Source organism: Lepisma saccharinum, chromosome 22 (assembly GCF_977018435.1).
Source record: "Lepisma saccharinum chromosome 22, izLepSacc3.1, whole genome shotgun sequence".
NCBI classification, from domain to species: Eukaryota; Metazoa; Arthropoda; class Insecta; order Zygentoma; family Lepismatidae; genus Lepisma; species Lepisma saccharinum.
In genome coordinates, this window is record NC_139250.1 from 14,426,735 (window position 1) to 14,481,510 (window position 54,776).

Below are 54,776 nucleotides of genomic sequence, written 5' to 3' on the forward strand. Positions count from 1 at the left end.
CATATTTTCTTCATCTGGAAGAAAAAAGTTCACGAAGTAAAACTATTTTGAGCTAATTGACGAGACTTACAAGAAAACACAAGAGTTTCTTATGGCAAGAGCTTCAGATTTGCTTTGGCCAGAGAAAAGACAACATTCAGCAGTGTGGGTACATAAAATGCAATTGAGAATAATAATTTAAATAACATTTTTTTTAAAAAAACAAATAAAAAACAGTCATGTTACTAAGTAACTATACCCAATATAACTAACACTGAATAAAAAAGACACTATTTCTATGATTTAGATGTTATATTTTCTAAAAATTATTTTGTACAAAAAATTGCATTTATTTTTAAAATTGTTCAAGACAAATCATTAACAAGTTATTATTTCAATTACATTTACATTTCATGTTAATTTTTCTTCAATATACTGCTTGTGTTGTGCAGTTACTTTCGCCATTTTGTGATTGTTAAAAGCACATAAAAAGCTATATATTTTAAGTTTCAGAAGTAGCATGTGTTCTCCAGAAACATAATAAAAATTGTTTCATGTACTTGTAACAACCATAAATCAATGAAAGAAACAATATATATAATTTGTACCAATTTTTTATACCCGTATCTCAAAAATTGTGATACTAGCAATTACACTAAAATTGTTATTTTAAAGTTTGTTACTTCATTATTTACAAACATTATTCTTGCTAGCTTCATTAAAAATTATTTACTGTATTTACATAATAAAAGAGATCGTTAAAAAGTAATTCATGAGTAGTAAATACATTTGTAATGCTACATTACCGCATAAAGTGAAATTATAAAACTTTGTTCACCTAATGGGAAGTTCACTTCATTGGTGTCGTCAAAATTTTAATTTTAAAAATATTAACGCTTTGTAAATAAATAATTACAGCAAATAATTTGATTTGTGCAATATTTGTATTATGTGCACTATAACTTTTCGTATTTGCTGATCAATACAACTTACTATAAATGTTGTATAATCATTAACATTATTTCAAATGTCACTTTAAAAAGGTTCAGGTGGAACAAGACAAGAGTTTGAGTTCAGCGTCATCACTTAAATTCAACTTCACTTAGACAAATGTTTCTAATAAAATTCTTGTTGCATACTTTTTCATAATAATGTTTTAAAACCCAAAAATTCTATCATATTCTAAATTTCAAGACAATGACTTCTTACAGGAGCTTTTCAATGGCTACAGGTCAACTGAACTTGAGTGAGTACAAATAATTGTTTCCAATTATCGTATAATTTCTATGGCTGTGAATGGTAAAAACTTGCATCTAACTACTTAGCTATTGTCTTGTTTTGTTGTAGAACAGTGTTTCGAGATCATCGTCCAAAAGATAAAAATATTCCTAATTAACATTATTTAAATATGTGTCTTTCACATAACACCAATTTGTATTTCAACTGAGATAATATTGTACTATATTGATGTACGAAGTGAGATAACAGGTTCTAAAAATATTGGTACTGTGAATCTGTGGGAAAAAGTTCCTATTCGTCGTCTGTGCTTGAATATATCGACTGGTTCCGTCTCTTGAATACTTTCTTGTGAAGTACCGGCGTGTTTTCATTTTCAGGTTCAGTCGAAGTTGCGCTCAAATCATCGCCACCACTAGGCTCTTCTTGGGAAGCACCTGAAATACACAGATGTGCAGCGAATATATTTTATTCCTTGTACTTTTAATATATTCTTTCTTGACAGCCAGTGCATTTATACATTTTATTATGTGTACATTCTGAATTTGCTTGACATGTTGCAATAAGATCATACTTTTAATAACCATGAAAAAAGTTACATGCATGATTTGTTTGGCACACATTGTCTTACACTTTGTACTGGAAAACATTATTATTTACTATATACAGGGTGGTGAATATCTATCTACCAACTTCAAATGACAACGGAAAGATGGTGAGTGCTTGTAGTAACTATATATGGTTATGAAATAAAAATATGCACATAGGCATTTAATACAGTGTAAAACATGGACAATACAGACATCAGTGTGGCTTGAAAATAATGTCCTCTAAAACTCCATTTTGCTTGGATGCAGGAAGGCTTTAACGACGCATGTCTCAACTTGTCAAGTAAAATATTGAGTGTCTCTGGAACAGGTACATGGCGATCTTCATTGTTCTGCCGCAGTGCCGGTTTTGCAATCCGTGTCTGCACCAGCAAACGCTCCATGGTATAGTATTGTCAGACTCCCAACTCTCCTTATTTTACTACAGATAACATTTCAGAAACTTCTCATTTCCATAATCAGATAATGGATTTGTAAGAATAGCACCTGCATTGAGTATTACATACTTTTCCTTTGCCAGTGATGGGGATTGAACCTATGACAGACCGGTGCTCTACTCCACTAATCTTTCTTCCATTTATGCTACTATTTCTCATTTTTGAGAACTGGGGACCATATTTGCTTGAATTCTACACTGGGATGACTTATAGGGCTTTGGACCATTCGCTTTATATCCGACCATTGTCGATTCGGTGCTGTCACCTGGCGTATCATGCTGGAACTATGGGTCTGCTGGCGGGAGCAGTGTTGTGTCTGACCTTGTAGGTGCGTGAGTGTTGGTAGTGAATGTTATCAAATGGAGCCGAAAATCAACCGGTATTGGGAGGGTTATGTAATGGCCCTTTTCCATGCTAAGTTTTCATACACACGCATTGTGAAACACTCGGGGTGACTACTGCAAAAACTATTGTGGCCCGTTACACACAAGCTGCACGCAAAGTGTTACATACCGTGACATTGATGGCAAGGGGCGCAGCAACTTTGTTCATCAGTGCAGGGAAAGTTTCCCTCGTGGCTTTATGGTTGTGACGGGATTCGGATATGAGGGTAAGTTGATGATACGCAAGGTGGACAAAAATGTGAAGGTGAATACCAGATACTTCCAAGACTCCATTCTGACACCTATCTATCGGAGAGACATCCCAAAATTGTATGGAATGGACAAGGCTTCGAGTCATACCGCCAGAACATCACTACGTTTTTATCAGGAAATGACAGAGGAATTAGGAATTCATGTCATTCCGTTTGAAGACATTCCTGTGAAAAGCCCCGATGCCAGTCCAATGAATTTTTGGGCATTTGGACTGTTGAAACGATGTCTTCAACATCGCCGCCCACGCACCCTGGATGGTCTATGGAAAGCTTGCAGGAGGAGTGGGAGAGAATTCCCATGCCTGTCCTGCGCCGGAGCTTGCTGCAATGGAAACTGCGATGCCGGGTGAGTCAACAATGCTGGGGGTCCAATAGAAGATGATCGGTGGTGACGGCGCGGTATTTGTTAAGGTGAGTACTCGTCAAAAATGGTCGGATATAAAGCGAACAACCTTCTGTATGAAGGCTGATTTTATTGATATAAACAATACTACAAATAGTATAAAATTAGTTTAAAGAACTACTTATGTAAGTGAGTATGCACTTGTTGAAGAACGACGTTTCAGGGTACAACTGCCCCCTTCATCAGGTTGATAATAATATCTAAGCACTAAAACATAATGCTGCGTTGTAAAGTGTAATATGAGGATTAGGTAAAGGGTTGGGTTAAAGACACTTAAGAAACCTTCCTTGGCATGTTTCAATTTAAAAACTCACTATCTAGAAAACCCATAAAAACGAAAACACCCGTATCCATTAAGATCCCTTAGAAACGGGAACTTGTAAAAAAAGGTAAAAACACACACGATTGCACAGCTGGCACTGGTGAAACAACTTCAGTTGGAGAGGGGGTGACAGCTACTTCCCCTCTATCCCATTCCTACTCTCCCCTCCATTTACGTCACCAATCCAGCGCGAACTCACGTTCAACACCGGCAGCTCTGACGACTTCCGGAGTAACACGGAATCCAATGTTAGGTTCTTTTTTCGTTGCATGGTCCCACTTTTTGAAAAGCCTCACCCATCCCTCTTCCAAAGTACCATCGCCCCGATTAAGTTTTACATTTCTGCCCATGCAAATATTTGCAGCCTCGTAAACATTTCTATTCAATTTATTCTTTTCTGATAACCTCCCCTTGATAATTTTACGTGCACTCCTGATAATATGTTCCGATAGCCCTGTTTTGGGGGCCCCTTCTCTAATGTCATCATCATGTTTGCCCCATCTTGCAAGCATGCTTCTACCAGTCTGTTCTATATACTCTTTTCCACATTCGCATATGATTCTGTATACACCTTTAAATCCCTTGGGGTTTCCTTTCCCTTTGTCCCCCTTCTTATACTCTGTAAAATGTTTTTCCAAATTCTGTGGTCTCTCTTGAACGAGACATGCAAAAGATGCATTTCAGATACTAAATGCATAAAATGCAAAAGAAATAGTGGAAAATAGTTGTGCTACTATTCACTCGTTTGGTGGATCGAGTCTCCCCATTTATATAATAATAATTATTATTATTTTTATTATTTTGAATAAAATTTATTTTTGTTTTTGTTTATATATATATAAATCAAAGAAGGTAAAAGGAAACACTGACCAGACAGTAGAAAAATTCAAAATTATGATATAATATAAATATTATAAACTAACAAAAATAAATTTTATTCGAAATAATAAAATAATATATATATATGTATTAACACTTATTACTTTTTTAGTATTCAACTTTTATCATTTACCCGACCCCCTGCAAAAATTTCTGGCAATGCCCACGTGTATGATAGTATGGTTCTTAGTGCCTTCTTACTGCTGAATGATGTCCTAAACTTGAATTCTGAACCAATTCCACTAATCCGTTCTGATAACCAAGGGATCTATGGTTTGCATACTGTGCCTTTGGAGTCAGTCTTTTTATCTTGCTGCTTGTCTGTGGATGGCTCTTTTAGTTATGGTTGGTTGGATACCCATTGAGTTTCATTGTATCTACCAATTATAATTGGTATTACTATGAAAAAGATTATAATAAATGTGTGTGTACAGTAGACTTGCGATTAACTGAGGCTCCGGGTTAACCGAGGGAGTGGTTGGAAAACATCGCGCTTCATAACACAAGCCCCCCCCCCCCACCGTTTGTTTATCGAGTCAATTCCCTGTCTGCACTGCACGTGTTCGTTACATTGTCGGTGTATCCGATTGTTACGGTGGTGTTTAAGTCTGTGTAGGCCTATTCTAAGCGAGCGGAAAGAGTAATCTTCTCATTTATGTTGTACTAGTAATAAATAATTACTATACAGTTTTAAGTGTTGTTTCGTCATTTACGACCTATTAGCACATTATCTCCGTATCATCAGAGTTTTTCCGTATCCGAGGTAATCTCAGTCCCAATTAGCTCGGATAATCGCGAGTCTACTGTAGTTACAATGATATGCTTGCCCTTGTCTGTGTGTTGCCAGATTTGAGCAGATTCTTCTGGCCTTTGAGCTCAGGCAGTACAAACAGTTGATACGTATTCGCAAGAATGGATAATTATGGCATTTGAAACCATTGCTACAGACCTTCAAAATTACATTCATTAGTTATTTATTTTCAGAAGGGTACTGTGTGAAATTTATCAATGTCCTGACTCCTGAATGATCAAAATTTGAAACCAGAACATTAAATATCGGAATTTTTCAGATTCCAATACTGATCAAAATTTGTTGATATTTATACACTGCACATCAGATTGATCACATCCTTAGAGCAAGGGTTTTGTAACCAAGAATGTGATCTGAAGAGCAAGTCGAGAAGAATAACTGTTTGGTGGGCGTTGGCAGAAATTTGTAGGAGGGCTCAGGTCATTTTAAAACTACTAATTATTATGATCATGGTTGATTATTATTATAAAATAATAACTGACATAATCTAATAAAAATAAACCTATTTTATCCCAAATTTATCATCATTATTATTGGGGAGGTTTTTCTACTTGATCCACCAGCTGAGTCAATATCCAGCATAACTGTTATTATATTTTTACAATTCAGTTAGTGTACTGAAATGCATACTTATTCTCTTTTGTTATTAACTTTTACACACTTCGTTCAAGAACAACGTTTAAAAGCTATGGGAAAATTGGTCATAAAGTTTTATCTCTCACGTAAAAGTCTAATTGCTTTGGATTAAGTGGTAGAATATGAAAACATAACCTTGTTTCTGTAATTTTCACTTAATTTTTACAATCTAATGCATTTTTTACTTTGGTTATTCTGTTAGAATTCTAACTGAACTTTTTCCTGTTACTTACAATAACAATAACAAGCTTCCTACTCTTGTGTAACTTGAAATGAACAATGCCAGCTTCTAGGAGGTTAACGAAACTGTTCGACCCCCATTCCTGACGCCTATTAAGTAACCAAGCGTATATTATTGTTATTTTCTCAGCTTATAATAGCAGAACAAGCAACGTAAGCACTGTTTGCGCTCTCAAAATGATCTTCAGTGTCTTTAATGATTTGTGTGAAAATTTACATTACAGCCATAAACTCCCTCAGCACTTTACTTTGAAGCACGAGCCACTTTGTTTTCGGGTGCTATAGGGGAAACCAATACACCCCAATCAGTACACAGTGAAAGTTCAAATCTGCAGGAAATATGAGCCTAAATGTTACCCCAAAAATACACATTCTCCAGCCTTATAGGGATAGAAGATAACCAAAGATAGGGGAATACACTGGAATCGGAAAACATATAGGTTAGCCATGGGTACAGATACTGCGAATGCTTTTGGGTGTTTGGTACATGTTGTGTAGTTCTGTAAATGTTCACATTTTACATATTGTTATCAGTAAGTAAATTTTGAGAATATTTTGCAGCTGTGAAGTAAGGATGGATCTGGTCTACCTAATACTGTAGAGAAACTTCCTGTTATAGCAAAATAAACAATGAAAAAATGAAAGACAGACAGGTGTAGATCTTTATCCCTGGATACCCTACATGTGAAGACAATCACAAAGATGAATAATTGTTTATAACAACATATTATTGTAACTGTTCCAAATTCCACACAGATAGCACAGCAGTTACTTTGTTTAAGAATTTATAAAACATGTTAATGATGTTGAGATTCTAGGGTTTCAGTATTGGTAAGCATTGGGAATTCCAAGAAAAGCAGGATGCTTGGAGTTTTCCTCCTCCATCTAAAACGAGATCACCAGTGTTGACTACTACGAAATTATAAATTTTATACAAATAAATCCAATAATCACATTTTTCTTTCAATTTGAAGATGAAGGAAGCAACAAAACTGTATTCTAGGTTCTGCAAACAACACAAAAGTTACACAGGGTTCCCACGCAAACTCCAAATCCACTTTCCCTGAGTTTTCCAGAATCCTCATATTTTTTCCAGAGTATTGAATGCACAGTAAATGACTACTATAATTTTATAATGGCCTCCTCCATTTCCCCCATAGCCATACCATCCTCACCTTCTTTATTACTGTTGTTTTCTGATGCAAATAACAAAACTAGTTCAATAATAAAATAAAATTACACTTCTTTGCATGTAATTAAGAACAAAGATGACCAGTTTTCTAGAACTTTAAACAACTCTGAAACAATTTCTAACATATCTGATATAGAACATTGAAATATTTTCACACTTTTCATAGATGTTTATAAATGGATACAATATCAATTAATCTGTAATGCGTACAATAATAGTTAAGACAAACAACTTATTGGAATTTTTAAAACATATAAAAATGAAGTGACAATTATTAGTACCGATTTAAAAAGGAATAATAAGTTACCGAGACTGAAATATAAAACAAGAAATGTACTTAATGTCTGATACAGCAAATTAAGAAACTTTACTTCTCAGAAGCTTCAATTACAAGATATTCCCTGAGATTTCCCTGATTTTGTATTTTTTCAAATTCCCAGAGATTTCCAGGTTTTCCAGGTGTGTGGGAACCCTGGTTACATCTTAATATCTATTTTTTATTAATGACACATCATTATGTGCAAATAATGTATGCTCGGGAAATGTTAGGATATGAGCAGGTGTTTTCTTCTTTTGTTGTGATTACATGTTTGCCATAGATCGATTTTGATCTTCAAAACAGTACCTTTACTCTCATTTGAGCAATAAGCAATGAGATTGGTATCGTTCTGTTAATTTCCAAGCTCTTCCGAATAATCTTTTATTTCTACTAGTGTAGTTTGTGTTCACAGTACAAAAGATTAATATTTTTTTTCTCTATGCAGTAAACTAGAAGTTAAAGGAAGTATTTTACTATGTAAGACCCGAAGTGACAAGCAACACTGAGGTTTCATACCACCAAAGCGACAAACAAAAAGTCACAAAAACAGCCCATGTGCAGCTTGTCGTGTCAATTTGATACGAAAGGCTGCATTTATTTCTGAAGCTTTGTTTCCAGGTGACTGTCACTTGTCACCCTGGCCTCAAATCTCTCCGAGAAAGAAAATAAATGTATTTTACTACAAGAAATAAAAACAGGTACATGAAACCTGGTTTCCATATTCTAGAAGGGTAAAATTGATTGATTGGTTTACCTTACTTCGCGTTTCTGCCACTATTGGCCAATTGCAAAGACGAGAAAGAGTTACGATATGATGAAATTGATGATGATGTACGGACACTCAAAAATAACATGCATGCTCAGTCAAGGATTTGAACCCGGGACCCCTGGCATCATAGTGCAGTGTACAAACTAGTCTGCCACGGAGATGGGCTTGGGTAAAATTACAGGCATACTCATGGCTAAACAGATCTGCCCTTATCACACAAGTATGGGGAACAGTCGAGACTTTTGTTGATTGCTAGAGGAATGCATATTTTGTTTCTGAGGAAAACACAAAATGTGAAATAACATGTTCTAACGTTCATTTTTCACATTTTTGGCATGAGGTACATTTTACTGCAAAGTTTTGTCACAAAATGATGTGAAATGAGCTACAAAATGAGAAATAATCTCTTAAACACGAAATTCATAGTTTATTTACCAACACAACTCTTACTGAAGCCTCAATTATCCAGTGACTTATGCAAAACCATTAAAAATGGTATCATTCTGCTGCAAATATTACAAAAATGGACTCCTTTACACAGAAATAAACTTAAAACTCTCATACATGAACATTTCACACCTAACAGCACATTTATTTTGTGTAATAAGTGTAGTTCTTATAACAAATTGAGGATCATATTCACAATAATAATACCAAAATGCAATTTTATATACCACTTTTGATCCACAAAAGTGGTTATTTTCTTGTACTGAAATCCTGATATTTTATTCATTATAAATATGTGCTCCAATTGATTGCATACCTATATAGCATAAAAAACCATCCCAAAATACAGTGTGCTATGTATGGTAGTCAGTTGATTTAACAATGTAGTCAGTTGATTTAACAATCTTTTTAGAAATGACAATTCAGGGTGACATTAGTCAAAAATTACAGACAAGCATCACGAGACTATGAATTATAATCCTGCGATTTTTCCCCCCTTTTTCTCCCCTGAACCTGTCATTATGCAAAAACATTTATTCAAACCAAAGCTACCATTAATCTCTATAATTTTTTGTAAGGAGTAAACTAGCAACCACAGGTATTTTAAAGTATCTCCATTGATCAAAGGCTCATAATGCAGTTTTCTATGTTACAGTGGTGTGCCCAAGGGGGTGGGGGTTATAACCCTCGTTCCCTTTGATCCAGTATTCATAAAAATAAAAGGAACATCAAAGGGAGTAGATGATGGCAAAATGAGAGCTAACTACTAAAAAAAAAAGTATATGTTAATACCCTTTTGAAAATCCTGGGCACCTCACTAGTTATAGACAATCAAAGTTTGGGTTGTACAACTTTGGAAACACTCTGTACAATTTATATTACTGGGAAGGTTGAATTTTATACACTTTTGAAACATCAACAATTGTCGCAGGATTTATATAAATATTATCTCAAGTAATTGTTCAATTTAAATTCACAATGAAGTTAATATTCTTGCCACAATCTGTTACACAGTATTGTCAATAAAAATAAATTATACCAACAGCATAGCAGCACTTACTACCTTCTTTAAACAAAAATTCAATAATGTATTTACAAACACAATAACAAGTTTTACACAGAAAGTGCTAGTGCCACAAATAAACATGCTTTAAAGTCCATCGAACAGAATAAAACAAATCTCACTTACGGTAAACTAAACCAAAAATGGGTTTTTATATGCTGCTAAACATAGCCAGTGTCCCATCTTGTATTTCAATCCACAAATTATCGTGAAGGAATATAAAAGAAGGTGAAATAAATAAATAAATCCATATAAAATGAAGCACATTAAACAGCAAAAGGGTTGGGGAATTACACACACGAAAGTTTCATATGTCCATAACTTCATTATTGTGGTCACCATATACAAGTGTTGACTAAAGATATCCAGAAAATGCATTTTCAAAAATGAAAACCATTAATAAGTCATGTCAGCTAATCACAAAACAGCACAAAGAAAATTTCACTACACAACACTCAATGACGACATACAGAAAGTACTTTTCTAAAATTTAATTAATAGTTAGTATATAAGAAAGCCTCTTTTTTCCCTTTACGGGGAAAATACAAGAGCAAAAAATAATATTAAACATGCCAAAATTAACCCTTTTCATCAAGAAATTCAGCTAGGAAGATTCCTCATAAGCTGGCAAAAAAAAATAAAAAAAAATTACGTTTTCTTGACACCTGCAATAAAAATGGGTTATGTAGATCCTGAAGTACTTGCTTCACTGCAATGCGTTGTGTGTTGCTCAACTCAATGGTGATGAGTAGAGCCCGGAAGTTCAGGCATTTATTTTCGTTAAAATAGGCAGGCAAAAAGGCATTTATAATGTGGAAAATAGGCACTAAAATAATAAAAAGGGCTAAATAAACCGAAAAAAAGGCACATATGGAAGTCCCTTACTTTTATCTATAATTTCTGGCAAAATGTTAAAATTTACATTGGGAAGAGCATTTCAATTTTCTCCGTCTTGATTGCACATAACTACAAGGTGTTTTTTTTTTTTTTAAGTTCTCAACATTCATTGAAAGTCGTCTGTCCGAGAGAATGTTTTTCATAATAGAAAATGATCTTTCTACTTCGACAGAAGTTATTGGAGCATACATAAAACAAGCTAATGTAGCTGGACTCATTTCGGTAACAGCATTTTCACCTTTTAGAATATCACAAATTGTTTTCAATTGTTTCAAGTCCTCATTTGCACTCACTACCCGTTTGCACTTTTCAGCAACAGCTGACCCCTTTTCTCCTGGCACTTCCATCATATGCTGCATAGATTCCTCGTAGATTTTCATGGATGATATAATTGTAATTGTCTCTGGCAATGCACCATAATGTGCAAAAATAAACTTGAATAGCACAGGAGTTTTTCCACTGAAGCCGCTTCATTTTCTGGAAGAGCATCTATCACCTCACTGATTTTTTCAAGGTCGTTAGCAATATATAGCTGCTGATATCCAGGTTCCCCATCTGGTCAAGACTGGTTGCGAAGGTAAACTAAGCTCAGATGCAACTTCCTTAAATTTTCGGGTTCGAGAGGGAGATTTCAGAAATATCTTCTTTCTGTTCGAAATCAACCTGTCCACTTCAGCAGTCAATCATGCACAAGGAAATGTTAACCGAAAGGCAATATCCGAACTCATCATGAAATACTTCTTTCTCACACTTTTCTCCTTCAGCAATGTTGAAACATGCGTGAGTTCAATATTACTTAAATAAGGCGAAAATTATTCACATAATAAACGGAAGAAAAATAAATGCAACAACGTTTTTTTGGAGAAAAATAATTTATATACACATTTTTTTAAAAAAAATGGTCAAATTTCATTGAAAAAGGCAAAAAAAGGCATTATAATTAAAAATAGGCAGTGGGGTCCCAAATAGGCAAAATAGGCAAAATGAAAAGGCTTCTAAAACATTTGAAACAACATAAGAGACGTATATCCGGAAAAAATTTTATCAATATATGCAGTAGATAAAAAGAGGCATTTTGCCCAACTTCCGGGCTCTATGATGAGGGAATCTACTCATGAAAACTTGCTACTGAAGTTTGCTCATTGCTGTAGTTAGGCAACACTGATAATATATTGCACTGAAGCAACTGTTTGAGGATCTACTTGTCCCAGTTTTACTGATGGTGGCTGTACATACTGTTAAAGCATATTTTTCTTCTCTTTTATATTTTACTTTGTTCACAAGCATAAAAACTAGATCTGAGGCGATACTGATGCCGATCGGTATCGGAAAATGTCGGTTGTATTTTATTTACAGATACCAGCCGATGCCTTCTAAGTATTTTGATCATTCTCAGATCTTTTAAAAATGCTGCCCAACAATTTTTATAACTGCAAATTTTGCACATCTCATGTAATCCAATAAAGACACAAAAAACAGGATATATTCCTATGGAATGTCTCCAGTGTTTTTATGCTTGGTAACATAATGTAACGCAAATAAGCTACGTCTTAAGCACTTACATGCAGTCCAGAAACAACAAAAGCAATACAAGTTGCAAGCCATACATTTCAATCAAAATGCAACAGAATGGTAAACTTAACATGCACGCTAAGGTACAAATCAAAATTACAAACCTTCTTTTTGCCTTTTGCACATCAGCAGTTGCACTGATTCATCCTGATCAGCAATACTGATCTTTGGACTTGGTAGGCTAAGTTCTCGCCTACCTAGCCTGCAGATCTGAACAGGAGAACTTGTCGTGCACAGATTATTATCAGATAGGCTGTCTTCCTCGGTACTTGACTCATCGTCTTGGTCATCGTTTGGCGTTGAAGACTTCAAGTCCTTGTCAATTTCTTCGCCGTCCAACGACATGTATGTGATATTGTTGCCTTGGTCCTCGACAAGCGTGATTTCAGCAGCTTCTTTCTCGTTGATGAAGCTCGTGTTTGGATTTCCGTGACCCTCGTCACCGTAAACTAAAAGAGACATCGGATCGTCAATACCCAATCGTTCGCAGAAGTACATCGTTTGCGGATTGATCTGTGCCGATGCCTGGTTCACCCTTCTTGGGGACGATTGTGGATTGAATGGAGTCGCTGTCTGAGTAAAATTTGTCGGGACACGGAAATCGTTACTGAATTTCTTGGAAATAGTTTCCATCTCTTCGACAGTTGGTGTGAAATTCCATCTAAAATAACAGAAAGAAAGGATCTCACTGATACTATATGACCATATTATGTATATAATTAACATAGTAAAAAGACTTTTTATATCATTCTACTAAAACCTTGCACTTCATTTTTCAGAATAGTTGAGTTTCGTTTGTTTTGATTATTTTATGTAACTAAAGGTTAAATGGGATGATGAGTATGAATAACAGGATGTCCAATAGATGATAGGACAATCACATGTCTTACCCAGGTTTCAAACTTGCAACCCCTGGCACCATAACACAGTGCACTAACAACCACTCTGCTAGTGAGGCCAGTTTTGAATTTGATTATTCAGAAATGTTTGTGTAAGTCGGAATATTACCAGAATTTTGATGTAATCATACGAGGGTAGGCCATTAAGTATTTATTATCGTAGTGATGAAATTGAGCTGGTGTTATGAACGCCTGGGTGGGGGTTAGTCCTTTTCTACATATGCACCACACAGAGCGACGCATTTCTCCCAGAGGTGGATGAGCTGGTGGAGGCCCTGCTTGTAGAAGTCTCCCCATTTAGGTTGCCGAAGAACTGCTTCACCTCGGCAATCACCTCGTCGTCGTCATGGAAATGCCTTCCATGCAGAAGGCTATTCATGCGAGGGAAGAGAAAGAAGTCACTGGGTGCAAAGTCAGGTGAATAGGGCAGGTGGGGCAGAATTTCGAAACCCAACGCAGCTGCGTGTGTCACTTTCTGCTGTGCAGATTGAGCTGATGCATTGTCATGGAGCAGACTAACACCCTTGGAGAGTTTTCCTCGGTGCTTTGATTTGATGGCCTCCCGTAACTTGGTCAGGAGGTCCTGGTAGTACCTTCCTGTGATCGTTTGACCCTTCCGAGCGTAATCTGCGAGGTGCAAGCTTCCGTGGCAGTCCCGAAAAATGATCAGCATCACCTTTCCCGATGACTTCTGCATCTTCCCCTTTTTTGAAGGTGGCGACACTGTGTGCTTCCGCATTGAAAGAGCCTGTGCCACTTTACCACACTGTCATAGGATGGGGCATTTTCGCCATACACACTGATCAGTTCCGCATGGATGGCCTTTGCGTTATTCTCCTTCAAAATCAGGAAACGAATCACTGTGCGCACTTCCACTGCCTCCACTAGGGGTGACATCTTGGAAGCGATGCTCCAGCAGCATGCCGCAGGACTATGGTGCTGGCTAATTCTGTTGGGCTGCCAATAGAGGGAAGTGCGCTTACGTGTAAAACACAAACATTGGCTTCAGTCTTGTTTTTCACTACGATAATAAAGACGTTTTGGCCGACCCTCGTATGTACTCTTGTATGTAATGTTTTCAACGACCCACTTACACAGGATAATTTCTAAGGGGGTTGGAATTGTACAGCGGGAGCCCACATCTTCTAAATGAGCCTTCATGGCATGGTGCTGTATGCACAGGGAGCTTTACCTTTACGTGGTCAATAGACACTCTCCTAAGCACTGTGAAGCCAATGGGGGGTATTTGATTAATTTTACTTTGCTATTCTGCCACTTTTGGCTAATCGCGAAGATGAAGATGAGTGATGATATGATGAAATAGATGAAGGTACACTCTCACAAAGAATATCCATGCCCAGGCATTTCATTTTCACATGGAGATGATGATTGTGTTTACTTAAGTACTCACCTGCCAGAAAATCCTGGTCCAGGCATATAATTCAAGGTGGGTTTAATGCTAAGCAAATGATTGGTTAAAAACAGAATTGCTAGCCATTCAGCATCATACTCCAGTTCAACTGGTTTCTTCTCGTTATGGGGCAGATCAATAACCTAAAAGGAGACAAAAAAGATTGATTTCAGAAATAATTTTTCCCTCACAACAGGACTTATAAAAATAAATTCGAGCCTAAGGCCGGCTTAAGACGAAAGCATTTCATTTAACATTTTTGCTAGCATAAATGCTATGTAAATTCTTCCAAAAATCTCATAGCAGATAGTAGTTTACACGGAAGCATTTTATGTAACTTTTCAGTTAGCTTTTGTGATTGTAATGTATAACATATACAGCATGAAAGGCATGTTGAGTTACACCATCTATGCTGAGTGCACAGTGTTTACAGTTGTGAAACGACTAAAATATTCTTCCATACATTAACAGTAAACATTGTAAGGTGTGTATTTAAACAGCGCCATCATTTTATACCTAATAATTTGAGCCCGGAAGTTCAGGCATTTATTTTTGTTAAAATAGGCAGGCAAAAAGGCATTTATAATGTGGAAAATAGGCACTAAAAATGAAAAAAAAAGGCAAAATAAACCGAAAAAAGGCACATTTGGAAGTCGCTTACTTTTATCTATAATTTCTGGCAACATGTTAAAATCTACATTGGGAAGAGCATTTCAATTTTCTCCGTCTTGATTGCACATAACTACAAGGTGTTTTTTTTTAAGTTCTCAACATTCATTGATAGTCGTCTGTCAGAGAGAATGTTTTTCATAATAGAAAATGATCTTTCTACTTCGACAGAAGTTATTGGAGCATACATAAAACAAGCTAATGTAGCTGGACTCATTTTGATAACAGCATTTTCACCTTTTAGAATATCACAAATTGTTTAAATTGTTTCAAGTCCTCATTTGCACTCACTACCCATTTGCACTTTTCCACAACAGCTGACCCCTTTTCTCCTAGCACTTCCATCATCTGCTACATAGATTCCTCGTAGATTTTCATGGATGCTATAATTGTAATTGTCTCTGGCAAAAATAAACTTGAATAGCACAGGAGTTTTTTCACTTCATGAATTGAAGATGCTTCATTTTCTGGAAGAGCATATATTACCTCACTGATTTTTTCAAGGTTGTTAGCATAATATATAGCTGCTGATATCCAGGCTCCCCATCTGGTCAAGACTGGTTGCGGAGGTAAACTAAGCTCAGATGCACCTTCCTTAAATTTTCGGGTTCGAGAGGGAGATTTCAGAAATATCTTCTTTGTGTTCGAAATCAACCACTCCAGCAGACAATCATGCACAAGGAAATGTTAACTGAAAGGCAATATCCTAAATCAGCATGAAATACTTTTTTCTCACACTTTCCTCCTTCAGCAATGTTGAAACATGCATGAGTTCAATATTACTTAAATAAGGCGAAAATTATTCACATAATAAACGGAAGAAAAATAAATGCCAACAACGTTTTTTGGGAGAAAAATAATTTATATAGGCTACACATTTTTTTTAAAAAAATGGTCAAATTTCGTTGAAAAAGGCAAAAAAAGGCATTATAATTAAAAATAGGCAGTGGGGTCCAAAATAGGCAAAATGAAAAGGCTTCTAAAACATTCGAAACAACATAAAAAACGTATATCCGGAAAATTTTTATCAATATATGCAGTAGATAAAAAGAGGCATTTTGCCAAACTTCCGGACTCTACTAATAATGTTTTATACGAAACGTTATTCCTCTTGGTTCAATAGTTATTGGTATTTAAAAATGTTTTTCTTGTATGTACGCATTGCTTGCATTGTAGTTTCCAGTTACTACAAGCAGAAGAACACTGGAATAAATTAAATAACGAAAATGGTAACATAGATCCAGTATGGAGTTTTCTTCTTCACAAATGGAGTAAGCCACCATCTTTAAAATTTAATGTAACAGAAAACATCAAGAGACTTTGTGAAAACAATGATGAATTTGAATTACCTGATGATATTTGGGATTCATAATTTTAAATAAAAAAATAATGTGATCAAAAACTGCTTCTTTTCACAGTTAAGTTGCTATATTACAACAATGTAACATTGACAACATCCATTATATAATGGATTATTTTTGTTTAAAAAATTGCTAACCATTGTTATAACTGTATCTTTAGTGAAAATGAAAATAAAAGTCTGATGAAGGGAGCGTGTGTTCTCCTGAAACGTCACAAAGAAAAACTGTTTTCTTATGCTTGTAATAACCATAAACTACAAGAAAATAATTTTAAAATGTGAAGTGATACATTGTTTACATCTCATGTGGCTGCCATTACATCTTCACTCGTGACCTAGAGGTCGCTTCTGATTGGTTATGCTACGAAAAATGCTACGGAAATAGGACGGGTTCTATCCTTGAGAAATGCCATGAAATATGCCATGGCATCTGAAATGCCATAAGATTTTTCGTTTTACACGGTAGCATTTTCGTTATGGCATAAATGTTAAGAAAAATGCTAAGGAAAATGCTTTCGTCTAAAATGGGCTTTACTGAAATTACATCAAGCTACTGTTAAGGTAGAGAAAGAGAAACAACACAAAAATGTTTATTTAAATGACCCCAACCAAATCTTTATCATACAGATAGGACACATTAATCAATACTCTATTGGTTTTCTTCATTATGTTTATTTTACTTCAATTCTCTGCTACTTTTTGTTAACTGCGAAGATGAGAATGACATGATGTAAAGAGACACTCAAAAAGAACTTCAATGCCCAGGCAGGAATTTGAAACTGGGACACCTGGCATCACAGCAGGCTGTGATAACCACTCCAGCACAGAGGTGGTATTGATCAATATATCCATATTCCACAGATCTGATGATTCTCTAAAATGGCCGTCACAATATGAATATGTACAGGGTGTCTACAAAGTCTCTTTACAACTTTGCACATTGTTACATACACCCTGTATCATGTAAGCTCATGGTATTTGTTGTGTAATAAACTAGATATCAAAGTCTTAATTTGCATTGCGATTGTTTGTTTCAGATATCTTACTGTCATAGTAGGCCATGTATGAAACTGTGATCCCCGCAAAAGAAAGAGCAGTGTGTTGCTTGGTTAATCAAAAAAACAATAAGTTCCACAAACACAATGGCACTTCCATACTAAGTATGGGAAAATCCTGCCATCTCATTCTACGACTTGTCCATGGCACCAGAAATTTATGGAGACTGGGTCTGTGCTAGATCAAGATCATAGTATATTCTGATAAAACACATTGTAATGTTCATTTTTCATGTTCTTGAAAGGTGTCAAGTGCATTTTCCTATGATATTTTAGGGCCTCCCGATGGCGCAGTGGTAGCGTCGCCACCTTGTAATCAAGGGGTCCCAGGTTCGATACCCGGTGGAGGCACATACTGGTTCAGATCCCAATTTAAACTGTAGGTTCAGTCCTGATTAGCCTTACTGTGCATAAAGTGGACTTAAAACACCAACTCAAACCTACGATATTTTGTCACGAAATGATGCAAAATTAACTGCAAAATGTGAAATAAACTCTTCAACACAGTACAGTGGAACCCTGATTTTACGTTCCTCAAATTTACATTTTCCTGCATTATACATTCAATCTTCATGGTCTCAAAATAGCAAAATCTTATAAAAATTTTCCTAAATTTTAAATTTTCTTGCATTTTAAGCATTTCAGCTTTGTTCCCTGAAAAATGTAAAATCGAGGTTCCACCGTATTTAGAGTTTAGTTCCCACCATGAGACTTTCTGAAGTCTGAATTATCTCGCGAGTTGTTCTAATCACAGAAAGTTGATTAATTCTGTTGTAAATATTTAAGAAGCAAAATTTGACTTATTTTCAGGAATGAACTCAATACTCTGACAAGTACATAAACGTGCTATTAGAAGAGAAAAGTTTATTTTGTGTAATAAGTTTAGTTTTTAAATCAAATTTATGGTTTTATTCAACATTTTAACACTGAAATGTGTGGGATCCCAAAATGTCGGGACCGGAATTGGGAAAAAAATTTCCCGTCCCGATCTCAACTTCGGGAAATGACTTCCCGACTTTTCAGGAACTCGAGCAGATTGTGCAAACACAATCACTCAAAGTAAAAATGACGTGTAGACTTCAAGATTTGCAGAGCTTCGGGAAATTTCGAAAATTTCGCGACAAACCATATCAAATGTCGGGATTTTCAAAATATTTCCCATCCTGACCAAAAAAATGCTGTCCCACACACCCCTACTGAAATGCCATTTTATACACCATTTTTCCTCCCAACACGTGTCCAGTTTTTGTACTGAAATCTTTTTTTATTCACCACAAATATGTAGCTCTGTGCATGTGTAGCCAAAGCTTTTTACAAACTGTAGTTCTTATTCCCATGTGTGCAGTTCGTGACTATGCTGCTTTGGTGTGAAATTCTCAGTCACATGTAACCTTGATCTGAAAGTTCTTTAGAATGCACTTTCACAAGTGATTGATATTTCTTCACCATGATGAAGTCTGGCTGGCTACCTTGCACTTTGAAACAAACATGTACCCTACATAAGGAGTCAACAACTGGTTGTTATTTAACACAGAACTGCAAACTTTGATGCCACAGTACGACAATTTCCTCAATGAGGGTGTTGTGAAGAACAAATGTCAGTATGTACAAAACTTATGTATATACAAGGTCTGGTTTAAAAAAATGAGACTGGCAAACCTGTCGGAAGTGCACGTGCAGCAGTGGGGAGAGCCTGTGTGGGAAGCAACCTTGAAGCTTCAAGAAGCTGACAAAACCTCAGGTCGCTGTCACTTGTAGCTAGTCTGCGAGCAATGCTTGAAAGTGGATGTCCAGAATCGTGTTCCCTTAAAATGGCAAATATGAAACTCTAGCAGCGCATTAACCTCAAGTTCCTGGTGAAATTGAAAAAATCCTGGTGAAATTGAAAAAATCACCGAGTGTGTGTGTGAAACTGTTGCAGGAGACGTATGGTGATAATGCAATGTCACTTGCGAACATGTTTGAATGACAAATGCTTCACCGTGGGACGAGAGGATGTTGAAGACGACGATAGACAGGATCGCCCTATTACAGGAACAAGAGAAGCAAATGTGGCAAAAATAATGACATTGTTTGGAACGTTTGCCGGGTCAGTATTCCAATGATAGCAGACATAGTGGGCATTGATAAAGTCTCTATGATGTTGTTTTTTTATTATTATTATTATTTTGCCAGAGCTCGTGTTTAGGATTTCTCTCTATTTCCTTTTGCCCGCCAATTGGAAATTGAGTTCTCAAAAGTTCTCACAATAGAATAGGTGTTACATTAAGAATACATTTGGTTGATTGATTGATTTATTTGCTTTATTTTACTATGCTTGTTGTACCACTTTCAACTAAGATGGGGATGAGTGATGAAATTGATGAATAGAAACTCACAAACATCCATGCCCAGGCCAGGATTCGAACCTGGGACCCCTGGCGTCGTAGTACAATGTGCTAACCACTCTGTCATAGGGGCCAGCTAAGAACACATTTGATAAATTGCTATCCACATGCTCCTCCAACATCCAATTTAAATGCACATGTATTAAAAAAGAAGAGAAAGCACTAACTAACCTGCAAAAAGTCCCTCTTAGGCAAACACTTGTCAAGTGCAAGAAATTTTGTAACCTGTTTTTGGTCAGAGTCAGACTCCTAAAAAAATTAAAAAAACAACGTTACCTTACAATATTAGTTCACTATACTCACCAGGATTTGCAAAGTTACTTCATAAAAATAACCAAGTTACAGTTACTCTGTTTGAAATGTAACTCACTTATACTTAATATTACAGTGCTCAAAAAAATTGTTGCATAATGTGATATTTACAGAAGGAAGTAGGATTGCTAAGAAATGTGGCAGAAAGCAAAATTTTCAATTTGACAGTAAAGTCAAAATGTTTTACATTAAAGAAGAGAGAAAAGTACACGGTAGCACTGGTTCCTAGTCTTCAGGAACCAATGGGCCTCCATGAGCACATATGCACCTCTCAACACGACGTGGCATGCTTGTCCAGTGTATCCTGAGGAATATGGACCTCTTTCTGTATGGTGGCTTCGGTATGCTATTGGAGGGTCTGTGGTGGGTTGGGAAAACTGACGAGTCCATGCATTTTTGATGCAGTTGAGGTTAGGTGTATTAGCTGGCGATGGGTGCGATGGATTCTGTGCTCCTGCAGGAAAAGGCAATGATAAGGGCACAGTGGTGCCCCACGATGTTTTCAAAGTATGCAACAATTTTTTTGAGTACTGCATTTAAAAAAGTAACCAAATAACTTTTACAGGTACTTTAATACAGATTAACTGTAAGCCAGATAACAATTTGTGTGTGAGGCAGTACAAGAGGTTATTACCATCTCTTTTTACTAATGAAGATAAAAATTTACACTATTTTTTGTTAAATTTTTGGGATGGGACGATATGAAATTTTGGCCGATACCGATAAAGTACCGATATACAATTTACCGATACCGATAACCGATATTCTACCGATCCGATATAAAATTAGAAATGGTTCTGGAAGAACCTGAAAGGTTCATTGACCACCTTAAAAAATGTGTGTTTCAAAGTGACTGCCGTTCAAGAGAAATTGCATATTTAGACATTTACTTTTTAAAAAGTATGGCATGGAGATTATCCATAAAAATTACAACAAAAATGGCAGAATTTTGAACTAAACTATCAGATATTTATCGATATATCGGACCGGTAAAATAATCGGTAATTTTACCGATAAACCGATATGCCTATATCGGCCGATACCGATAGAGTACCGATTAATCGGTCCATCCCTATTAAATTTTAATAAACCTTACACATTTAAATATGGAAATTTAGGTGCAAGAAAAATGCAAAGTATATCCTTATAGATTAAAAAGAAATACATCACACAAAATGTTTGTTGTGAAGAAATATCAGGGGTGTACCAAAATAACAAATCGAAAATTCCTGACTTTTTCTTGCCCTTTTCCATAACATTTATTTCATCATCCCCTACTTAGGTATAGTTGGAAATTAAAATATGTATTTTTATTCAATGAAAAACCCAAGCTGAAAACTGAAGCTGCACTTTAAGAAGAGTTTAATTATTTCATTATTGTTTATTTTAATTATTATCATTGCATGTAAAAATTATGCTTCAGGCTTCATCCTAGATGGGGAATGGCCCATTATTTTATTTAATACTAGATGATTACTTGGCATTGCCCGGGTATTTATTTATCCCAATCTTCTATTAGACAGGAAAATAATGAATTCTAACTATAGTGCAAAATGAACTTGGAGTTGAACGAGATTGGGAGAGTCACTATTCATCTTAGCGACCCAGTAAACTTAGGATTCGACACTAATATCGGTCATTTTCGCAACACAAAGTCATATCAGCCTGAATGTTAAACAACCCGAGAAACACCATCGTTGTGCGGGATTGCATAGAGTCACAGATGTATGTTTGTGCGGAATTTAATATCAGTCATTTTGGGTTAATTTTACATGTCACCCCTAGGGGTGCCAGGGGTGTCTTACCCACAAAATATTATTTCCAGATTGCAAGTGATACGTGTACCAGGTTTGGTTGAAATTGCCCCAGGCATTCGAGAGTTATGCCGGAACAAACAAACATACACACCCACACACCCATTTTTATATATATATAGAGATTTTTACAAAGCTCAATACAAGTTTAGATTTCCAAATATTAAATCAAATCCCAGTACAGATACTATATAACAATGTACATTCACTATACTGTAAATAATATAGCAAAAATTCTTGACCAAAAGCATAATTTCTTGACTTTCTTGATCTACCTGTTGATTTCTAGACTTTTTCTTGACTGGTAGACTCCCTGAATATGTATGCATGAAGATTGCACTAATTTATTCACAATAGAATTTTATAATGAATGACAGGCTATGCCCATCATCCATCTTGCTGGACAGAATTTGTATGACGGGCTATGCTCATCGCTCATCAGGAAAGAGTTAATAACAACAAGCCTAATAATAAAAAAACAGGTGTAAATAGTAGCAAATAACTCACTGTGGAATGCTGAATACGAGCAGCAAATTTACAGTGCAAGTGAGCTGCAAACCAGTACGAAGGTTTCAAGTGATAAAGCAATTCCTCACTTGGCCTGCTTCCTAGCTTATTGGTGTTCACATCTTCTCTGCAAAGAAATTAAGATAAATGCAAATTAGAGCATCCATGTGAAAACATACAAAGCACACATTTGCTGCCGATTATTATTACATTCACATCCTTGTTTCAAGTCCACTTTATGCTCATATATGGGCCAGGCTCTAGGTTGGTGGGCTTCTAAACAAAATTTTTCATAGGTCTAAAAAAACAAAATGTTTACCATTTCATTAAACAAAATTTCCTGACTTTTCCACATTTCTTCAGAACCAAAATTTTCCAGAATAACGTAATGAGAGCAAATCATGTATTTAAAAATATGGGTAAGAAGGTTACTTTATAACAGCTAACGCCACAATTAGAATTCCAATTAACCAAGTTTTTATAATATTCACTTCACATGTAAAAATGAAAAGAAGGGGGGAGGGGGACTGACTAGTAATTGACTGTTTGAATAGGGCATCAGTGGTGAGCTTTTACATAATACTTGGCACATATTGACTTATGATTAACAGGTTTTCTTGTGAAATATCATAAGAATTATAGCATAAATAATGCATAATTATAGTTAAATTTAGTAATTGTACCTGTATTAATCATAATGCATACAAAGAACAGCCCAAAAATTGCAAAATAAGGTGGGGAATTCCCATAGCCACTTAACGTAGTAGATTTGTACATGAAAATACAGTAAAAAGCTCGTTAATCCAGACTAATGGGGGGGGGGGGGGTAAGTTGACCGATTTAACGAAAAGTCCAGATTAACTGAAATAACATAAAAGCACTGTAGAAAGAGCATTAAAACTCCGTTTATAGCAACAAAACACATTTATTATGGTGTATTTAAAGGGCATCGGCCTAAATACACTATACATTGATTTAATTGATTTGGTATTTTAAGTCCACTTTATGCACAGTAAGGCTAATCGGGACTGGACCTACAGTTTAAAGTGGGATCCGAACCACTATGTGCCTCCACCGGGTATCGAACCCGGGACCCCTTGATTACAAGGCAACGACTCTACCACTGCCCCATCGGGGAGGCCCTAAATACACTATACAGTACAAAGTCTGCGATAAATGGAATTTCTTCAATGGTTGACTGCCTTTTCTTTGGGAAGTTCTGTTGTTGACTCCTAGCCACATTTAAAACCTTGCGTTCTGTTTTTTTCTTTTGCCTGTCCGGATTAAGCGAAGTCTGGCTTATCGGGGTCCGGATTAACGAGTTTTTACTGTAGTTCAAAACATAATTCCTAGAGTATTTCATATACAATTTTGACTGTAACTGCTGGTAATACTCAGTGTATCAAATGGAATTGCAGTTTGCCCACCATAAATTGTCACACACTGTTAAATGGAAGTTTTAAAATACAATTCTGAAAGTCTTTTAGTACCAGCCATTGTAATCTTCTCAGACAAACTAATCTAAGGCACAGCTTAATGATATCCCAATTTTGCTTTGGAATTAGGGATGGCCACAAACTCCAGATAACATATGTCCGGATTTCACATTATTTGACATCTATATCGGATGAATGGATAATCCAAATATTTGGATAGCATGGATATCTGGACATTCAGATAGTACAGATCTGATGAATGATTTGTAGAAAATCCATACAGTGAAAGAATATGTGGATAGCCTGTGAAATGGATAAACGACAAAACTGTCCAGATAATGCACACATTTGGATATGCAAACATTTTGGACAATTTGAATATCCAGATAATCCAGAGAATTTCGTATCTGGATAATTCGATATTATATTTGAAATCCAGATAGAAAATTATCCAATATCAGGATAAAATTTTATCTGGATTTGGCCATCTCAACTTGGAATACATAGTGGAACCCTGATTTCATGTTGTTGTTTTTTATTTATATTTTCTCTGCATCATACTTTCAACTTCCCTGAACGCAATTCAAGAAAATATTACAACTATGTCCCAGATTTTACGTTATTCGTATTTTAAGTTCATTAATCATATGCCCCTGAACAAAGTTCCTCTGTAATTATATATTTAAAAATATATCATGAAGATAAAGAGTAAATAAGTAAATGATCACCATGTCATAGTTTAATTGTTTACCAAACTCTAAACTACGAATCTTCGGCAATTCTGAATCTGGGAAATTAGTGCATGCACTGCCATTTGTCGAAATACTGCTAAAAAGACACTAAACTCACACACAGTATTTATAAAACATTAAAATGTCGACCAAGGCAAACTTTTATACTATAATTGATTGATTGATTGAATTGGTACTTTAAGTCCACTTTATTCACAGTAAGGCTAATCGGGACTGGACCTACAGTTTAAAGTGGGATCCAAACCACTATGTGCCTCCACCAGGTATCAAACCCGTGACCCCTTCATTACAAGGCAACAACGCTACCACAGCGCCATCAGGGAGGCCTTTTATAGAAAAAAAAAGATACATAAAAATGTAACGTTTCAACCCTCTAACAAGGTCTTCTTCAGATGAATATTCACAATAAATTTATTGAAACATGGAAACAAGGATTAACAGTGTTACAGTATTTATGTAACCATACAGCAAAAATCAACGCATGGAAAGAAAACTAAAAATATCACTTACGTGAAGAAAGGTTTTATTTTCAACAGTGTGTCCAAATCTCCATGGTGATACACTCCACGAGGCCAATCGTGTGAAATAAATATATCAATAGGTTGTTTAATCTGAAATGAAATGACACAGACCTTAATTTTGTTATCAATTTCTGTTCAACATTCACATATTATTCAGGGTGTTGACAATTTTGTAAAAAATACAATTCCCTGGCTTTTCCATGCCAAGAAGCAAAAATTTTCCAGACCACGTCATTATGATAATAATTTTTTTAAAACTAGGAATAGGGTGATATGAAATTTTGGCCGATACCGATAACTGATATTCTACCAATCAGATATAAAATTCCATTGTCCTTGAAGAACATGAATGGATCATTGACGTCCTAAATAAATGTGTGTTTCGAGGTGACTGCAGTGCAAAAGAAATTGCATATCTAGACATTTACTTTTTAAAAAATAGGGCATGGAGATTATCCATAACAATTATACCAAAATGGCAGTTTTGCACTAAATTGTAAGATAATTATGGATATATCGGATCGGTAAAATAACTGGTTATTTTACCGATAAACCAATATGCCTATATCGACCTATACCGATAGAGTACCGATTAATCTGTCCCATCCCTAATTTAAACATACATGCAAGAATGTCACTACATTTTAGCTAAACACCAAACTTAGAATTAGAACGAAGTTTTTAGAAATTCACTTCACATATTAAAAGTACGAGGGTCACTATTTATATTTTGAGCCTTGGCAACACTGATTAAAGTTAGGCACGATTTGACGTTTGCACGGAATCGTCTGGCATTATTGACCATAACGTACTTCAAATGTTTTGTCAATAGCTTCATTTGTGTTGTTGATGTTGCCTTGGAGATTGCCCGACAACAATAAAATGGAATTAACTCGTGAACATTTTCGTGCGATAATTTTTTACGATTTTCGACGTGGATTATCAAGACAAGAGTGCATCGATCAACTTACTTCCACATTTGGCGATGAAGCCCCATCCTCTGCCACTGTGAAACGCTGGTATAACGAATTTAATAGTGGCCGCGACGAGATTCGCGAAGGTCGTCCAAAATCAGTTGTTGTTCAAGAAAACATTGATGCTGTGTAAAACCTAATACTGCAAGATCGTCATGTGACATACTGTGAGATTGAGGCAACCATAGGCATTAGTTCCACCAGCACATATAAAATATTACATGATCATTTACCTGTGAGGAAGGTATGTTCTCTTTGGATCCCACACAATTTGACAAAAACTCCAAAAGACGCTCGCGTCAATTGGTGCAAACAAATGCTCAATAAATACAATCGTGGTGCTTCAAAAGACGTATATAAGATTGTAACAGGTGACGAATTATGGATATATGCATATGAGCCGGAACATAAACAGCAGTCGACTGTATGGGTGTTTCAAGATGAACCCAATCCAACAAAAGTTGTTTGAGCTCGAAGCACATCGAAACAAATGGTCGCCTGTTTTTTCGGGAAAACTGGTCATGTGGCAACTGTGCCTTTAGAGGAACGTAGAACGGTTAACTCTGAATGGTACACAACAATTTGTTTGCCAGAGGTCTTCGGTCAAATATGGAAAACAAACAAACGCCGTCGGATCATTCTTCATCAAGACAATGCCAGCTGTCACACATCTCGTCTAACAACCGACTTTATGAACAGTCAAAAAATCGAATTGATGCGTCATCCGCCGTACAGTCCTGATTTGGCACCCAATTACTTCTTCTTGTTCCCGAATGTAAAGAATAAATTGCGTGGACAACGATTTTCGTTGGCGGAAGATGCCGTTGATGCGTTCAAAAACCATATTATGGAGGTGTCTCAAGAAGATTGGAAAAACTTCTTTGACAAATGGTTCGAACGAATGCAAAAGTGTATTGACCATAAAGGAGAATACTTCAAAAAACAATAAAGCAGTTTTCAATGCCAAATTCCTGTTTTTTCATTGTTAGGCTCAAAATATAAATAATGACCCTCGTAATAATAAGGGAAACTCAATAGATATTGACTGTTGGTTATGGTATCAGGGAGTCAGCTTTTGTATTGAATAATTGTAAACAAATAATTCTCTTTTGTAAAAAATTGTAACAATTATAGCATAAATAGTAAGAATTACATGAACATTTTGTACTTTATTTATTAATCCTAATATCAACCAAAAAATTGCAATATAAAAATGGTAAAAAGTAGATTTCTACTTGAAAACAATTTAAACATGACCCCTTTCCCTAGAGTATTTAACATGTAATTTCAACCATAACAACTGGTAATACCAGTTTACCAAACACAAGTATAGTTTGTCCACAACAAATTTAACAATTTCTTGCTTGACCTTTTCTCTTTGCTCAAAAACATACTTATGCGGTACTACAGAAATGTTGATTTTTCTAGAAACACAGTAAGTTTCCCTGACTTTTCCAGAAACACAGTAAGTTTCCCTGACTTTTCCAGAAACACAGTAAGTTTCCCTGACTTTTCCAGAAAAAGTAAATTTCCATGACTTTTCCAGAAAAAGAAAATTCCCTGATTTTCCAGAAAAATATAATTCCCTGACTTTTCCAGAAAAATATAATTCCCTGACTTTTCCAGAAAAAGAAAATTCCCAGACTTTCCAGAATAAGAACATTCCATCACTTTTCCAGGACTTCCAGACTGGTAAGTAAAGGTAAAGTTCCCCTTGTATATAGTACTGTGACAGGGAAGAACATTTAAAGGATGTGGGAGTAAGGTCCTACATATTCTCGATTTGGGCCATTTTGGAGGTGATGTGATCAGCACCATGCTCCGGCCAACCTTACCCCGAGTATTGCCTCCAGGTACCCATTAACTTGAGGCTGGGTGAGCCTAAGACCCACTTTATGCGGGAACAAGGTCGGAAAAATTACGACCTTAGATCACCCACCCTGGGAATCAAAACCTGGTCCCCCATGTGGCAGTCAGATGCCCCTGTAACTACACCACCATGACTCCCCTCCAAGATTGATAGACACCCTGTTATTGCAATATGTACAATAATTGCATATTATTTGTTCTGAAAATTATGAGCAATTTTTTACCAACAAATTGATAGTATTGGAAAATAAAATCCTTAGAAAAATATTTGGACCTAACATGGATGAGGTGACAGGTGAGTGGAGAAGGTTACATAATTTAGAACTGCATAATTTGTATTCATGTCCAGATATTATTAGAATCTCTCTATACATATAAAAATGGATGTATGTGTGTATGTAGTATGTGTGTGTGTTCCAGCATAACTCTCGAACGCTTGGAGCAATTTCAACCAAACTTGGAACACGTATCACTTGCAAATCTCAAAAGAAATACTGTGGGGATAAGACACCCCTGGCACCCCTAGGGGTGGGGGTGGGAGGGGTGACATGTAAAATAATCGAAAACGACCGATATTAGTGTGGAATCCATCGTTTTCGGGGTCGCTAAGATGAACAGTGACACTCATAATGCCGTTCCACTTCAAGTTCATCACCTATTGGGATGGAAGGGGGGAGGGGGGTGAGAGAGGGTGAAAATTAAAATGTCAAAAATGACCAAGATTAGTGTCAAATCCATAGTTTTTGGAGTCGCTAAGCTAATTGGTGACATTCACGATGACCAAACTTGGTACACATGTGACTTACAATCTGGAAAGAAATACTGTGGGGGAAAGATACTCCTGACACCCTAGGGGTGGGGGTGGGAAGGGGGTGACATGTAAAATAATCGAAAACTACTGACATTAGTGTGGAATCCATAGTTTTCGGGGTTGCAAGATGAATAGTGACACTCATAATGCCGTTCCACTTCAAGTTCATCACCTATGGGGATGTGGGGTGAGAGGGGGTGAAAATTAAAATGTCAAAAATGACCAAGAGTAGTGTCGAATCCATAGTTTTCGGAGTCACTAAGCTAATTGCTGACATTCATGATGACCAAACTTGGTACCACCCCTAGGGGTGGGAAGGGGGTGACATGTAAAAACTAGGGCTGAGCCGATACCGGTACATCAGTATCGGTTAATTTTCTCTTACCGATACCATCCGATACCCAAGATTTTCAGTGGCTAGAAATGCGGGCAAAGGCAACAGCTCGTCTCAACATTTGTCCTTTTTAAAAGTTCGTTCACCCTTCCTTGTGACAGATTGGGAGACCAGCACAGGAAGTTCCATAGATTTTCCTAGAAACACTGGATCATAAACCCCCACGCTCCTGAGAAGCAGATGGCAAGATCAAAGACATGAGTAAGTGAAAGCTGAACCCAAACGTGGCATGCATGTATCTGCTTAGTTAACGCTCTGGGAAATGCATTACCAACACTTGCTTGAAGCTCGTGCTGGTAAGATAGGTGGATGTTCTTAAACATGCTAAAGCCGGGTCAGGTACTTGCGGAGTTCTTGGAAAAGAGGGAAGAATAGTGACACTCCCAATGCCGTTCAACTCCAAGACAAACCTGGCACCCCTAGGGGTGGGGTGAGAAGGGATGACATGTAAAATAACCGATATTAGTGTGGAATCCATAGTTTTCGGGGTCCATAAGATGAATACTGACTCTCCCAATTCCGTTCAACTCCAAGACACACCTGGCACCCCTAGGGGTGGGGTGAGAAGGGATGACATGTAAAATTACCGATATTAGTGTGGAATACATAATTTTCGAGGTCGCCAAGATGAATAGTGACACTTCCAATGCCATTAAAACTCCAAAACACCCCTGGCACCCTTAGGGGTAAGGGTGGGAAGGGGTGACATGCACAAATAATCGAAAATGACCAATATTAGTGTGGAATCCATAGTTTCCGGGGTCGCTAAGAAGAACAGTGACACTATCAATGCCGTTCAACTGCAAGACACACCTGGCACCCCTAGGGGTGGGGTGGGAAGGTGGTGACATACAAAAATAATCAAAAACGACTGATATTAGTGTGGAATCAATAGTTTTTGGTGTCGCTAAGATGAATAGTGACACTCCCAATGCCCTTCAACTCCAAGACACACCTGGCACCCCTAGAGGTGGGGTGGGAAGAGGGTGACATGTAAAACGACCGATATTAGTGTGGAATCCACAGTTTTTGAGGCTGCTAAGATGAATAGTGACTCTCCCAATGCCGTTCAACTCCAACACATACCTGGCACCCCTAGGGTAAGGGTTGGGAAGGGGGTGACATGTAAAAATAATTTAAAACTATTGATATTAGTTTGGAATCCATAGTTTTCGGGTTCAATAAGATGAATAGGGACACTCCCAATGGTGTTCAACACCAAGACTCCTCTGGCACCCCTAGGGTGGGGGGTGACAAGGGCGTGACATGTAAAACGACCAATATTAGTGTGGAATCAATAGTTTTCGGAGTCACTAAGATGAATTCAATGCCGTTCAATTTATTTATTCTTGCTCTTGGAGGTGGAACTAAAAATATTGTTAAATTTATATTGAACTAAAAATATTGTTAAATTTATATTACAGTGAATTTGTAAAAGATATTACTTTATAATTTGTATACTATACTTATACTTTTAAATACCTGTAAATAAAATTAGTTACATTTTACCCTATAGTTAGAATTTATTAAACATCCAGGCAATGCCAGGTAATCAGCTAGTAATTAAATAAAAAAGACTTAGGTGGGCAGGCTATGTGGCACGAATGGGAGAGGAAAAAAGAATTTACAGGATTCTTGTTGGGAGACCTGTAGGAAGGCCAAGGTGAAGATGGAAGGATAACATTGAGATGGACCTAAAGGAAATCGATAAGGATGGGAATGATTGGATTGATCTTCCCCAGGACAGGAACAGATGGAAGGCTTGTGTTGCTGCAGCAATAAACCTTCAGGTTTAAGAATGCTAGAGAGTTAGTTAGTTAATAACAGGATTGGTAGACACCAGGCGCGTATATTCTAGGCTACCTAGGCTATCGCCGAAGCCCATATTAAAATACAGGAAATAATAGACTAGCAAATTTAACCGATGCTTCACTCTCACGTAACGGCCACGGTGGAAAGCGCTAGTCTAAGGTCGTCTTTATTTATCGCCAGGCTTCTTCGTCTGAGGGAAAAGTCTTTGAACCAGCAGGCGGTCCTTTCAACCCATGACGTATTTGTGCTGGCAGGGACGACCTTGGTGGTCCCTGGTGCTGGCTTCCAACCCCAAGCGCTGGAGAGTGAAGACTTCGCTGCATCCTGGCGATGTTGTAGTGTTGCCAACAATGGAAATACGAAATTCGCTAAATCGCTGGGGGAAAAAATATAGGCGGGGGTGCCAATGCAAATTATTCAAGCTAGGGGGATGCCTCATGAAAATTACATCACCTCCCCCCCTCTCCATCCCTTCGAGCATTGCCCGTCTCTCTTACAGTTCCATGAATTTCGTCACATACAAGCATCATAAATCCGCCAAATTTAGTGATTTTCCCCTGAAGGTGGCACTCTGCTTCTCCATGAAATTCGACTGTGGTCGCAGCCGGTCGCTGATGACGTCAGCCATGTTGCCATCCTGTTTACTTCTGTTTCAAGCATACCCCCTCCCACATCCCCCCGCTGTCAAAATGTCAAAACCTTCGCCCTCGCGGTGGGGGTTTTGGCCCGAGTCATCGTAATGAAATACGTTTGGCAACATAAACAATCCATGTTGTCATAGCAACCATTCACGCACGTGTTTTCAACCACGCGGGTCGGTGGTGGTTTCCGCAAAAGGAAGGGATATATGGTCAAACTTGTGTCAGAGATCCGAGTTCTTTGTGTCGCCCGCGTATCGTGTTCATGGATGGGAATCCTTTTGTTGTGCTGTGTTTTTGTTCCGTGAGCGTGTGAAAATGGATTTAATCACCGAACTTGTCTCCAAGACGCGATTCTCACGGCTTTCTTACGAGGATAGGATGCAAATAATAGAGACAGGTAGGCCTCTTCCACCTCTTCCGGACCTTACAGTCGTGCAGAAAGACAAAAATAAGGTATATATATATTAGGCGTTTTCACGAGACCAGCTACCAAAAATATCTTTGGTTGACTGGGTCGAGTGCACTTAATAAGTCGTATTGCTGGGCATGTTTGCTTTTTTTCTACCGACAAAAGTCCTTAGAATACAACAGGATTTAGTAATTTAAACTATTTGGTAACTGCTTGCGATAAACACCAAAAATCACTTAGTCATATACGTGCGTTCAGTAACTTACAGACATTCGCTTCTCAAAGAATTGATCATTCCTTGAATTTGCAAGAGAAGATTGCTGACAGTTTGCATAAAGAAAAAGTGAAGGAAAACAGAATTATTATAAGAAGATTAATTAATGCAATAGCATTTCTGGGGAAGCAAGAATGTGCATTTAGGGGCCACAATTAGCAACACAGGGACAAGCGCGGCTTAGCAATATAGCTATAATGTCTATTGAGAAAGGGGTTCTAATGAACATCAGAAATTCATGTGAGGACACATTCTTCGATAAAGTGACAAAAAAAAATTCACGGAAAAGGAGAGAAGAATGGAGTTTACCTTCAAGTAAGGTAAGAAGTTAATTATTATTTCATACTCGCATGAAGGTCCTACATATTGCATGTTATAGACCGCTCCTCTTTATAAATAAGCATGAAATACTTTAGTTTATGTCCATTGCCTACTATTGTTGTTTTTAATGGCAAGATATCGATGTAAACAAAAAAAATCGAAAATGAATGCGGAAGAGCCCCCCTCTTTTTTGCCGGACACATTTTCATTTAAAATTCAAACACTACTATATTTGGAGATAGCCCTGATCTTGGTCTCAGCATACGCCACTGGTAGACACCCTGGTATCATATCTATGTATTGGTAAAAATTACTCGTAATTTCCAAATCCAATAATCAGTTAGTCAAATTATATATTTAAAAATATTTTTTTCCTTGTGAACAGGTTCAGATTTTAAAATTTCATATTTTAGTCTATGTTATCAAGACTGCAAAATTCAATCACAGAATTGAAATAGGCCATGAAAACAAAGATAGTTGAAATTCACACTTTGTTACTTTGTCATCCACTACAAAAAAAAAATATTTCCTTGGAGGCCAACTCAAGCACAATTTTTTTGTGCAATAACTCACTAATAAGATTTATGTTTATAAGATGTACAGCATTCTTTTAATGTCCTGCACCTCATGTCTAGTTACAAATTACACACTTCAAGTTGTATTCAACATTTACAAAAGACTGTATTTGCATTAGAAAACGAAATAGAAGAACAATGCTGCCCAGTAATATGCACTTATGGAAGTTTATTAATTTGTGCAAGATTGGGAAAAATACATGCAAAATAACTATCCTTCCCCTCCCCCAAGCCACCTCAAACTCTATTCCAATGTACAGGATATTATCCCCATGAGGGTGAGGATTTACCAGAGGAGAGGGGAGTAAAACTTATCATCAAATTAATAATAAATGAGGTATTTATAAAACTATTAAAACAGGGAGGTGCCACAAAAAAATATTAACACATTGGTTCAAAGTGGTATCCACTCATACTAACTTATCGGTGGTTAGATGCAAAATAATATAATACGGTTAAGTGGTTTTTATTTTTCCTGTGAGTTTCATCCTGTTTTCCAAGAACTTTTTCAAGCTTACACCAAGAGTTGGTCACAGATGAAGGGGAGGGGACAGTAAGGTGAAAAACATTTTTCCCAGGAAGAAACATGGATATTCCTTAGAAGTGTAGAGTGACTAGTCATGTATCCTTGTGCTTATTTTGATGTAAGCAAGAAAAAGTTCTGGGAAACTAGAACGAAAAGTCGCAGGAAAAATAAAACCATAGTAAATAAAATAACAGTATTATACCGGGTGTACACAAAGTGTCTGATAATTATTAATAAATTACAAACTAATGAAGATAAAAATAAACTGGTGGCATTGATAGATAGATAAACTCAAAAAGTTTTATGTCCTGTATCAGCACACTTCTATGTGTGCTCCTTTGTCGCATGGAGAATGTTAAGACGATAATCTATTTCTTTCCATGTTTGGGTCAGCATGCCGGCATTCACGGTGCCTATCACGTTGTTCATACTGGCTTTCAGTCCATATGTTCATCACTATTACCTTATAAACAATGTCTGCCACATATCCCCAAAGGAAAAATAATCCAATGGGGTTGTGTCGGGTGACCTCGGGGTCCAAGGAATCAGATCACAAGTCCAAGTCATCTTCCCAGAAAGCGTTCGTTCAAAAGATGATGAACCTTACAAAAGTGATGAATATTAATGAATTGAAATCCAGAATAAACAACGCAACAGCCACTGACGTCGGCATGCTGACCCGAACATTGGAAGAAAGCGATTATCGCCTTGAAATTCTCCATGCGACAAAAGGAGCACATGTGGAAGTGTACTGATATTAGAGTGACCAGACACATACATTAAAAAGAGGACAGAGCTTGGCAAAAATGGAGGACAAAGTCATAAAAAAGAGGACACTGCAAAAAATGGCAACAAATTTGCCAATGTAATCAATATAAACAAATCTTACCAACACTTTGCTCACAGATACTTCTCAGATGATCTTTTTCAGTAATTTCCTGTTACCTTTAAGGGGAAAAAAGCAATCTCCTAATCCAGAGGTTCCCAAACTTTTTGTTTCACGGCACCCTTAATGTTTCAATATTTTCCCCACGGCGCCCAAGTCAGAATGTAAGCCTAACACTTGCAATGCTCAGTTAGCGTGGTTAGTTTGCTTGCCTTAAGTTGAAAAATATTTCAAATTCAGAAACATTTTATGTGAAAAATGTACTAAATAAACACAAACTTGTAATAATCATATCATTGATTTCATTTACAATTCTAAAACCATGGGTAGTTAACTGAGTGTTATTTCAGTGAAAAGATTGGAACATCTCGCGGTGCCCCTGTAAGTAGCGCACACTTTGGGAACCACTGTTTTAATCTATTCTTTAACACTTGGCATGACAATCATAATTAAAATATCTATAATTTGACGTAGAGAATTTTACTCCTTTTCCAATTCTCGGATATAAAACAAGTGAATGCAAATTTAACAAGCTTTGCTTTAACGTATTAAAAAAATATATATATAATTTCAGGTAGTTTAGATTGGGACAAGAAATATGATTTTAATGCTGTGATTATTTCTAGCAGTCTTTCAACAGTTTCGACTGCAGGAAAAAGTGACAGCCACCTTACACTTTACCTCATATTCGTTTCTTCCTTCCTTTAAAAGCTGGATAATTTCTTGCAAGATCATTGTTGAATTTACACTTTCACTTCGTTATTTCATAAAAGTAAGTATTACTTAATAATAAAAATGCTCACTACGCACCAACCTCGTGGCGGATTGGTTAGCACAACGTGGTACGATGCCAGGTGCTCCGGGTTCGAATCCCGGTCTGGGCATGGGTAATATTTGTGAGTGTCCCTTCAACAAAATCATAATATCGTCGCTCATCCTCATCTTCGTGAATAACCAAAAGTGTCAGAAAAGCGAAGTAAATCAATCAATCAAGTAATCGAAAAGAAAGTGCAAACTGCATGCGTTCCAGTAGTCAGGGATGTGCTCCGAGGACAAAGCAACGAGTTAGAATAATACTAATGACTCAGTCAGGCAAAGTGATCGTGTTCAGCTCCCATATGCAAGGTGAGTATTGCTCGAATACTTAACACACCCCTTAAATGATGACAGTTATATGTGGAAGCATTCTCTATGCCGCACATTCGCTATGGTCCATGCTGTGCTTTCTCCAAAAAGGAGGATATATACCTATTTCTAACAAATCCGATGCCGGAAAGACACCTAAAAAGGAGGACATGTCCAGATAAAAGAGGACGTCTGGTCACCCTAACTGATATAGGACATAAAACTTTTTGAGTTTATCTATCTATCATTTCCACCAGTTTATTTGAATCTTCATCAGTCTCCGATTTATTAATAATATAAATGTGTCAGACACTTTGTGTACACCCTGTATTATTTTTGCATCTACAAAAAAGGGTTATGTGAACCTGTGAAAACATAGATTTATCAGTGGTTAGCAGTAAGATTTGCATGCTTACTCTGGAGGAATATTATCCAGGTTCCATTAGGAAACATCTCCACTTCAAATGCCTACCTGTTTCAACCTAAAAACTTCCAGATTACGTATATGGTATGCACTACGCTGCGTGTCCCTTTCGTAAGGAGGTTTTTCATGATGTCCTTTCAGATAATCGTGGCCCTTGTAGATTCCTGACAGACCACCTATTCTTACACCAGCCACATTAACAATTCCTGCATAGCCTAAGTAGTAAATATTTGGTGCAACCCACCCACCATAAGCCAGTTCCTGGAGGTAATTTGAAGCTTCATGGTTACCGCCAATGAATATTGTTAAAATGGGAGCAATTTTCTCTCCAGAGTAATATCTGAAAATATAAATTGTAATGTAGCTTGCTTTAAGTACTTAATTTAGAGTTATGAATACACCGTACAGTAAAATTACTGAAGTGCATGTTACAATATTTCACACTTGAAAATTGTAACATTCCAAAATTGTTCAGACTATTTATACATTCTATTATGTACATTTTAATTTAAACTATATCATAAAATTCTACCAAAGTTTTGTTTTTAAATATTCATAATTTCACATGAGATAATTATTCAATTACAAGATCCATTGCTCTTCTAGTTACAAAAATAAGGAAAATTAGGCATTTTACATAATATTACAATTAGGGTGGTGTAGTCGATAGGGTATCTGACTGCTATGCAGGAGACCCGGATTCGATTCCCGAGGTGAGTCATATATGGTCAGAATTTTTCCAGCCTTGCCCCTGCATAAAGTAACTCTGGGGCTCAATGGGTACCAGGGGGAACCCTGTTGCATAAAGGCAGCTGGAGCATGGTGCTGATCACATCACCTCAGAAATGACCAAGATCAAAAATGTGTGGGGCCCTACCTCCATATCTCCTAAATGTGCCTTCACAGCATGGTGCTACATGCACGAGGAACCAGGATATTAAGACTGTGAAAAGTGCCATGTGGTATCTTTTTCAGACTATGCGAGACACACAGACTCTGGAAAGATATCAGCTGGTATTGGCAATTGAATTCCAAACAATACATTCTGATATCAATACCCCCAATATCAGCTCAGTTCTAGTCTATGAATGAGAAAATGTTTGGCGTTGTTGTATTTTAGTTACTCCATATTGTGTTTCGATCTACTTGTTATTCCTAACAATGACAATGCTTGCAATGGAGACTTTACATATAAGTTCCTTCTACTTAACAGGGAGTTAATGGCCAATACTTGTCAATAATAAAGTTACTGGAATATAATGTTACTACCTACAGCATTAAATTGCTTCCCACATTCAACACTATTTATATAGTATAGAGCTGTTACACAAAACACAATCTTTATTGTAACATTTTGGGAGAATACATGCTTTCTTTGTCAAGCATTTATTTTAGGGATGAGCCGATATGAAATTTTGGCCGATACCGATAAAGTACCGATATAAAATTTACAGATACCGATAACCGATATTCTACCGATCCGATATAAAATTAGAAATGGTTCTTGAAGAACCTGAAAGGCTCATTGACCTCCTTCATAAATGTGTGTTTCAAGGTGACTGCAGTGCAAAGGAAATTGCATATTTAAACATTTACTTTTTAAGAAAGTAGGGCATGGAGATTATCCATAAAAATTACAACAAAATGGCAGGATTTTGCACTAAATTAGCAGATATTTATCGATATATCGGATCAGTAAAATAATCGGTAATTTTACCGATAAACTGATATGCCTATATCGGCCGATACCGATAGAGTACCGATTAATCAGTCCCATCCCTAATTTATTTTTTAGTTTGATTAATGATACCGTTACAACAAAGAATGTGTTTATATGCTTGCAACAGCTATAAACTACATGGGAAATAATAATTTATTTCGTTTCATTCTCCATGGCGACATTAAGACTGTTATTCTACTTCTTAGCCAGAGTTACCTCTACATCTTTCATTGATATAAGCATACACAAAGAATAAAACTAATAAGAAATAGAAAATGAAAAACACAAAAAATCTAAACATAGACAAGGACATACATGAACACCACACACACACACATTTTGGAAATAGTTGCCGAGTGTTGACTGGTATGAGTGTCCTTTTGTGCAGTAGATATGCATATTAGAATTAAGTTGATTGGGTGCTTGATAGGAAATATCTCATTTGGCTCTTAAAAATTTCGAATTTTGAGGGGCAGTTTGTTCCACAAATGGGCAGTGGACACTGTGAAGAAGTCGGTGTAGAAATTTGAGTTGTGAAGGGGACAGCTGAGATCTCTCACGCAATCTGGTGTTAAGGCTTGACTTGACCTTTGGCAGCCGTAAGGTCAATTTTTTTCAAATTTTCCTTATTTTTCATATTTTGGAATATCAAAGAGGTTTTTCGAATGGAGAGGAAAATTTGAAAGAAATTCGCACTACAGCTGCCAAAAGTCCAGTGAAGCCTTAATGGACTCAGAAAGGAATGAAAATCTGTTTGAGACATAAGCAGAAAAAATTGCTTCAACAATGCAAGCAATACATACATACAAGAACAGGGGTCCTACACAAAATCATGCAATTTTTTTCAGGACTCTTCAAGGATTTTCTACAATTGCTCCAGGACAAGTGTAGATAGTAAGCATGGCAAAATACACATCAATACATATTTTCTTTTATTAAAAAAAAAATTAATGTAGTCTTCCAACTCCCCTACACCTGCTCCTTTCCACACCTTTCATTTCTTAGTATAATGAAAGTTTTTACAATAATACAGAAAAAATACAAAGGTAGAAAAAATAAACACAAGTATATATAAGTTTATAAAAAATTACCATCTTGTATTACAAATAAACAAGAATAATATCCCTAGAAAACTGGAATATTTAGGATAGCAACCCCTTCTTTTTAACCATTATTATTATCATCATATTTTCTACCTCTGAGCGATACAAAATAATACAAAAATGCGGGGCATTATACTTCAATCACAAAAATAAAACTTATCACAAAACTATGACTACAGTACACAGCAAGGTGGCATAAGTAAATAAACCACTGTCATGACACTGGCCTGTTTTAAATGAAAACTTATTGTAATTCATACAAATAAAATGGGGCAAAGGAATTTCCAGGACAATCTCCAAAATTCCAGGTACAGTTTAGAAAAATGTGAAATTTCATAACATTTCCATGCCTGGAAGGAATATTTTAAAATTCCAGGTTTTCCAGGATGCGTAGGAACCCTGAAGAAACATTACACGTCCAAGATAATGGAAATCTCCAACATGACAGTCTATCCTTGACTGGCTTTCTTTCCTTCTTACTTTTTTTCTTCTTCTCTCTCATTTCTTTTTCTTCTCTTCTCTCTCTTCTTTCTTTCTCTCTCTCTCAGGGGAAGAAGAAAGAAAAATAAAGAATGAGAGAGAGAGAGAGAGAGAGAGAGAGAGAAAAGATGAGCACTTGATTAGCTGGACTGGGAGTTTGGTCAAGGTTTTTGACCACTCACCTTACAACCTAATGAATGGCTTCAATACGAATCTCTTCAGGTGGTTCAGTGGCTGAGCACATGAAGTGGCCAACTTTCGCCACTAAAATCCCTGGATTTGAGTCCCAACCAGACATGGGGTTCTTTGGGAGTGTCCTTTCATCCAATCATCAATCATCGCTGAAATTAGCCTAAAGTGGGAGAAAAGTACCACAAAATAAAAGTACAAATGCAAAGGGGCAGAATAAAGGGTTCCCAGGGTCGATACCCAGTGCAAGCACATTGCACAGCATTTCGGATCCCACTTTAAACTGTAGGTCCAGTTCAGATTAACCTATTTATGCATAAAGTGAACTTAAAACAACAATTAAATTTCTAGTGAAACTAAAACCTTCAAAATGGTGTCTGATACATGTTAGGCCAGCATGAAAGCTTCGATACCATATTGCAGCATTCATTATAGTTGGAAAAAAAAAAGCATTTTTGGGAAAGATTATGCAAACAACCCCCTACAAAAAAGACGCAACACAACATAAAATAAATTCAAAACATGTGTTACTACAAACAAGTTAAGTCGCATAGGCAAAAATCTCCCAAAAGCAATGACATGCAATTTAACCTCATCAACTCAAGTATTTTCCGAACACACTTACTTGTAAAATGAACACATTTTCTGGTACTTAATAGGGCAGGCCATGCATCTCAAATCTTCCATGTTTCTTGTGGATTGAAAATCCCCACAGCATATCAGCAGGTCAACTTTGACGGCCTCCTTCTTCTCCAGAAATTCAATTGTTTCATAAATTTTTTCAAGCTCCCCATGGGCACACCCTTCAATAGCGATCTTCATGCTGGAATATAAGAAAGCATGTGCATATTACAATAGCATAATTTCATCCACGGTGGTTTGATTAAATCACGATTTAAATCCGGTGATTTTTTTCTTAATGATATACAAAATACCAACCACATTAAACTGTAAAGAGTGTTTTTATCATTAAGCTGTAAATAAACATGGAAGCTGATATCTTGCAAGCTATCATTAAATAAAATGCCAAAATTCAGCTAGAAAGGCTACAATTTTTTTTTCACAATTATACAGTAAATCCAAAATGTTTTATTTTTACTAGAAGAAAAGTACTGAAATTATAGTACAAACAGGAAAATCAAGTATTCATTAATCCATGAATAAATGAAATATTACTGTTACATCAAGCTAATTCACAGATGCCTTAGACTCTGAATGTCCATGACCGTGTGGTCTAAGGCATCCGACTTTGGGCTCCCGCAATGGGATATGACCAGGTTTCAGTCTCCTGGGGAGACGAGGGGGGTAGCAAAACAACTTTTCTTCTAAGATTTTGAGCTACATATGGGACCGGTGGCCATCCACCATCGTGAGGATACTGGGAAGCTACGAATGAGTAGTGTAACCCGCTCATAGAAGACCTACAACAATAACTGGGGGTTCGTCGTGCTGACCACATGTCACCCCATAACTGGTTGAATGATCCTAAAACCTCTGCTGAGGCATGTGGGAGTGAGGCCAGCAGTTGGTAGGTAGGCCCTGCTCCTCATGGGCTGTTAGACTCTTAATACCTGACTAAGATAATAGATACAGGAGTTACTGGATGCCTAAACATTTTTTTTTAGGTATCAAAAAGTATTCAGAGGGAATTCGAAAGCTTTTGGCATTGTTGTTGTCTTTTTTTTTTAATAATTTTATGCAGTTTCTATTTTTGTGTATTGATTCTGGAAATGAGAATATATTTAATTTTAATTTAGTTATCTATTGTCCAAGGCTCGATAAATCCCAGTGGCCAGGTTGCCATGGCGACTAAAAATTTCAGCCTGGCGACTGTGATCTTTTGCTGTAATATTGCTGCTTTTTAAGTTTGCATGTACGAAATTTTGAAGATTCTAAGTTCAAATTGCAGTACAGCGTAAGTTAGCAAATGATTTTTTTTATCAACGTTGTGAACATTTCATAGAATCAGTAACTTTTCCTTACTCCTTGTCCGCCAACCCCGAATATTCTGCTTTCTCACATGATTTAGCGATGTTTTGAATACGGTGATGCTCAACTTCTTACAGTATGCACAATTGCCAGTAGGTGGCCTCCTGGCACCTGAATTTCAGAGCTGGCACCTAGCTCTGAAGAAGATTTTTCGAGCACTGCTATTGTCCCTGTTCTGCCAAGTCTCAACTAATCGTGATGATGAGGATGAGTGATGATTTGATTTAATTGTTGAATGGACATTCACAAGAACATACATGCCCAGACTGTACTCAAACCCAGGAATTTTGTTGACAAGATTGTGAAGATGACCACATAATGCACTCAACTACCGCTAATCAGAATGAACCCTGACTTTACATGTAATTTAGTCATCAGTAGAGCCGGAAGTTTGGCAAAATGCCTCTTTTTATCTACTGCATATATTGATAAAATTTTTCCGGATATACGTTTCTTATGTTTTGGAAGCCTTTTCATTTTGCCTATTTTGCCTATTTGGGACCCCACTGCCTATTTTTAATTATAATACCTCTTTTTGCCTTTTTCAATGAAATTTGACATTTTTTTAAAAAAATGTGTATATATATTATTTTTCTCCCAAAAAACGTTGTTGGCATTTATTTTTCTTCCGTTTATTATGTGAATAATTTTCGCCTTATTTAAGTAATATTGAACTCACGCATGTTTCAACATTGCTGAAGGAGAAAAGTGTGAGAAAAAAGTATTTCATGCTGAGTCAGGATATTGCCTTTCGCTTAACATTTCTTGTGCATGATTGACTGCTGAAGTGGACAGGTTGATTTCGAACACAAAGAAAATATTTCTGAAATCTCCCTCTCGAACCCGAAAATTTCAGGAAGTAGCGATTGAGCTTAGTTTACCTCAGCAACCAGTCTTGACGAGATAGGGAACCTGGATATCAGCAGCTATATATTATGCTAACAACCTTGAAAAAATCAGTGAGGTGATCGATGCTCTTCCAGAAAATGAAGCAGCTTCAATTCGTGAAGTGAAAAAACTCCTGTGCTATTCAAGTTTACTTTTGCACATTATGGTGCATTGCCAGAGACAATTACAATTATAGCATCCATGAAAATCTTCGAGGAATCTATGCAGCAGATGATGGAAGTGTCAGGAGAAAAGGGGTGAGCTGTTGCGGAAAAGTGCTAACGGGTAGTGAGTGCAAATGAGGACTTGAAACAATTGAAAACAATTTGTGATATTCTAAAAGGTGAAAATGCTGTTACCAAAATGAGTCCAGCTACATTAGCTTGTTATATGTATGCTCCAATAACTTCTGTCGAAGTAGAAAGATCATTTTCTATTATGAAAAACATTCTCTCTGACAGACGACTATCAATGAATGTTTAGAACTTAAAAAGCACCTTGTAGTTATGTGCAATCAAGACGGAGAAAATTGAAATGCTCTTCCCAATTTAGATTTTAACATTTTGCCAGAAATTATAGATAAAAGTAAGCCACTTCTAGATGTGCCTTTTTTCGGTTTATTTTGCCTTTTTTTTAATTTTTAGTGCCTATTTACCACATTATAAATGCCTTTTTGCCTGCCTATTTTAACGAAAATAAATGCCTGAACTTCCGGGCTCTAGTCATCAGTATGCTGCGGCCTCCCTTTCTGTATGTTTTTATGCCTGCTTTTCTAAGCACTTTGCTTATCGTCTCTGTGGTTTTCCCCATACTCCTCTGTTTTTCCTTCTCTTCCCCTTCTCCTGTTTCTTTATCTTCTTTCTTCTTCTTCCTTTTTGTACAAGGAGCATGGGGAAAGCCACAGAGACGATAAGCAAAGTGCTTAGAAAAGCGCGCATAAAAACATACAGAAAGGGAGGCCCCAGCAATTTAAGGAATACGAATAAGAAGAAGGCAGAAAACAGAGAGGAGGAAGAGGAGGGGATTATATATGAGGTTCAGTGCAAGGAATGTGATAGTGTGTACATAGGGGAAACAAAAAAGAGACTGAAAGACAGGTTACGGCAACATAAGGATGATGTAAGATTAAAGAGGGAGAAAAATGCTATATTCAAGCACACAAAAGAAACAGGACAAGACATAGAATGGGAAAAGGCTAGGAGGATAGGGAGAAAGAAGAGAGGAATAGTGAGAAAGTGGAAAGAGGCAAAGGAAATAGAGAAAATAGGGGAAGAAATAATGAACTGGAATGGGGGGGGCTGAAAATCATCAAGGAATAGAGAGGAGTGTTAGAAAGAGTGGAAAGGATGAGAGGAAGGAAGGAGGAAAGAAGGGGGGGGGAAGGAATCTGTCTAGGTCCATTAGTGGAGGAATTGATAACTCTCACCAGATACCTGTCAATCACCTGCCAGGAGATTCCACACTCAGGAATTCCTGACAGGAAATGTTCTAAGATAACGACTGGTGCCTTCATCTTGATTTGTGTATTGACTCTGTCTGGGAGTGTGTATATATAAGATGTTTTGTAATTTTCATCATTCTAGTGTGAATATTCGTCTGGAGAAGACCCTGCTAGAGGGTGGAAATGTTACCTTTTTAGTGTATATATTTTCTATACAATAAATCCTGCGTTGGTCAGTATTTTATTGTTTTTTTAACATGGAAGTAAGGCTTAACAGTGTTACTTCAATTTAATGTACACAACCTAAGCAGAGTAGAATGAAGATACCAAAATAATTTTATACATTTATGTGCACTCAAGTACATTGACACTGGTTGTGAAGATGAAGATTAGTGATTTTATGATGACGGAACACTCACAAAGAACACTCATGTCCAGGACAGGGTTCAAACCTTGAATCCCTGGCATAGTAGCATACCGTGCTACTAATATTAGCATGTACTGACTCTGTTTGCTTGTGTGTGAGTGTTCACAGGGAATTAAATTTATGACATACATAGTGCGGCAATTTGAAATCGAGACTGATTTTTTTCTTCTCGGTAGGTGGTGGCACTGTGCAAGCGTTCTGTGGAGCAAACAAGTAACGGGTATCTGACGAACAATCGACGCAGAGCTCGTTGACCTTGAGCGACATTGCTGCTTGAATGTGGGCACGTGTCGTGATTCAACATCGAACAAAGAGCAAACATCAAGTTTTGTGCACTCTTGTGTAAGACTGCTGCGAAAAACATTTCACATGTTGTAGAAAGTCTATAGGGACAATTGTTTATCCTGTAGGCATCTATTTGAATTGCTCAGGCGTTTCAGTGAAGGACGGGAGCCAACTGAACACGACGAGCATCCAGGTGTATCAGGGACGATGAGAACACCAAAATTAGTTGAGAAAGTGAGGACAATCATTACTGAAGACTGAAATTTCAGACAGACTGTTACTGCTGAGCTACTGAAACGTTTGATGCAAGGAATAACACGTGTGAGGCCCGAGTATCGGGATGATGGCGGCTGGCTTCTGCTTCTGCCCCAAGTCACAAGACTGTGATTGCAAAGAACGTTTTGGCCCTAAATCGACTCTGTGTTGTGTCACACCCTGCCTACTCACCGGCTCTGGTTCCGTGTAATTTTTTTCTTGTCCTAAACCAAAATCTGCACTGAAAGGTTCCTACTTTGATGATGTACCAACAATCAAGAAGTCTACGACATGGATTTTAAACAGCATTACACAAAACGAATTCCAGCAATCCTTCCACGCACTGGTAGGCATTGCGCTACAATGTGTGGGATGAAGGAGGGTCCTACTTTGAATGTTATAAAGTAACTAACTTTCTATGAAGACTTGTTTATTTTTTACAGCACCAGTGTCGATTTCAAATTGCTGCACTGTGTATATTATAAATATCTCAAAAATACACACCATACAAAAAAAAATGTGCTGCACTCTTTGACTCTCTTTGCACCGAAGCGTCTAGTTGGCTACATGGTGCAACACCGAGTCATCTAGTTCACTGATTCGGAGTCAAGGATTGTATTTGGTTTCTGCACCGTTTGCAATACCTTCCGGACCAGTGTATGGTCACGTGGTGAGTACTAAGTAATCAAATGACTGTTTAAACCAGCAGACAGGCATTTGTTGAATCTTCTGAACTTGAACATCGCTTTCCGTCTAGTTGGTTGAACGTCATTTCCTTGCACCACCCTAACACTGGATACACCTGCACTGCACAGAGTATCAAAAAGTGTAGCGAACTAGAAGGGTCTATAAAAACTGTAATGCTGCAAGGGAGAAGAAAGGTGGTACCATCGGTATCCTTGTAGATGGCATTACTGTCAGTAACTAATACCAACTTCATTTCCTCAAATAGGAACCCCCTTTTTTCCCAAATTCAAGGCAAAATATATGGAACTTTTAGTCTGAAATATTTTTTTAAAAAAAGTGTACATTTCAGTACTCATAGTACAGCAGGTATACTATGTGGATATTTAATGCAGGTTTGATCAGGTTTCTCCTTGCATTTTTGGGTTAAATTTATGCATTCTACATTACCTGTGTGTGTGTCTATTTATAAGGTAATAGCTATGCAGTTCCACACTGAAAGATGACATCATCAGTTATTTTTTTCTTTTTCAAAGACCGCAGTTACTGTTGCGGGATCACTGACAAGATATTTGGGAAATTTGAAATTTGAGTTCTGGTCCAACCTGATTTTTATCCTAAATATTACTACTTTCATCTAGTCAAAATACCTGTAACTCATTTATTTCATCCTTTTTAACATTGCTACTTACTTATTCTGCATTGGGGAACATTCTATAAGGTGTAATTATGACTTTCTCATGAAAATAATTTCAATTTTTCATATTACGAGTAATTATTGTTGTTCCTTTTTTTCGCTTACGTGACACACAATATGGCACAAGCGTTCTGGATTATAGCATGTCATGCTTGTGTTTTGTCGATTTGGAATGGGTATGCAGTGTTTCCAACCTTCTAAACAAAAAAAATACCTACTTCCGTGTTATTAATCTTCTATTTTTTCCTGGGTTTGAAATTATGCTAATACCTAAAATTTGGAGTCGTATAACCATTGACGGATAGCAGCACGAACCATTCATGGTAAGGTCAGGTTAGGCAAGCATAGTTAAAATTTGGGGTTGTAGAACCATGCACGGGTAGCCCCACAAACCAGGTAAAATTTTTATCTCCGCGAAATGTACTTTTTCAATTTTACGAGAGAAAGTACTTACGGAACTGAGTGTCTGTAAACTTTAGGAAGGTCATGGAAGGGTTTTCTCCCTTCGTTCAATTTATCCGGCCAGTATATCACGTATTTTTCAACATTAATGTCTCTCCGATGCACAAAATCTCTTGCCTCCATTACCTTCCACTAAGTGAATCAGATGTTCCGTGCGTTTCATGACGTAACCCCCGGTTAGTGTTTCAAACCATGTGGTTTTGTAATTGAATATCTAGAATTTTTCTGATGTTGAATAACAATTTTAACTATGTTTGCCTTACCTAACCTAACCTTGCCGCGCATGGTTTGTGGGGTTATTGAACGGTTTTTGGGGCTATTCGTGCACTGTTCGTGGGGCTATTGAATGGTTTTTGGGGCTATCCATGCATGGTTCGTGGGGTTATTGAATGGTTTTTGGGGCTATCTGTGCATGGTTTGTGGTACTAGGTATTTTTCTGTTAAGAAGGTTGGAAACACTGCATACCACAGATGATCGACAAGGCTAGTCAACCTGTGGCCACCATATGATGTCTTACGGAAGCGTAAAAACAACGAACACTAATTACTCGATATGTCAAAAATAGATAATATTTTCTTTTAAAAGCAAAATCCCATCTTCAACAATGTTTCGCAATGCAGAATACGTAAGTACGAATATTAAAAATCACAGAATGAATGCGTTATAGACGTTTCGCAGAGATTGGAATTTTAATAAAATTTGGGCAAATATCTCGTATTGGACAAACGGATTTCTTCAAATTTACAGAAGAAATTACTTACCGAATGCAGTTTCTTTATACTTGTGGAAGTTCGGGGAAGTGTTTTCTCGCATCGTTCTTTGAATTTTGCCAGTAAATCATCTATTTTTCGATATAAATGTGTGACCGATGCACGAAAGTTCTTGCATCCATTTACTTCCAGGTGGATGTAGCCTGTGTGTGATGACGTAATCCCGGTCAGTGTTTCTAAACACGTGTTTTTGTAACTGAAGAAAGTACGATTCTGCAAATGGTTTGTGCGGTTTGTGTGTCAATGGTTCATGGGTCTATGCAAGAATGTTGTGTGGGGCTAAGCATATTTTTTTCGAAACAAATGTTTAACTATTGTAACCTATACGCAGTGCTCGAAAAATTTTCTTCAAATGTAGGAGCCAGCTCTGAAAAATAGGCACCAGGAAACTACCTACTAGCAATTGTGCATACTACAGTGTTTCAAAAGTCGCACAACCCAAACTTTGAAAATGTATATCATGAAAACCGTAAGAGGTATTTACACCAGGTTTTCTGCACACTGGGTTAATACATTTATGTTAGCATGTATCCAAATAAAAGCAATTACATTATTTTTAAAAATATTGTTAATTTGCTGAAAACATCTGAGAATTGATTTTCAACAATATATACCAACGTAGAAATACGGTATGCCAGAGTCCCAGGTTCGAGTCCTGGTCGAACCTGCATTTTTCGCTGAAAATTTCTACGTAGTAGTACATTTTCTGTGTGTGCCTAATCTTCAATAATAATACCAACTCTTAACAATTTGTGGGATCATTTGTTGGTGTTTGACTAGTTGTAAAACAGTTGCTTTCTGAGGTACAGCAGAAGCAGGGGATTTTTCTTGGAAACCTTTTGCACACGAGTGTAAGAATAAGTAGTAAAATACTCTTCAGCAATGCACACGTGCTGCTCCAAAGAATATGCCATGGTGAATCAATTAAAAGAACAGGCATAGTAGCGTCGAAAGTGAGCGAAAAAAAAAAATGAAAATTTTAAGCATTGAAAAATATCTCAATGGGTGAGACTTTATAATGAAGTGTAACCCAGTGTAAATATCTCTTACGGTTTTCATGATATACATTTTCAAAGTTAGGGTTGTGCAACTTTTGAAACACACTGTAGAAGAAGCTGAGCATCACGGTATTCAAAACATCACTAAATCATTTGAGAAAACAGGAAATGGGGTGTTGAGGGACAAAGAGTAAGAAATTATTACTGACTCTCTGGAATGTTCACAACGTTGATTTTAAAAAAAAAAATAATTTGCTAACTTACACTGTACTGCAATTTGAACTTAGAATCATCAAAATTTCGTACATATTACGGCATAAGATCACAGTCGCCAGGCTGAAATTTTTAGTCGCCATGGCGACCGACATTTTTCGAGCCCTGCCTATACGTGACCTAACCTAACCGGAAATGATTTGTGGGGCTATCCGTCAATGGTTTGTGGGGCTACGTAGGTATTTCTGGGTGCAATGGGGTGGAAACACTGCATGCCTAGTATGGTAGTGAAACTGTGACCTGTATTTTGCATGTTACCGAAAGCAAAAAGGAACGAAGAAAACTTACTTGATATGTTGGAAATGAGCTTATTTCCGTGAAATAAGCGAAATGCCACCTTCAGCAATGTTTCTCAATGCAGAATACGTAAGTACGAATATTCAAATTAAATGAACTAGCAAATTTCAGCCGTTTGTCCGATACGAGAAATTTACCACAATTTGAGGTCACCTCATCTTATTGAAAAAACACGGGGTTGTTGGAAACAGTGACCGGGAGGGTACTTGTTTACTATCCTTCGGACACATTTATTTATTTTTACAGAAGAAACTACTTACCGTAATAAGTTCCTGTAGCATTGTCGAACATCGGGAAGGTGTTTTGTGTGATGTGGGAATGTTTCATAGCTGAAATTCATGTTGTTCGTTGAAAATTAATTCTCCGACGGAGAATAGCTAGCCCCACGAACCATTGGCACGTGGATAGGTTAGTTCTGTTAGGTTAGGAAACATAGTTAAAATTTGGTGTCGTGTTAGTATCAAGATCTAGAAATTGGAAATAATTGCGAACCATTGGCGCTAGCCCCATAAACCATTGGCACTAGCCCCACGAACCATTGGCGCGTGGTTAGGTTAGTTCTGTTAGGTTAGGAAACATAGTTCAAATTTCATCAAAACAACGTTGATACACCTTCAGGAATGTTCCGTGAAGCAGATACGTAAATACGAATGTCAAAAATTGACGAAACGAAAAAATTAGAGGTGTCCGAAGGATAGTAAATTTTTACCGCGATATTATTATACATATAAACATGAACAATCGCTAAAAAAGATGAAACAATGACAGAAAATACATTCTGGAATCTCAACAATGGTACAGAAAGTGATTTGCGTAAGTAGATTCTTCTGTAAAAAGGAAGAAATCCGTTTTGACTAGATGAAAGTGTTAACACATAACATAGATGAAATAAAATATTTTAGGTTACAAAATGTGACGCATTATGTTATAGACCACACGCACGGATGCTGTTGAAACACTTCGAAGATGAACAAGCATCCGTTACATATGTATTGAAATAAAATATTTTAGACCTACCTTGGAGTATAATATGGAACAAACTAAATTCTATAACTTCATTCCCATAAACTTATTCTATTTACAGAATATATCGTGCTTTCAATATTCCCCGGTTTCCTTCTCAAAGTGACATCATGTTTACATCACGAATCAAACCAATGATCAAACGAGTAGTCCGACACCAGAGGAATTTGCAGGAAAAATTTGGTGAAGAAGAGAATAACATTCCATGAGACAAGAAATAAAATTATTATTGCATTGCTTATACTTCGTAAAATTTAGCGACAAGCAAGTAACTTAATTAAATATTAACGTAATGTATTTTTCCAATGTATATTACGACTGTGTACGAATCGTAAAATTACCATTAAAATAAATCAATGTTAGCAGATTCGGTAGATAAAAATAAGCATTTGCTTCTTAAAACTTTACAAATATTTATAATATGTTGTTTACTAGGGGTGTGCGGGACAAAATTTTTTGGGTCGGGAAGAATTTTTTTTAAATACCGACATTCGGAAGAATGTTTCCCGACGATGTCGGGAAATTTTCGGGACGAGAAATGTTCCAAATTTCCTGAAGCTTTGGAAATCTCAAATTCTACACATCATTTTCACATTAAGTGATTGTTTTCGCATCTCTGGTACAAAAACGAACACTTTCGATAAGTTCCAGACATTTACAATGCAGAAAACGTCGAGAATTAACGACTTTTAAAAACGGCCATTCGGTATTTCCCGACTTTTCGGGATCCCACACACCCCCACTGTTTACGTGTTGCTTTCACGACTATTTCAGCAATATTTGAAGGCGTATTTCTCAACAACCAAAGCAAATACGTAGAGATAAGATAAATTGCACATCTTCGTCTTGTATCTTATTTAGGAGTGTGCGGGATCGGGAAAAAATTCCCGTGCAAACCAGAATTTTCGGGACCCTGAACGCCTGAACAGTTGCAAAAAAACCAATAAGTCATGTTTAAAAGTGGTTAATTCTTGATGTTTCGGCATTGTATGTGTCAGAAACGTCTATCCAGAAATGCAAAAAACAATCACTCAAGGGAAATCTGGATTTCCATAGTTCCGGGAGTGTGAAACATTTTCCATATATAAAAAAAATGTTCCGCACACAATCATCTTTATCCGCAAAATGAATGTATGTAGTCAAGCAACCGCCTACTGATCAAATGTCCCTGGGAATTAATTTTAGATACTGAATTTCTAAATAAAAAAATAAAAAAAAATAGTTCAAGTTTTTTTCTCTGTCCGTGCAAGAGGCACTATGCTGTTATTTTAGTTTTTATGGGGGGGAGTGCTTCAGTTAGCTCTGCCTGGGAGATATCCCCCCAATGCAATGATGCAGAAAGAAAATTATTTTTGAAGTTTAAGCTCGCGATTAAGATTAACCGATATGCCATCTGGTGGGATTTTCAGAAAGTACTCTAAGTAGGATACGTTGTGTTGAAGTCGTTTAAAGCATGGGGAATTTGCGAGAGAGTAAGGTCTAAAGTTCAGGGTTTTTTTTTCTCTAAATCGTTGTATCGGTCAGAACAAATTAAAAGTTTTCATGTGTTTCCACCCCTTGGAATCAACAAAATGAAGTTTGTTAATAAATCAGGGAAAACGTAATTAACAGAAGATTGGTATGGGGGATATAACACTGTAATTCGGCAAGGAAATTACGAAGAATGCACGAGTCTGCTTACTTTATTTTTGGAGAGATAAATATATATTACCATGCAAGTAAAGTTTTAAATGGACATTTCCACTTTGACATGAAAAACGTTTTAAATCCATTCATTTTACAGATAATGACACAAACATGAGATGTGCAAAATATCTCGGCGATATTTGTTTCGGTTCTCGAGAAACACGCCTTCAAACACCGCTGAAATTCACCTACTACGTCACGGATTTGAAAACGTCCTCTCCACAGACAGGAGGTCCTCTGACGTCATCACTTAGAAATGCGTGCAGGCGGGGCTTCTGCTCGTCCCGTCAACTTAGCATGAGCCGCGGAAGCGACAGAAAATTAACTTGTTTCTGTGTAAAACGAAAAACAAGTATTTTGTAACTTCCAGTGCAAAAATCTGCGCTCCATTTCTTGGAGATGAATTATGCCCTAGCAGTTTAGCAGTATTTACTATAATTCAGCCACTTGGTAGAGGGTTTTCCCATTAGGGTGACAAAGCAAAACTTGTAAAAGTGAATGGCTGAACACGTGAACAGCCTTGTTCATTGCGAATACATAGGTTGGTTCTGACTGGCAAGAACTTAATGTTATAGGAATGGCTTTTCTGGAATTACAATTATTTTCGTCATAATATTTTCTTCACAAATGTTAAGATAATACTTTTAGAACACACTGGTTTACACGCCAATTTCTGCAATATAAGAGGTGATACGGTATAAAAAGGTACGGTGAGTTTTTTAATTTCCTGCAGTCAATGACAGTTTTCTTCAGTTAATATATATATTGCAAATTTTTGTATTTAGCCTACTTTTACATCGCTTTTCCGTTCACTTTGTTTAACCGCAACGATGAGAACGCATGGTAAATTTATTATGTATCATCTCTAACATCACATTTCTTCCCACTTTTGGCTAATCGCTACAATGAAGATGAATAACTACAAGCTGTATTCGAAGTCGGGGTGCAGGAGAACACCCCCCACCCCACACACACACACACTACCACCAACTGCACAATCTAAGTATCACCCAACCTGCCATGATAAGAGACGAACTTTTCTTCTGTCCCATCTCATTTCGAAAACATTCACTTGTCCCCCAGATGGAACATGCCTCGTCTCGTGAGCAACACTAACATTAACAATAGAAGCATCCCCCTAGCTGTCTCCAAAGTCTCAAGCAAACATCCTCCCATGTAACAATTTCCAGTTCAATGAAATGTCACTCACAAGGAAACAGTCATGCCCAGGTCGAGAGTCAAACCTGGAACATGCGACTTCCTCAGATAAATCATGAATTTTGTGAATAATAATTACAACGCCAGTTCATTCCTGGTAATTCTGAATTTGCAGTTTGGTTTGCATATATAAGCAGGATAATATTTAGTTTTCGAGGGCTGTACCGTCGAAACGAGGAGTCAAATAATAATAATAATAATAATAAATATTAAGAAAGTTTTTTTCGTATTTATAATGATAAGTCTCTGCATACGTTGTTAATTCTATATTTTTCTAGACTTGAGACGAGAACGAGAATTGCCCTCCCAAACCGAGACGGATGTTTATAAATTGAGACGAGACTGTCAATGAGACATTTACAAATCAACACGAGACAAACATTTACAACTCTCAACGAGAACGAGACCAAGGCTGCCATGTCTCGTCTCGATAGGATCCTTAGTGGTGAAGTTGTGAACCAACCAATTAATGCGTTCGGGGTAACGAGATGAGGCTCCTTTTTTCGCAGTACAAAATTCAAAATAATTATATCGTACCATTTCAGTATGGGATATTGTTATACACATGGGCGTATATATAGTTCACGGGGGGAGGGATGGATCAACTTTTGGTATGATTAGGGTTGCTTTATTTCGTGAAAATCCAGAACACTGCTGGCCTGGCCGGAAGCTTGTTGGGGAGCATGTGGGAGGGGATGTTGGACCCGACAAAGTTGTGTGTTTGTAGTCACGAAGTATTGATACTTTTCTGTTCATCTTGTGTCACTACGTTTTTAAAACCAAATTTCTTTAATATGATTCGAGGGGGAAAAAATAACTGATTTGATAGTCTCAATGCAGTTTCTTATCGCAGAAATTCCGAAACTATCAGGAAATTGCAGATATTGGTCTGCAGTCCCATCTGGTGTGTGGAATTACCGAAATTTCCTTCCCATCCGTATCCCGTCCTATACGTCTCTAATTTAAGAGAATGAAATAAGTCCGAAGAAATTTTTTATGAACAAGTGGATAGAACAAGGAAACTGGTAATTTTAGTGAACCAAAAAAAGAGGTGGGGGGTTGGAACCGTTGAATCCCCCTTAAATGCGCCCATGGTTATACACATTATTTCCTTGTCATAATTATACATAAACTAAATATAGATATGTACTGTGCAACTAATGTAATCTTCTCAGTGTATTTTCTCTTATCTGCACGAAAATATTTGATCATAATTTGCGCAACAGAAATGGAACACAAACTGAAATTGCTTTATAGAAAA

The 54,776-nt window shown here is 36.9% G+C and overlaps 1 protein-coding gene across 1 annotated transcript; it reads right to left on the minus strand.

Moving 5' to 3' along the window:
- Positions 1-282: 282 nt before the first annotated feature.
- ldbr (lariat debranching enzyme) lies at positions 283-50,708 on the minus strand. The gene is made up of 9 exons (XM_083143670.1): positions 50,606-50,708; positions 40,747-40,944; positions 36,678-36,969; positions 25,578-25,678; positions 22,880-23,006; positions 20,418-20,495; positions 14,776-14,918; positions 12,570-13,126; positions 283-1,652 (listed from the first exon to the last, which is right to left on the minus strand). Exons 2-9 carry the CDS (start codon positions 40,941-40,943, stop codon positions 1,510-1,512), a joined length of 1,638 nt encoding a protein of 545 aa, XP_082999796.1. The 5' UTR covers position 40,944; positions 50,606-50,708; the 3' UTR covers positions 283-1,509.
- Positions 50,709-54,776: the final 4,068 nt, after the last annotated feature.

Excerpts from the sequence above, each read along its gene's own strand:
- ldbr (XM_083143670.1), bottom strand. The coding sequence starts at position 40,943 with ATGAAGATCGCTATTGAAGGGTGTGCCCATGGGGAGCTTGAAAAAATT. Across the intron at positions 23,007-25,577 it reads AAAATAAAACCTTTCTTCAC|AGAAGATGTGAACACCAATA; the intron begins GTAAGTGATATT and ends ATTTCTTTGCAG. Across the intron at positions 20,496-22,879 it reads CTCGTATTCAGCATTCCACA|GAGTCTGACTCTGACCAAAA; the intron begins GTGAGTTATTTG and ends TAATTTTTTTAG.